Source organism: Sus scrofa, chromosome 14, assembly GCF_054392235.1.
Source record: "Sus scrofa isolate SSC_HxYL_T2T_F1_AM1 chromosome 14, Sscrofa_HxYL_maternal_Yorkshire_Landrace_v2.0, whole genome shotgun sequence".
NCBI lineage: Eukaryota > Metazoa > Chordata > Mammalia > Artiodactyla > Suidae > Sus > Sus scrofa.
The window spans coordinates 15,120,229-15,192,317 of NC_139396.1; the positions used below are offsets into that span (position 1 = coordinate 15,120,229).

General features: G+C 43.7%; 1 protein-coding gene and 2 pseudogenes across 2 annotated transcripts in view; 2 read left to right on the plus strand and 1 right to left on the minus strand.

Moving 5' to 3' along the window:
• Positions 1–14,356: 14,356 nt before the first annotated feature.
• LOC146396336 (F-box/WD repeat-containing protein 12-like) lies at positions 14,357–39,030 on the plus strand (annotated as a pseudogene).
• A 6,238-nt stretch (positions 39,031–45,268) lies between these two features.
• On the minus strand, positions 45,269–46,076 carry LOC100513317 (coiled-coil-helix-coiled-coil-helix domain-containing protein 2 pseudogene; annotated as a pseudogene). The gene has a single exon (XR_001301722.3). The product of XR_001301722.3 is annotated as a coiled-coil-helix-coiled-coil-helix domain-containing protein 2 pseudogene (transcript).
• Positions 46,077–62,171: 16,095 nt separating this feature from the next.
• LOC146396337 (putative serine protease 47) overlaps positions 62,172–72,089 on the plus strand; it is a 16,605-nt gene continuing 6,687 nt past the window's right edge. The window contains exons 1-4 of the mRNA XM_084995477.1: positions 62,172–62,345; positions 66,781–66,928; positions 68,627–68,810; positions 70,003–70,280. Coding sequence (XP_084851603.1) covers positions 62,172–62,345; positions 66,781–66,928; positions 68,627–68,810; positions 70,003–70,280 — 784 coding nt within the window. The remainder of the gene's footprint in view (positions 62,346–66,780; positions 66,929–68,626; positions 68,811–70,002; positions 70,281–72,089) is intronic.

Genomic DNA, 72,089 nt, shown 5'->3' on the forward strand with positions numbered 1-72,089 from the left:
GCTCTAGGAATGATCACATTCTGGGCTACAAATCAAGCCTTGGTAACTTTAAGAAAATGGAAATCATATCCAGCATCTTTTTCCAAACACAACGCTATTCGACTTGAAATCAACAAGAAAAAAAATTGCAAAAAACCACACACACACAAAGACATGGAGGCTAAACAATATGCTACCAAACAACCAATGGATCATTGAAGAAATCAAAGAGGAAATTCAAAAATACATAGAAGGAAATGACAATGAAAATAAAACACTCCAAAAACTATGGGCTATAGCAAAAGCAGTTCTAAGAGGGAAGTTTATAGCAATACAAGCATACCTCAGGAAACAAGAGAAAGCTCAAATAAACAACCTATCTTCACATCTAAAGCAGCCTGAGAGAGTGTAACAGACAAGACCTAAAGATATAAGAAGGAAAGAAATAATAAAGATCAGAGCAGAAATGAATGAAATAGAAATGAAGAAAACCATAGAAAAGAGCAATAAAAATAAAAACTGGTTCTTTGAAAAGATCAACAAAATTGAAAAACCCTTAGTCAGACTTATCAAAAAAAAAAAAAAAAAAAAAACCAGGGGACTCAAATCCATAAAATTAGAGATGAAAAAGGAGAAGTTACAAAGGACATCACGGAAATACAGAGGATCCTAAGAGACTACTACATACCAATAAATCTATACCAATAAAAGGGAAATCCTAGAAGAAATGGACAAATTCTTAGAAAACTACAATCTTCTAAGACTAAACCAAGATGAACTAGAAAAGATGAATGGACCAATCACAAGCACAGAAATTGAAACTGTGATTTAAAAAATTCCAAAAAATAAAAGTCTAGGACCAGATGGCTTCACACGAAATTCGATCAAACATTTAGAGAAGAGATAACACCTATTCCTCTGAAACTATTCCAAGAACTTTCAGAGGAAGGAATGCTTCCAAACTCATTCTAGAAGTCCACCATCACCCTGATATCAAAACCAGACAAAGATGCCACAAAAAAGAAAACTAATGGCCAACATCTCCAATGAATCTAGATGCAAAAATCCTCACCAAAATACTAGCACACCAAATCCAACAGTACATTGAAAGGTTTGTACATTATGATCAAGTGGGATCTGTCCCAGCAATGCAAGGATTCTTCAATATCCACAAATCCAACAGTATGATACACCACATTAACAAACTGAGGAATAAAAACCATATCATCCTCTCCATAGGTGCAGAGAAAGACTTTCACAAAATGCAACACCCATAAAATCCCTTCAGACATGGGTACAGAAGGAACCTACCTCAACATTCTAAAGGGCATATATGACAAACACACAGCTAACATCATTGTGCATGGTAAAAAGCTGAAAGAATTCCCTCTGTGGTGAAGGATGTCTGCTCTCACCACTAATATTCAACATAGTTTTGGAAGTCTTGGGCATGGCAATCAGAGAAGAAAGTGAAATAAAAGTAAAAGGAATCCAAATTGGAAAGGAAGAGGTACAACTCTATTTGTGGAGGCATGATACTATACCTAGAAAATCCTAAAGATGCTACCTGAAAACTGTTAGCATTCATTGATGAATTTGGAAAAGTCACAGAATACAAAATTAATACACAGAAATTCATGGCATTTCTATATACGAAGAATGAACGATCAGAAAGAGAAATTCAGGAAACAATCCCATCAACGATCACATCAATGAGAATGAAATTCATAGGAATAAACCTACCTAAAGAGACAAGAGACCTGTACTCTGAAGACTATAAGACACTGATGAAAGACATCCAAGGTCACACAAACAGATGGAAATACCATCTTTTTGGATTGGAAGAATCAATATTATCAAAATTACTGTACTACCCAAGGCAATCTGCAGAGTCAATGCAATCCCTATCAAACTACCAAGGACAGTTTTTGTAGAACTAGAAGAAAATATCTAAAAGTTTGTTTGAAAGCATGAAAGACTCAGAATAGCCAGACATCCTGAGAAAGCAAAACAGAGCTGGAAGAATCAAGTTCCCTGACTTCAGATTATTCTACTAAGCATCAAAGCCATATGGTACTGGCACAAAGACAGAAATGTACATCAGTGGAACAGGATAGAAAGCCCAGAATTAAGCCCACACACCTACAGTCAACTAATCTATGGCAACAGAAGCGAGACCATACAATAGAGAAAAGACTGTACCTTCAATAAATGATGCCATGAAACCTGGACAGCCACATGGAAAAGAATGAAATCAGAATACTTCCTAACACCACACACAACAATAAATGCAAAATGGATGAAAGACCTAAATATAAGACCAGATAATATAAAACTCTTGAAGGAAAACATAGGCCAAACACTCTCTGATATAAACCAAAGCAATATCTTCTCAGATCCACCTCCTAGAGTAATAACAATAAGAACAAAAAAAATCAATGGGACTTAATTAAATTTAAAACTTTCTGCACAGCAAAGGAAACCCTAAACAGAACAAAAAGACAACCCAAAGAATGGGAGAACATATTTGCAAATGAAGAGACTGACAAGGGGTTCATCTCTAAAATTTATAGTTACCCCTGCAGCTCAATTACAAACAAGAAAATAACCGCATCAACAAATGGGCAGAAGACCTAAACCAACAATTCTCCAAAGAAGACATAACAGATGGCCAAAAAACACATGAAAAGATGTTCAACAGCACTAATTCTTAGAGAAATGCAAATCAAAACTACTAGGAGGAACTACCTTACACCACCCAGAATGGCCATCATTAAAAAGTTTACAAACTGGAAATGCTGAAGAGGGGTGGAGAAAATGGAACCCTTATCATACTTTTGGTGGGAATGCAAATTGGTGCAATACTATGGAAAAGAGTGTGGAGATTGCTCAGAACACTTAAAATAGAATTACCCTTGATCCAGCAATCCTACTCCTGGGCATCTCTCCAGAGAAAACATGACTTGAAAAGATACCTGTACTCCAATGTTCATTGCAGTACTAGGTACAATACCCAAGCCATGCAAACAACCTAAATGTCCATCGGCAGTGGAGGAGATAAAGAAGATGTGGTCCATATACACAATGGAATATTACCCAATCATACAAATGAATGATGGGAGTTCCCACAGTGGCCCAGTGGTCATGAATCTGGCTGGTATCCATGTGAATGCAGGTTTGAACCCAAGCCTTCTTCCATGAGTCAGGGAGCTGGCATTGCTGTCAAATGTGGTGTAGGTCATAGATGTGGCTGATGCCATGTTGCTTGGACTGTGGTGTAGACCAGCAGCTGCAGCTGGGATTCAATCCCTAGATGGAAACTTCCATATGCCCTAGGTTTGGCCCTAAAATGCAAAAAAATAAAATAAAATAAATCATAAAAAATGAAATAATGTCATTTACAGTAGCATGGATGGACCTAGAAATTATTGTCCTAAGTGAAGTTAGTCAGACAGTGAAAGACAAACATCATATGATATCACTTATAGGTGGAATCTAAAAAAGGGATACAATGAACATCTTTGCAGAGCAGAAATAGACTAACAGACTTTGGAAAACTAATCGTTTCCAAAGGAGACAAGTTGGGGAGTAGGTGGGGTGGGCTGGGTGTTTGGGATGGAAATGCTGTAAAATCAGGTTGTTATGTTTGCTGAACAACTATAAATGTAATAAAATTCAATATAGCCCTGGGAACTATGTCTAGACACTTATGATGGAGAATAATGTGAGAAAAAAGATATATATGTAAGTGAGACTGGGCCACCTTGCCATAGAGTAAAAAATTGACAGAATCCTGAAAAACAGCTATAATGGGAAAAAAACACATTATAATCTAAAATCAATGAATTAAAAATAATAAACAAACAAACAAATGAATACATACATACATACATACATACATAAACTTAGAAGGTTTTGCACAGGAAAGGAGACCCTAAACAAACCAAAAAAAATACAACCCATGGAATGGGAGAAAATATTTGCAAATGAAGCAACTGACAAGGGATTCATCTCCAAAATTTATAATCACCTCCAAAAAATGGGCAGAAGACTTAGACAATTCTCCAAAGGAGACAGACAGATGGTCATAAAGCACAAGAAAAGAAGTTTAACATCACTACCTATTAAAAAAAATACAAATCAAGATACAATGAGGTACTCCCTCATACCCACCAGGATGGCCATCATCAAAAATCTGCAATAAATAAGTGCTGTAGAGGATGTGGAGAAATGGGACCCCTCTTAACAGTGTTGGTGGGAATGAAAATTGATACAGCCACTGTGGAAAACACTATGATCACGTCTCAAAAAAACTAAAAACAGCATTATCATATGATCCAGAAATCCCACTCCTGGGCATCTATCCAGAGAAATCCATGACTTGAAAAGACCTAGGCACCCAAGTGTCCACTGAAGCACTTTACAATAGCCAAGATCTGGAAGCAACCTAAATGTCCATCAACAGAAGAATGGATAAAGAAGAGGTGGTACATAAACACCATGGGATATTAGCCATTAAAACGAAAGAACTAATGGCACTTGCAGCAACATGGACGGATATAGACAGTATCACGCTAAGTGAAGTTAGTAAGACAGTGAGACACCAATATCATATGCTATCACTTATATGTGGGATCTAAAAAATATGGATACAACTTCTGTGTAGAACAGAAAATGACTCATAGACTTTGAAAAACTTTCCGTTACCAGGTGGGATTCACCCCAGGTTCACAAGGATGGTTCAACACACTCAAATCAAACAATGCCATGCACCACATTAACAAAAAAGTCAGAAACCACATGATCATCTCAAAAGATGCAGAAAAAGCATTTGACAAAGTCCAACATATATTCATGATCAAAACTCTTAATAAAGTGGGTCTAAGAGGGAAAAATCCTTAACATAAATAAAGCCATTTATGACAAACCCGCAGAAAATATAATACTCAATGGAGAAAAGCTGAAAGCCTTCCCATGAAAATATGGAGCAAGACACGGATGCCCACTCTCAGCACCAATGGTATTCAACATATTACTAGAAGTTCTATCCACAGCAAACACACAAACAAAAGAAATAAAAGTCATCCAAATAGGAAGGGTAGTGGCTAAAACTATCAGTGTAAATGATCACAGTAAACCTAGTTAATACCCATTACCACAAAGAGTTACACATTTTCTTTCTGTGATAAGAACTTTTTTTTTCCTTTTGGCTGTGCCTGTGACATGCAGAAGTTTCTGAGCCAGGGATTGAACCTGCGCCACAGCAGTGACCTGAGCCACAGCAATGAGACCACCGGATCCTTAACCCACTCTCCACTAGGGCATCCAAGGACTCTTAAGATCCATTCTCTCAGCTACTCTCCAGCACACAACGCGGTATTAACTGCAGTCACCATGCTGTACATTACCGTCCATGATTTATTTATTTTATTTTATTTTATTTTATTTTATTTTACTATTATTATTTATTACTCATCTGTAATTGCACAATGACCATAATAACCCAATTTCACAGGATTTCCATCCACAGCCCAAGCACATCCCCCCACCCCCCAAACTGTCTCCTCTGGAGACCATTATTTTCTGTCGTTTATTTATCAATCTGCTAAAAGGGAAGCTGAAGCAGGCTGAGTGACCTTTTAAATGTATGGAACCCCAAATGCTACAAAACGAGATTCCACAGGCTCCAAAGGCTGCCACAGATTCACCCTTCTTTGTGACTATGATGGAATTGTCCACCTATCAGTGTGAGCAGGAAAGATGTTAGGAATGGCTTATTAAAAGTTACTATTTTGCAAGCCCGTTCAGGTTGAGGCTCTTGAATATCATCCTAGAGGTCACTAACACTTCACTGTATGGAAACCAGGGGCTGAGTCAAAATAGAGGGGTCTATTTTGGGAAGGGAAGCAGGAGGCTGTAGGGTCAGCTGGTGGACACAGTGAGCATATGGCTCCCTGTTGGGTTGATGGCTGGATGTGGAATAAAGAAAAATAGGGTCAGGTCATCTGAGAACCAAGGACCTGAGATGAACTCCCCATTGTTAGAAGCATCCTGAAACTTCAGAAAAGAACAGGGACCATGTCTAAAGGTTTGGGAATATCAGAGCCATATCTCCTCAGAGAAGGACTCCCCAGGCTCTCCAGGCCTCACTCCCCAAGCCTCCCTTAGTGACAAGGCCTCCCCACCTTTGTCCTTGTCAGCTCACTGACCCTAGAGGTCTTGCCTATCCCTGAGGACTTGGGTTTCCACAGAGATATGGTGGTGGAGAATTGCTGACACAGCTTACCAGCCTGACCAACAGTAGTTCCCACCACACTGGGGCAACTGGGCACAGGGACACATGGCTCTAGAGACTTGAAACATCTGGACCCCATGTGCACGGTGTCCTTGCCTACCAGCTGTGCCACAGAAGAGCCAGGAATACCTGTGCCTGCCCAACTGATTCTCAGGGGGTTTTCCTGGGAGAACACTTGCCCACCTTACCTCTTATCCATTAATCCCCACGACTTCCTCACTGCTGCTTGTCAGCCAACCACACACCTGAGAAGGTTCTGTGCTAGAGAGTGATCTGAAATCAGCCTCACCCTTCTAGGGCCCCAGATTCTAGGACCATACAAATGCTGAAGGTGTGTCCTCCTGCCTAAGGTACAGATACCCTAAATCCATCCACATGATTTCCACTGGAATTCACCAGCATTTGGAGGGAGGAATTCTTGACCCTAAAGATTGAATCAACCTGAGAGGAGCAATGCTGTGATTCAGAATGAAGGGCCAAGGCACACATAAAATGGCACATCACCCAGGATGCCCCACTCACAATTCAAATATAATGTGATATACACACACACCAATGATGCCTGAAGATTCTGGCTTGCCACATAATTAAGTCATAACACACAGATGAGTGTGATATGCTCTAAATGCATTTTTGAAGCTCTTCAAGAAACTCAGGTGACATTTCAGATGTGATATCTGCATGGTATGAATATTCCAAACATGAGCAAACTCAAATTACAAAGCTGAGGTAACTGAACACAGAGCTGATTATCCCAAGCTAGTCTGAACCAGTTCCAGTGCCCTTTCATATATGCATGTGCATAAAATCCACTTACACTCTGAGGAGGACCCTCAACACCCACCAGGGGATGTAAGCAAAGGACATCACACATACGTATGTGTGTGTGTGTGTGTGTGTGTGTATCTTCTGAGCACACATGTACCTTTTAATCCTCAGTGTGAATCACCATACAAACTGACCGCCTAAGTTTACATGTCTCAATAGACACAAATTCTAAAGTTTTACAGACAAATTCCTACTCACCTGGAATTTTCCACTGCCTCTCCTACTGAGACAGGTTGGGACCTGGCACCCTTGGCTGCAGTGGCTGCAGTGGCTGCAGGGAATGCACCTGGACAAACGTCTCCTGGGGAACAAAATACAGCAAAAGTATAAACAATGAGAAAGAACTCTGCTTGCACATTGCGGACAAATCATGGGAAAAATACAACTGCCACTTCTGAAGAACAGAGAGCAAAGGCAGAGGACTATGCATGCCCCCTACATGCACCACACTAAAGGGGTGGGGTGGGCAAGCCCCCTCAGCCACCCCCCGGCCCAATCCCTGGACATGCCCCTATCCTCACCCCATAGAAGGAACTAGCTCACCGCTACTCAGTGAGAAGGTGAATGAGGGAACCTGGTGATTGCTTCAGTGCCTCTATGCTGAAGCAGGTGTCCTGAATAAAGCCTTCACTGAGTTTCTCCTCCAGCATCTTATCAACTGCTCTTGATTAAGGAAGGCCAAGAACTCTAGCTGGTAACACTCCAACTCTATACACATCCAAAACATGGGCCTGAATAAAACAGGTGCAACCTACCTACCAACCAGTTGTCCATGTGGAATACCTACATGTACAGGCTCACGAAAACCAGCAAGTCCTCAGTTGTCTCATGCATAGCCTGTATGCCATGCCATAGCCCTAAAACACAGCCAATCCAGGACTCCTGAACACACACACAGCCTACACCGTTTCTTGGTTTCCAAACACACAGACTTCTCACACCTCTCAGAATACATACCACATAAGCTCCAGGAACTCAAATACACACACAGCCACAAGTAGCCTACACTGACTAAGATACATATACAAATGTCAAACACCTATGGACACACACATCCAGATATTCCCAACCCTTGGACATACAGATGCCCCAAACACTAGGCGTGATGCCACCTCTTCAAAATACAACCACCCTCCTCCTCCCCCAACATAGACACCAAAGGGCACTCTAAGTGTATGTGTGTCAAATGTATGTATGTTTTTACCCTCCCCTGGATAGACACAGACAGACCATCTCTTAGTACCTATTAACAAACACATTAGCAACAAACACATAACACCTTAGCATTCTCCAAAGGAACATACTTTGCACACTCCTAACAACTCCAAACCATGCGAACAAGACTTGCGCAGTCATGCACCTGGTGATAGACATACAAACATGGATATGCAAGTAAGACCCATGGACATATCTCCAGAAAACCACATATGAAATGACTTCCATCTATCAAATGATAAGAGGAGCCAGCTCACACACCTGCATCTACTAACACATAACCATAGCACATATTTCTCCTACACATCAATGTAAGTCTCCAACTCCCCTGAATAAACACAGAACCTCATCTCTCCATTAGAAACACACATACGAACTCCTGGAAGAGCACATAGGCAAAGCATTCTCTGACATCAACCTCATGAATATGTTCACAGGTCCTTCTCCCAAGGCAACATAAAGAAGAGCAAAAATAAACCAATGGGACCTAGTCAAACTCATAAGTTTTTGCACAGCAAAGGAAACCAGCAAGAAAACACAAAGGCAACTTTCACAATGGGAGAAAATAGTTTCAAACAATGCCATGGACAAGCGCTTCATCTCTAGGATATACAAGCAACATATGCAACTCAACAGCAGAAAAGCCAACCACCCAATGAACAATGGGCAAAAGACCTGAAGAGACATTTCTCCAAGGAAGATACACAGATGGTCAACAAGCACCTGAAGCAATGCTCAACATCCCTGATTATTAGAGAAGTGCAAACCGAAACGACCATGAGATTCCACCTCACACCAGTCACAACGGCCATCATTCATCAGTCCACAAATCACAAGTGCTGGAGGGGCTGTGGAGAAAAGGGAACCCTCCTGCCCTGTTGGTGGGAATGTAAGCTGGTACAGCCACTATGGAAAACCACATGGAGGTACCTTAGACATCTATACCTAGAACTACCCTATAACCATGCAATCCCACTCTTGGGATACATCCGGACAAAACTTTCCTTGAAAAAGACACATGCACCTGCATGGTCATTACAGCTCTATTCACAATAGCCAAGACATGGGAACCAACCCAAATGTCCATCAACAGATGATTGGATTGGGAAGATGTGGTATACATACACAATGGAATCCTACTCAACCATAAAAAAGGACATGAGGCCATTTGTGTCACCATGAATGGAACTAGAGACACTCATCCTCAGGGAAATAAGTCAGAAAGAGAAACACAAAGACCATAGGACATCACTTATAACAAGAATCTAATATACAGCACAAATGAACATTTCCACAGAAGAGAAAATAATAGACTTGGAGAATGGACTTGTGGCTGCCCGGGGAGAGAGGGAGGGAGTGGGAGGGATTGGGAGCTTGGGGTTAACAGGTGCAAACTATTGATCTTGGAATGGATGTACAATGAGATCCTGCTGTGTGGCATTAAGAATTCTGTCTAGATACTTACACTGCCACACAACAATGCGATGAAAACCTGTGCATACATGTATGTGTAACTTGGTCACCATGCTGTACAGCGGAAAAAAAATAAATGAATAAATAAATAATAAATAACAAAGAAACACACATGTGCACTTCCCCAAATATTTAGGCCTAAAATATCCCTACTGAAAAATACAAGTGCATAGCCCCAGCAAATATGCTACCAAATGACCATGCCCCTTGAATACACACACAAACTCATACAAACAACTCCTCTCCACAAGCCCCAAATATACCCACAATTACCCAGGACACTACAAATATGGCAACATATAACCTCTATGCATTTGGTTCCAAATACACATATAATACATGCTCTGCATATACATAAAATCACACTCCCCCCCCAGCCTTCATGCAAATACAGAAGCACAGAAACACAGGACAGCCACCTATGGAATATTCACCAGTCTCATAAAAGTTTCAGACTTGCCCTAAACACATCAAAAGACACACACACAGCTCCTGAAAAACTGCTACACAGAAAAGCCAAGAAGCATACAACATGCTACAAATACACAAATAATCATCCTAAAGATAAGGATAGATTCGGACACTTAAAATACATGAAAAGTCCCACTGGGGGTGAAAGACAAGGTTTAGCAGAGTTTGGGGAACTGGTGTAAGCTGAGGAGCACTCAAGGAATGGAACCCAGCTATGATCTACACTAACTTGAAGGAAGACCAGGGGCCTGTATGTGTCAGACATGCTGAAGCCACAAACCCCCATACTTAAAACATAGGACAACACATAGGAAGAGTAAATCCTGTTGCATGAATCATGGAGTTAGTAGTCCTTGAAAAGCAGCATTTTTTCACATACCCACGACAGAAATATAGATGACAGGGGACAAAACTAGGTAAATGGGGACATTAGCTGGAAACCTGAGATGAATTGCCATATTGTACATGTTACCACACTCCTGGTAATACACACAGGACTTCAATAGCATTGTTGACTGACCTGGGTAAGCCATGTAGGGGCAAAGTGAGGGACAAAAGATGTAAGCCTTGACATCTGCCCCCAAATGAGGAAGAAGGCAGACTTCTCCCTTCTCCTCTTTTCCTTGGATTATAGAAATGGAGCTCTCTTGGTTCTTGGGGCTGCTCTGCTCCCTTGCCAGCCTACTTCTCTCTCTCTCACAAGTGTCTTATGCTAAAAAACTCGCTCATTGCCTGCTGCTTTGTCTCAAGCTGAATTCATTCCGCAATGAGTCAGAAAAGCCTGAGCATCATGAGTCCTGACACTGGGAGAGAGGTTTTTCCTTAGAAGACAGTGGTTTTGAGGAGTTTGAGTCATTCTTTTGTGGCACAGAAGGTTAAGGATCCAACTTTGTCACTGCAGCCATCCAGATCGCTGCTGTGGCATTCAATCCTGGGCCTGGGAACCTCCACATGTGGCAGATAAAACCAAAAAAAGGAAAAAAAATAATCATTGTGTTCCAGTCCACTCCTAACCTGGGATCCTGGGTTCAAGTGCCAAGCTACCGTGCAGGTTGATTCAAGTCCCACTCTCAATTTTGGCTGGGTTGAAGTCCCGGCCACAGAGTTTCACTACATTCCCCACATATACAACAGAAATGGATTGTACACCCAAACGAACAGACCCCCGTAATGACCAAACATGGCCCTTATGCATAGGCAGATAATCCAAGTCCACCATTAGACACACAATCCCAAAACTCATGGGTGAAAACACCACGTGCCAAATATTCCCCTGAACACCAACTTACAAACACCTAAACACCAACTCCTTGAGTGTGCCTCTGTTACATCTCAAAACCCTTCAAATATAACACTCACCCTTAAAAACGTTCACCAAAACACAGGCATGAACTCCCCTTATACACACATATCCATAGACCTAACCAACCCAGATATCTGACCACCCACCAGACTCCCAACAACCTATTAAATATGTCTGAACCCCATCTAGGCTTGTGCATCATTCATGATTTACATCAGACTACAAAGAGATGGTGAGCACTACATTCAGGAAAGTTGTCCCCACCATGGACCCAAGCATGCCTTTTGAATATGAGCATTGACAGTAATTTTTATGTTCTGAAGGAGACACCAATGAAACTATGATCATGTACCTTGGCTCTTCACTGATTTTCCAGTGACCTGCGCTACTTCCTGGGAAGTGCATGAGGGTTTTCCAATTGGAAATGTTTCTGTCTAGCTTTCCTACTCTTGAGAACTGCATGCTGGATTGGCACACATTTGAATGGCCCACAAACTTTATGCACCTGCCTCTGGAGGCCCTGCAATCACTCAAGTCTTCATGCAGCCCGACCCACAGTGCTGCCAATAAACTGTGGTGAAACACTGCTCCGGACCTTAACTCCATGCCGGCATGAACCCACACAGAGGAGGGCCCAGATATCCTACAGAGTGTAAAAGAGTGCTGAGGGCTCACACCCAACACGTGAAAAGTCCCCATATGCCTTACCAGGGCCTTCACAGAATTAAGCAGAAAGGCCACCATGACAGGCCCCACCCCCAGGCGGGCCACCCGTTGGGAAACCACCCTCTGCCCTCATGCATGTGCTACTGGATTCCCAATCAGACCCGCCTCAACAGATGCTAGGAGCGGTTGGTGGAGGGTAGTCCCTGCACCTGACAGCCCTAGCCACTAGCGGACATGTGCATGCTTGCTGGCATGGGATGTGTGAATACCTAGCCCAGGAATTCTTTCAAGAGAGGAATATAATGGAGAATTGGCATCCTCTGGGGAGTTTTTTTGATATGTCTTCTCATTGCGATCTTTCTGACCTTCTCCTCTTCAACCTGTCTCTTGTGAGATGATCTCCCACATTCAAATTGCAAACTTGAAAACCGTCCATTTAGATATGATCCCCATGAAAGAGTTTGGAGAGCTCCAGCCTAAGCACAGTATCCTCAATTTGGGCCAAGGGCATTCTGCCCTTTGGGCTGCAGTTCCTTAGTTTTGCTTACTGTTTTTTCTAGAAATATTAGGTCCTTTTACCTAGCAAGCCTTAGGGTTCCATTAAAAAGAATTTCTAGCAATGAATTGTAGACATGGAAAACACTCTGAGAGAACTTTCTCCTGTTTCCATGCCTAGAGCTTTTCCAAATGCATTTATTCTACTCGAATGTTTTGCTCTCAGTGTAGTTAGTTAATGCATGGAAGTTTTTCAATAAAGGTTGATTCATAGGTGTTTCCTTTGTAAGGTTTTGGTTATCCTTGTGAAGTAAACTTGACAATCTTGGCCAATTATACCACAGCAGGTACTTTGGGAACAATTGTACTCTCCCTCCCTACTTCTTTGACTACATCACAGAATTTCCGTTGGCAATCAACCAACCAACAAATAGGAGCAGATTCAACTTACTGACCTGACATTGTCATACTTTGCAAAGAAATGTGAACCATCAGGACCGTTCTCCGGTTAGCTGCAACGTTGGAGCATTTCTTCATCAACAGGATACCTCTCATGAGCCCTTACATCTAACAACACCCAGAGCTCCCAAGGGCACAGACTTGAAACGTCCACAAGACACAAACCTGGAATCTCTCAGTGCCTTTAAATTTCCATCAGGAAGTGGGAGATTACCTGTCTTCTGATGCTTGTGATCCATTTCCAGAGATGTTTCTCCTCAGCTGTCAGTGCCTGTCCTGAAGCTCTCTGCAGGAATAATCAGAGATAAGGGTCCAAAAGACATTGAGACACCCACATGCATGACTGGTTTTCCCTAATTACATTTCAGCTAATTTGATTATCTCTGCCTCTAGGATGTAGGGTTTTGAGGTAGTAAACAAAAATTGATTGCAGAATTGGGAATGTCACTTTTCCACAATGTGATTTTCTATCAGGGTCCCTGAGAAGATGCATTCAAATACTATATCAGAGCTATGAGTGAGGATCTTATAAATAATCAGTTGAATGGCTGAAAAAGGGGAGGAGACAACAAGAAGCCTGCCCTTCTTGAGAGCCTGGGTACAATGCTTGCCTCACCAATCCTCTCATATGAAGTTATTGGTTGAAAAACATTTAAAATTTTCATTATAAGAGCTCAAATACAGAGAAATATTTCCAAATTGTTTATTTTTTCAATCCCCCATCAAGAGGTACTTGATAGAAAGCTCACCATGATATTGCTTGAAATCCTCTCACCTCAGCTTCTCACTCTCTTTTGAGTCCATTTTTCTTTGCAAGGGCTAAGAAGCTTCTGAAGCATCTTCCCAAGTCTTTTTCTCAATGTGGGACACTCCTTATAAACCTCTCTTGCCTTCCCCGACACCCTAACATCAGTAGGAATTGTAGTGGTGCTACAGCAGAGAATGAATTTCACCTCCCAAGAGATTTGGTTGCAGTCCTATTAGGTTTCCACCCCTTATCTCCCTTGGCAAGTTTCCTAATTGTCCTCTCTTCTCACCACACAAAACATGACTACTCATTCATATCATTAGGAGAGTGATAAGGTGACATTAATTCCCAACATGAAAATAAGAGTCAGAGAACTGTTTTTCATTTGTCTCTGTTTTGTTTTCTAAGGGATGCAGATGGGACCATGGGTAATGATGAGCCTAGATTCTCAAGAGGAAGGTTATGGGATGCAGACAGGAAATTCACAAGCTTATAAGCAGGGCTTGCAGGCCAGGTCTTAGATGGGATTGGCTTTGTCCAAAAGGAGAGTGGACATTGCTGGATAAAATACTGGCACTCTCTCAAGGTGCACATGCATTTCATGCGTAGTTGATTTTTTAAATCCTAGAAATACAAGGAGTTTCCAATGTGGCTCAGCAGAAACGAACCTGGCAAGTATCCATGAGGATGTGGGTTTGATCCCTGGCCTCCATCAGTGAAATAAGGATCTGGTGTTGCCTTGAGCTATGCTGTAGGTCACAGACACAGCTTGCATCCCACATTGCTGTGGGTGTGCATAGGCCTGCAGCCGTAGGTCCGATTTGACTCCTATTCTGGAACTCACATATGTTGCAGGTCTGGCCCTAAAAAGGAAAATAAATTAAAGACCAAAAAAAAAAAAAAAACAGATCTCTGGGATATTTAGTACATTAACTTGTCTTCTTGTCCCTTATTTCTGTCCTTAACCCCACGAAGCACAAACACTCAATACTCTATCTGCCTCTTCCATTGACATTTCATCCTGCAGATTTGGGGTCCCTTTGTCATTTTATTTTGGGTTGGACCAAAATGCACATTTCAGTTTCTAGTCCAAGTTCTCATCCTCTCTAGAACTGCTCACTACTAAACGCCTAATATGTTACCCTTTTTGGCTAGTCTTGCCAGATAAATGCTGATTCAAAGTGAAAGGTAAATTTCAGATAAATAGGGAAAGAACTTTCAGTAAAGATATGTCCAAAATGTTGCATAGGACAGAGTTAAGGCTAAAGGCAGGCACTGTGTATAGGAAATGAAAAATTCAAATGGAGCTGGATATTTACTTTTGATATTGCCTGGGTTTGAACACTCAGTTCTTTCAGTTCCTTGAATTTCAAGAAAATGTAGAAACTCCCATAATAAAGGTTAGTCCAGTAACAGAGGAGCCACAATGGCAGTATGAAGGCGACAAAAATAATATACTCAGATATACGGAGACAAGATTTAATTTTCTATTTTTCCTTTTTACTTTTTTTCAAGATGAACTCTTACCTTATAATTGTTAAGTTTTCCATTGCAGTTGATTTACAATGCTTTGTCTATTTCAACTGTACAGCAAAAGGACCCTGTCATACAGACACACACATACACATACATATACACATATATTATACATATATAATTGCTTTCTCACATTATCCTCCAACATTTTGCATCCCTGTGCACATTTTAATTTTCAGAGACAAAGAAATAATTTTTGAAAAGGCAAATGGATTGCACTCAATGTTCCTTGCCCAAAAGATCTCTGAAAAGATGTGAATGAAACAGGTATCTCTGATCCCTGGTGGGAAAGAGGACTGAGTGGACAGGGGAAAGAGGGGGGAGGAGGACTCAACACTGCATATTCTATCTCGCACAAGTGGACTGTGATCCCTGAGAAGGGAGGATTTGTGGAGAATATTATATTCAATCATTAAAAAGGTAAAACATACAATACTTATCAGCAATGTCATAATACGGGAAACACGTCAGACTGATCTCTGGTCTTGGACACGTGGGCTGTGCAGCGGCTTTTTGGATAGGCTGGGCCTTTCCAGCACAAGGGAACATGAGGAAGGTGGGTCCTGCTGGATGCTGGTTGGCACACAAGACGGCTTCCTTAGGAAAGATGGACACACACCAATCACAAATGGTGGGTCTGCTGAGAGAAGCCAAACCATAAACATTGGGTTCCAGGTGGCCATGAAAACCCAAGTGGTTATCAGATGATAAATGGTAAATTTTGTTCAGAAAGTCTGGCCTCTGGGAAGGAAGCCAAGAGCCAGGAGGGAAGCTGAGCAGGTTGAAAGACAACAAACAAGTTGATGAATAACGAAGGGAAAGGGAACATCAAGACAAACCTTGGTGCTGTGACTCTGAAAACCAACACATACATTGCCTGACGAGGCACTCGACAATTGTCTGGCCCCTGCATAAGGTGGAAGAAACGTCTGGTTCTTGCCTCCCTGCAGAGGCCAGAATGGAATGGCACCCCACCCCCACCCAGGCTCACCTGCCCTCGGCCCCTCCCCCACTGCAGAATGACTGGAGGCCCGCATTCTACTGTTGAGATTCAAACTTGGGCTCCTTTACTTGCGTCCTGAGCATCTGTTGGGGCAGGTTCCTTGCTGGGTCCTGCTCTTGACTGTCCACGTTGAGGCCACCAGCCCGTGGTGGTCCAGGCCCATGCCTGTGGGAATGGCTTCAGAAGGCGGTAAGCCTCTAGACAGGGGCTGTTTTCCAAGAGAAAGGGCCTCCCTCAAATCCCTGGGTTTCCGTTGGGACCCTTCACTGTGGACATGGAGTTGGACTGAAGGAGAGGAAGGCGAGAGCATTGCACCCCAGCGAGATCTCACTTGGGGAGCCTAAGGTCGTATAGAAATCTGAGGCTGCCCTGGGGAGGACAGCTGCTTGGAGTTGGAAAATGAGAATCTGCTCTGGTTGGGGAGGCAGGATGGCAGCAGGCAGGTTGGCGGTTTCTAGAAGGGAGACAAGCCACTTGGAACATGTGTGTAGCCAGTGTCCTCTTGCTATTCAATTTTATAACAAAACTTACTAATTTCAACCAAAAGAGGTGAGTCGTTTGAAACGGGGAAAAGATTAAATTTTAGAAAATTTGTAAGAAATGACATCTTGTGGAGTTCCCACGGGGGTGCAGCAGGTTAAGGATGTGGCATTTCCACAGTTCCAGCTTAGGTGGGATTCAGTCCCTAGCCTGTTTCTCTATGCTGCAGGTACAGCCAAAAAAAAAAAAACCAGAAAACCTGACATTTCATTGTACTCATGCCTACAGAATCTAGGCAGAGAGGCTGTTTTCACAACTAGACAATTAATTGTTATTCCTAAGCCATTCATTCCTTAACAGTTCTAATCTTTTATATGTGTTAATCTCTCTTTAAGAAACATAAGAATCTTGCCAATACCTACGGTTTTATCAATGAACCCATTTTATCAACTGTCAGTGCCATGGCTATACATGTAAGAAATCTAAAATATATATGTGTGTATTGCATATCCCGAGTTTGCTATTTTTCTGTCTTTTGCTTCTTAGGGCCACACCTACAGCATAGGGGAGTTCCCAGGCTATGGGTCTAATCAGAGCTACAGCTGCTGATCACAGCCACAGCAATGAGGTATCCAAGCCATGTCTATGACCTACACCAGAGCTCACAGCAATGCCGGATCTCTGACCCATTTAGTGAGGCCAGGGATCAACCCTGCATCCTCGTGGATACCAGTCAGATTTGTTTCCACTGTGCCACAACAGGAATTCCTTGGGTTTGCTATTTTTCATATCACACTCTCCCTCCCTCAATCAATCCAATGGTGCTGGGGGGTGATCAGTCTTGACACAGACACCTTTCCTGGGTTCCCCTCACAGAGCCCTGTTCTGGACCCCATACCCACTTCAGCCACCCCTCTCTCCTCACTCCTTTCTGCAGTGAGCTGCTCTAGGCCCCACCGGACAGCTGCTAACATACTCTACATGGATGAAACATCGCAGTAGGTTATGTGACAGCAGGTTATCTGGTAGAGCTGCATGAACCAGAGGGACTCAACTCTTGGCCACGCTCAGGCTGCACACACCCCAAACACTTTGCTTCCTGATAGCAGTGACTTTCAAACAAGATTCTTACTCAAGTCCCAGAGAATAATGCAGACATGGGTGCTAGCTGCATGTACATTTCATAAGAAAGGACTTATGATCTTACAATAAATCTAACCACACATTATAAAATTCATCAACCAATAAATGAATCATCTCAGGGACATGTACAGTACAAATACTTTCATCTCAGTCTTTCAGAGGTTTCTTAAAATAGTTTTGGAAATTATTTGACCAGGGGGAAGGGTTGGTCAGGGGATTTAGAAAGAGCCCATCACACATTCCCCATCGGAAAACAATGTCCTGGAAGGCAGCAACAATGGCTTCCTGCCACCAGCACAAGAGCAACAAGACTAGGGTCAACTCTGCACCCCCTGAAAACATGCCCAGTAACTGGTAGAGAGTATTTATGCTCCAAAAATATGAGACTCCCTCCCCCAGTATGAGGATACTCCAAGAATCACTCACAGAGTCCCATCCTCTCAGTTTACAATAAAGAAACAATGGCTGGAAGAAGTGGAGTCATTGGACCAAGGTCACCCAGTAGCTTGGAGTCCAAGTAAATAAATTTATTTAGCAAACAAGGGTCTGGAAACCAGTGCAGTAAAGTCCTCATCATCAGAGTGACTTTATCATTCTTCAGCCAGCCAGACATATATTTGTTCTATTAAACTTTCACCACACAGCCTTGGCTTTAATAATGTCACATGCATTCCTCTTCTCTCCCCAGAAGAGTGATGCTCTTTGAGGCACAAGATTCCCTCCAAATTCCATGTTAACAGTCCAGGAGAGCCTGGCTCTGCTGGGTGAGGAAGGACCACCACCTGACTGAGTGCTGCTGGAGGCAGCAAGCCAGCTGAGCAATGCCTCAGGTCCTGAGTGGACTCACTGGGAAGGCTGGTCTTGGCACTCATCAGGGGCTGTCGCAGCAGCTGCATGTCTGTCATATCCACATTAGGTGTCCAGGGCTGATTGAGGGGCCAGAGTGTAGGAGGAGGCTGAGTTTTGGCTGTACTCTTAAGACCTAGGAGAGGTACAGGACAACACCCACACCCTCACTTCAACACTGGGAGAAAGCCTGAGACCAAAGTGAACCATGAAGGTCAAGGGTGGATGCTGCAGGAATAAGGGGATAAAGCTCTGTCTTCCTCATTGAGCACCCTTGCTGGGTAGATCTCTCCTCTGGGACTGTGACCCTCTCTCTAAACCAAACTGTCACCAGTCTGAGGTCTTATGTGAAGATGGATCTTCCACATATCAAATTAGGTTTTAGGCTTAACAAGCATCTTCTTGGCACATACTTAGTGGGATGACATTAGTGATGGGGGCCAAAACCCTGCTGTAAGCCATGGTGCTCCATGGCCTGCAGGGTCCTTCGGTGGGGGAGAACTGTGGTCCAGTGACTGCAGGGGCCTACTTGCCATGGGCAGAGACCCAGGATGTCAGTCATCACATATGTGTTTCATCAGAGGGGTCACGTGCTTCATGGTAGGCGAACCAGGAAGGAGCATGTGCTAGGAGCTAGGATGCAAGGGCAAGGCTGTCTAACCTCAGTTACTGACCGCAGCTGCATTTTCCATGGGCCACATGCTGTTGGAACTAGACTTTGGTGCAAGCAAGTTTAGAGGGGTTCTCCATGGTGGGAGCTGTGTTCTCTCCTGATGGCACTCTGCCCATGCCAGCCTTGTGGTGTGAAGACAGAATGAGGATTGGGTGGGCTCAGTTTCTCAGCTGTGAAACCTGTATAAAAGGAGCTGAAACTCAGATATTCAGGCTTATGGACTGTCAGTGAGACTATGCTCCTTACCTCTGATCCTTTCCTTCTTCCTCATCCTACTTCTTCACCAGTGAGCCTGAAAAGTAGGCATGGATATAGGAATGGAGGATGGAGGCTCCAGCCCAGCAGCACAGTGGTGCTGACCAGTGAGGCATGGAAGTCCTCATGTGTTGCCGAGGCTCATCGTCCAGCATAGATGCAGGCAAAGCCCAGTGAAGATTTCAAAGTCAAGAGGAGAGTGTACTCAGAAGGCTGTGCCTGGACATCTCTGACTCTAGAATGAAGCTTCTCAGAGGCAGAGGGGAAACCAGTCAGTTGGTTAGAGAAAAGCCTTTAGCTCTGCCACTTAAACTAACAGACTTACAAATTACCTGACAGGCTTTGGGACAACACGAGGAAGCCTCAGAAGACTAGCGTCAACTTCCTAGCAAGTTTTGTTCTAACAAGAGGGGGAGGAAACCCTGTATTTTAGCAAATAGCTGGGAGAGGAGGAACGAGCCAAGTGAAAAGGCAGATGAGGCTGGCAGCCCCGGGCAATCTTCAAAAAATTACTGGGAGAAACCCAGGGGGAGCGAGGAAGCTGTTGATGGGAGGTTCTGTTCCTGGTGGGGGTGGGGTGGTTGCTGTTCTGCTGCAGAACTTGGAAAGCTGTGTCAAGCCATGGTGCTTAATTTAGCTTGGCTTGGTCTTTCTCAGGTGGAGCATTTGACAGGCACCTGCAGAGCTCTCTCTGGACCCCAGAGAGCTCAGACTACAAATCATCATTAGCAAAAGGTTCACAGCTTAGGTTAAGAAATGAGAAGGGACTAGGTCCATCTTCAGCAGATGAAGAAACCAGGAGGCACTCTTTTCTGCACAGAAGCCAAAGACAGCAGCCTTAAAATGTCTTGGGCCAGTTTGAAGAAGTATAGGGAAAAGAGCAATGGTTGTAAGGAAAGCAGGGCCCTCAATTTTGTTTGGAAGTTGCTTATTATAATTGCGGATTCCATCATCATCTGGGGTGTGGGAACCCTTGAGAATAGAAAAGGGGATTTCGGAAGTTTTAACGCACAGCCTATACATGGTGAAGAGATAGGAAATGCCATGAAACCTGAAGGTGCCACCAATGCAAGTTACACACTTGTTAGCTGACAGTGGGGCTTTGGATGCCATTTTTCAGGGCGAAAAGCAGTCTGTCTAAAGGGTAGAAGGTGTCCCTAGAACATAGAAACTCTGTGTCACAACCCATTGACCGGAGACAGCTTTTAATTGACCGTGGATGTTTGAGGCTAGAGTCTGGTGAATTTATGCACTTTTAATGGCAACTTGGAGGAGCTGAACCAGGACATGTGCTGCTCTTTTCTCTCTTTGACTCCTTGTCCATCGTCCTCCTCTACACACTGCAAGCCTTCTGCCATAGTCTGTAACTGGTGACAACCGTGCAGATATAAACTGCAAGAGAAGCATCAGGCTCTGCAAACTCCGCATTTCCAAAATCGCTGTTTGGACTGTAAGCTGACCAAATAGGCACATTTAGGATTTGGGCTCCTGTTTCCCATCCAGAAATGCAGGCCTGGGAAAAGATGCTTCTCTATCTTGACACAAAGCTTTGTCTTGACAATTCATTGGAGCGTTGAGAAAATGGAACACAGAAGTCTGAGAGTTGGTGCAGCCCAATTTGGAAGCACGGGGAGGCTCCACATCCATTCCGGGGAAAATGAATTATGCTGCAGGTTCCAAAGAAGATCCTGACATTATCAGGAGCCGCTCTCACTAGGGCCCTCTGGTCAGGACCAGCCAGAGGAAGAAAAAGGAGGAGAGAAGAGATGCTTTTCAGGTATCTTAGGTCTTGAGTTGATGATGGGAGGGAGCTGGGTGAGAAATTTTACAAATTTATAACACATTGTTACGATCCCTCGCCTCCTCAGCTCCTGTCTGCTTGACAAGGACAATACCCCTTCATGAAACTATGAAATAAAATGGTAAGTGGCCTCACAATGAAATTACCTGAAGCAATGGCCTGATATGTTACAGAGTTTTGGGAGCAACATTAAAAAGGCATTTGTAACTGGCCACCTCCATGGCTCCAAGTGGAAGCTGATGCAGGCCTTCTCAGTCCCAGGGCTTTTGTGAGAGTTGGCCCCTCATGACCACTCTTGGCAAGCCAGGCCTGGGACCCTGGGGACCCCACCTGGGAAAAATTCCTTTTAAAGAGTCACAGCCCCTCTAACATGGACATTCTAGCAAGAGTCACGTCTGGGCAGAGGGTCAGAGGCATTCGCACCTGGGAGAGGACGAAGGAGGAGCCCAGCACCAAAGGGGGCTGGAAGTTGGCAACTGTCCCCACAATAATCTAATTATTACTCTGCTCCTGTCCCCTCCTGAATAACTTTTTTATTGAAGTAGAGTTGATTTCCAATGTTGTGTGTCAGGTGTGCAGAAAAGTGATTCCATTATACCCCTGCATGTGTATATCTAGTCTTTTCCAGATTCGTTTCCATTACAGGTTCGTAAAAGATGCTGATAGGTTGTCTATTTGATATTTAGTAGTGCTGATACCGTCCTCAATCTACCATAACTGGGCGCATCTGAATGACACCCAACGCCCCTCCTTCCTGAAGGCTTTCCTCTCAAGCTGGATGCCTGTCAAGATTCCTGCGCTGTGTGACAGCCCTCTCACTGCTGGCCCTGCAGTCAGCCCCTTCTCCACTTCCTCTAGCTGTCCTCTCACCTCATCACCATCCACCCCGCCTTATTCCCACCTCATTACCGACCTCCCACTTCATCACAGCTGTCACCATCCCATCGTCACCCTCCTCCTTCACCCCCATCCTCCCACCTCACCGCAGATCTCCTAACCACCCTCTCAGCTCAACTCCACCATCCTCCCACCTCATCTCCGTATTCCCACCTCTTCGATGTCCTCCCCACTTCATCACTGGCATCCTCCCACTTCACCACCACCCCCCCATCTCATCACCAACCTCCCATCTCATCACCATCCTCCCATCTCATCACCATCCTCCCCACCTCACCACCACCCTCACATCTCATCTCCGTCGTCCCCACCGCCCCCTCACTCCCTCAGCACCACCACCTGCTCCCCACTGGTTCTTCTGACGCCCTGGACGCCTCTGCCCCCCCCCCCCCAGGCCTCCTTCTTCTCCTCAGCAGTTCAACTGTCACCTACAAAGCCCATTAACAATTCCCTGCTCATAAAAGTACAGTCTGGGAAATAAAGCAAAGTCTACCTTTTCTTTTCCTTTGTGCTTGGCCGGGTTTCAGTTGCTTGCAGGGTGCAGTGCAGAGACACCAAGCCTGCACTGCAGACCCCAGTTAGGGAAGCAGCTGCGCCAGCCATTAAAAAACGGTTCCTGAGGAAACTAAGAGCAACACCGCGATTCAAGATGGCAGCAGAATGTGAACTAGGCTGTGCCTGGGATTGGGTGTGAGCCGTGTGCCCCCGCCTCCCGCGGCCTGCCGAGGCCCCGCCCCCCCCCCAGGAAACAGCCTGCCAAGTCCCCGCTTCCCCCGCTCGGCCTGCAGAAGCCGCGACCCCCAGTCACATAGCCTGCCGAGGCCCCGCCCACCTGGCACATGGCCTGCCGAGGCCCCGCCTCCCTGGCACGTGGCCTGGTGAGGCCCCACCTGTCAGCGCGCGACCAGCCGAAGCCCCGCCTCCCCGCGCGTGACCTGCCGAGGCCCCGCCCCCCATGAAACGGTCTGCCAAGGCCCCGCCTCCCCTGCTTGGCCAGCAGAAGCCTCGCCACCCAGTCGCATCGCCTACCGAGGCCCCGCCCCCCGCGCGCGGCCTGCCGAGGCCCCGCCCCCCTGGCACAGGGCCTGCGGAGGCTTCTCCTCCCTGGCACGCGGCCTGCCGAGGCCCCGCCTTCCCGCGCAGGGCTTGCAGGAGCCGTGCCCACCTGGCGCTTGGCCTGCTGAGGCCCCGCCCCCCCAGTACTTGGCCTGCCTAGGCCCCGCCTCCCCGCGCGGCCCGCAGAATCTGCTCCCCCAAGTCACATAGCCTGCGGAGGCCCCGCACCCCCGGCGCAGGGCCTGCCATACCCTGCCTCCCCGCGCGCGGCCTGCAGAAGCCTTGCCCACCTGGCACGTGGCCTGCCGAGGCCCCCCCCTCTTCCGCGCGAGTCCCGCAGAAGCCGCGCCCCCCAGTCACACAGCCTGCCGAGGCCCCGCCCCCCCGTACAAGGACTGCCACGGCCCCGCCTCCCTGGCACGCGGTCTACCGAGGGTCCCCCTGTCAGCGCGCGGCCTGCCGAAGCCCCGCCTCCCCGCGCGCTGCCTGCCGAGGCCCCGCCCCCCCCACGTCATGGCCTGCCGAGGCCCTGCCTCCCCGCATGGCCTACCGAGGGGGTTCCCCCCCCCACCGCACAGGGCCTTTTTTTTTTTTTGGCTTTTTAGGGCCGCAACCACAGCATATAGAGGTTCCCAGGCTAGGGGTTGAATCGGAGCTGTAGCTACCAGCCTACACCACAGCCATGGCAGCATGGGATCTGAGCCACATCTGTGACCTACACCACAGCTCATGGCAATGCTGGATCCTTAACCCACTGATCAAACCTGCAAGCTCATGGTTCCTAGTTGTTTCCATTGCACCATGACGGGAAGTCCAGAAATTCAAATAATTAAAGTTAAAAATTGGAAAATATTTTAATCATTAAATTGTTAATGTTTTCTCTTTGTTCCTCCTTTGGAACGTGACATCTTTTCTTTTGTCCCAAGATATATGTATCAGATCTTCTGGCTACTGACTGACAACTAGGAGGTATATTTAGTTTTAGTCATTGATGATGGAAAACAACTGTTCACATGAAAGCTCTTCCAAACGTGGAGGGAGTCTTTGTGTGATGTTTTTATTTTTAGGCTAACTGTGCATTGATGTGCTTGAGAATTCTGGAATGCCAGTCTTGCTATATTTAGTTTTCAGTATCATATAGTGTTGTTCTGTCGGTTGCTTTTTATTCTTTTTGTCTTTTTAGGGCTGCACCTGCAGCATATGGAAGTTCCCAGGCTAGGGGTAGAATGAGAGCTGCAGCTGCCCCTCCACCACAGCCATAGCCACAGAAATGTGGGGTCCAAGCCTCATCTGCAACCTACACCACAGCTTACAGCAGTACTGGATCCTTAACCCACTGAGCGAGGCCAGGGATGAAACCCACATCCTCATGGTTCCTAGTCAGATTTGTTTCCACTGAGCCATGACAGGACCTCTATTCTTTCTGAATAATCTCTGTTCTCTGAGACATGAGCTGGTCACCAGTGCTGACCTCCTCCCAGTGATGGTCTTGCTGTTTAACCAGCAGGAATCAACTGTTGAATATTGATGTGAGGGGGAAGAAGGAAACTAGTGGAAGAACACTGGGATGTCATGATTGGACAAAGATCATGCTGGCACAATAGCACAAGATAGAAAAAGAACCGTAATTACCCCAGGTGGGAGAGAAAGTGCTGGGAAACACTGAAGTAGCAATTACAGTATTGATTCTTGGATGCCCTGTGCCATGGGCCTGCTGGCACCCGTGCTTTTTATTGTGCCATTCCAGCTTTCAGAATCCTGGGGGAGACCGTGGAATCAGTTGTTTCCATCTCTGCCAATGGCCATGACAGGGCACAGGCCTTGGCCAAGCCTGGCCCATGGTGGCGCTGCTGGGCACAGCCCTGGGAAAGAGGGTGTTCTGAGCAGGGCAGCTGCAGATGTGCAACAGAAACTGTTGACATCCACAAGCCCAAATTAGCTTCTTTGTAAAACTGGGTTCCCCAAAGACTGAACGAGATGCTCCACGTGGAAGTTCTCTGTGTGCAGCCCAAGCCCTGAGCATGACTCAGGTCCTAAGCATAGTTTGGGTCCCAATCAGGGGATGGTATTGGGTCCTGCCTGGGTCCCAATCAGGGGATGGTATTGGGACCTGCTTCCCTGTCCAGCCTTCCTCAGTTGAGCTGTAGGTAACCACTGAAGTGCTTCAGACAGACTGCACCAGCATCACACCCCACCCCACCCTCAGTGCTCCTGGTGATGGGGGGCCAGCCCCCAGGTGTCTCCCCACCCATGCTCAGACTCTGCTCTCCTCCGTGAGACAGGACACACCTTCTCCTCTGTGGTGGAGTATTACCTCTGTGTCTCTTGGCTCCTGTACTCTGCTTCCTGTAAGGATGAGGATCAGACCCTTTTTGGCTGTATGTCCCCAGTGCACAGTGGGTGATGGGTGAACGAATGAAAATAGCATTTAGGAAATAAATGGGCCCTCCCTAAGTTGTTCCATTCATTGTGTTGTTGCCCAGGGCATGGAGGTCTGGTCAAGCCCTTTAGAGCCCATGGCTCTGGTGAATTTGGTGACCTACCCGTGACTGCAGCTGGTTGTCACCATGGATGAGCAGGACCTGATCAAAGTATGGAAAGCAGAGAACAGGTGTGAGCAGGCCTCCTTCTGCCTGCCTAGCTCCTCGTCTGCATTGGAGGCCTGTGACATTCCAGAGGGCCCCCTCCTGCTGAGGAGTGACCCCACTCTCAGGAGCCTCTGCTCTTTCCCAGGGTCTGTGGACACTTGCATCAGACCTGCCGTGTTGGGTGGCATCTCAAGCCAGGCCTTCCATGTGGCAGACCAAGTGATCACCCTGTTTTGTTCTGTCCCCCTAGCTTCTTGCCTGCCGCAAGAGGGCAGACTCCTCGTCCCCCTTCAGCTCTAGCATGCTGGCGGCCTGCTGCTTGCCCAGTTTCTGCAGCCTCTTGCTCTCTCACAGTGAGGTCCAGCCTTATGGGCTGCCTGTGCTTCTTTTTTTTTTTTTTTTTTTTTTTTTTTTTTTTTGCTTTTAGGGCCACATATGCAGCATTTGGAAGTTCCCAGGCTATGGGTAGAACAAGAGTTGCATCTCCTGGCCTACACAAAGCCACAGCAACACAGGATCCTAGCCACATCTGTGACCTACACCGCAGTTCACAGCAACGCTGGACTCTTTGTCCCATTAAGCAAGGCCAAGGATGAAAGCTGTGTCCTCATGGACACTAGTCAGGTTCGTTACCATTCAGCCATGGTGGGAACTCCTACCTGCACATTTTGTCTGCACACCCCAGCTTTTCTGTTTCCTGGTCTCCCTCAGAGTCTTTCCTCCTCTTGCAGTTCCTTCTCACTACTGCATGCTCCCCTTTTTCAAGTCTCAGTGAGGGCCCAACGTAACAGCTGTTCCTTTTTTTTCTTTCTTTCTTTTTAGGGCCACACCCACAGCATGTGGAGCTTCTCCAGGCTAGGGGTTGAATTGGAGCTACAGCTGCTGGCCTATGCCACAGCCACAGCAACTTTAGATCCTAGCTGTGTCTGGGACCTACACCACAGCTCATGGCAATGCCAGATCCTTAACCCACTGAGCAAGGCCAGAGGTCGAACCTGCAACCTCAAGGTTCCTAGTCAGATTCGTTTCCGCTGTGCCATGACAGGAACTCCAGTGTGAGGGCCCAACTTAAAGGAAAACTGAAGCATGTTGGACAGGATGCAGGCATTTGCCTGAGGTGATGAAGGCCTGTTGCGAGGACATTTGGTTGAGAGATGATTCTTAATCACTGGGAGGGAGCATTTGACTCCTGAGAAAGAGTGAAAGTGAGTGTGTGCTAGCAGATCAAGGAGTAGCCCTCACCTGGGGCAGCATAATCCTCTTAGAGGGAAGAGGTCTTTGAAAGTGTGGGCAAGCTGGCCTCCCAGACATCAGGATGGGCAGGCATCCAAGGACAGTTTCCTATGTGAACAGAACTAACTCTGTAAAGGACCTAAGCTCATAAACAAAAAAAGCAGGAGCTGATGACAGATTTTCTTTCTTTCTTTCTTTCTTTCTTTCTTTTTTTTTTTTTTTTTTTTTTTTTTTTTTTTTTTGTCTTTTTGCCATTTCTTGGGCCGCTCCTGTGGTATATGCTAGGTTCCCAGGCTAGGGGTCTAATTGGAGCTGTAGCCGTCAGCCTATGCCAGAGCCACAGCAACTCGAGATCTGAGCCGCGTCTGTGACCTACACCACAGCTCACGGCAACACTGGATCGTTAACCCACTGAGCAAGGGCAGGGATCGAACCCGCAACCTCATGGTTCCTAGTCAGATTCATTAACCACTGCGCCATGACGGGAACTCCCCTGATGACAGATTTGTTATAAACAATTCTGTCGTTGTTTAAAGGAGACTTTGGAATAATAAGTGTAAATAAAAAGCAACTGGGGAATACATGGTCTAGATGAAGAGGAAGTGCTGTGGTTCTCCCCTGGGAATGGCAGACCACACGAATCACACTTACTTGTTGGTGAAGGACAGTTAGAAAAATTAGAATATACATCAAGTCAGAGAGCCAAAAAGAGTGAAGTTTCTAAGCCAAGATTCCAAGTGCTGAACCTGACACTGGGGCTGCTTTTGCCCTGGAGGTGTTCACTCCAAGGCTAAGAGGCAGAGCAGAGCTTTGACAGACAAATAGACAAGGGTTGGGGCCCTGTGAATCATCTTACTTTGGGAGGGTTGTCATGTCTGAAAGGGAACAGTCCCTGTGTTGGCTGCAGCTGCCCAGTTACCAGGAGGGAGTAAATGGAAATCCTTTCTGGAAGAAGATAACATCACCCCAGGCTTCTCTTTTCCACACACACTTAAAGGTAAATAGGCACATGAGATAAGAATGTGAACTAGAACCTATAGCATCAACAGCAATGTCAGTAGAGCCCCAGGGGCTTCAGATACTGCAGTTAATAGACACAGACAACAGCACACCTGTGGTGGTTCTGATGCTCAGGGAGATACATTTCAAGAGAATTTAAAGCCATGAGAAATGGTATAACAGATTTGGAAAAGAACCAAGTAGAAAGAAATTCTCAAACCAAATAACAAAGGTTAGGCCTCAGTGGATGATTTAGCAGCACAGGGGACAGTTGACTCACAAACAGCCTGGGGAGGGTCAGGGGAGCTCGTGGGCCACCAGGTGTGTTCTGTGTCTAAACTTGGGTGGTGACATAAATATTTACTTTGTGATCACTTACTGAGCTCTTGTGTTTAAGTTCTGTGTGGTTTTCCATGTGCATTCTCTGTATCACTTAAGGAGTTAAGAATTTAACAATTAAAGAACTGGAAGATAAAAGTATCAGGAGTGGTTAGTTGAAAGAGAGGCTGAGAGACAGAGACCAGTGCTTCTGAGACTTGAATGGGGTGTGAATCACCTGTGGATCTTGTTTGAGTGAAGGTTCTGATCCACTGGGTCCCTGGGGACATCCGAGATTCTGAGTTTTTTAGAAGCTTCTTCAGAATATTGATGCTATCAGGTTACAGACCTCACTTTCAGTGACAAGGCCATCAAGGATCTATGCAAAATTTTAGTATTTATTTATTTGATGTCTTAGGAGCAGGTGAGGCAGGGGGACATAAACATTTGAAGAGATGATGGTAGATGTTTTTCCGAAATGACCAAAGATGTTAATCCATGGAATCAAGAAGGCCCTGCAAACCCCCAGCAGGGGAAATAAAAATAAATCTGCAGCTAGACCTATCAGAGTGACCTGTGACAATGGAAACCTAAGAAAACTCTACCTAACCGTAGCCAGAGGAAATAAAACTACCTTCAGTGTAATACTAATGAGACTTCTTCAGGCAGAGGGAAAAGGATCACAGATAAAATTTCAGAGAAGCAGGAAGGATTGATGAGCAACGGCCATGATGAAGGAAACATGAGGAAATCTAAATTAATATCCACTGTATAAAATAGCAACAACAATGCCTTGTGGACTGTTAACTATATGCAGAAGTAAACTACGTGACTTTAGCATTTAGGTTTGGAGAAGGTTATGAGGAACTGAAAAGTCCAAGTTCCTTGAATTATCCGAGAAGATTAAATGAACAATTAGCAGTATCCTTTATAAGGCAGGCTACACACAGTAATCTCTCGTCTAACTCCCAGAAGACCAGTATATAGCATATAGCTTCTGAATCCTGAGAGGAAGATGAATGTGTCTTGTGGTGGGGCAGGATCCACCCAGACCCGAAATTTGCCTTGGTTATCAAGCCTGATGATGCCACACATGACCACGGGGTGTGAAAGGTTAATCTGTTCTTTAGAGAGCAGGGTGGGCTTCCAGGAGGCAGCTCTGGGAATGGCTGAGGGAGCAGGGAGGAGTTCCAGGTTCTGGTTTTCCCAGAGGTTTGGGGAGTGGGGCTTGAGGGAGGGTTCTCACTCCTGGGCCAGGATTTCCTGGTTTGAATTCTCTGCAGGTTCCCCTTATCAGCTTGCCCCTGGGGAAGAGAGAGGGATGGGCCTTAAAAGCTATCACTGTCAAATATTGAAAGTGGACTCCAACCCTTTATTATGACTCACTTCTGATGTTTGATGACTGAAAGCCTCATGTTTCATTTCCCTGAACCTGAACTTGTGTTGGTAAGCCACATGGTGCTCTGTGAGGCCTGGCATCTAAGGCTAGCAGATGGGGGCAGGTTCCCTTCAGTGACTTGCTCAAGAGCTCAGGGTTGTGTGTTTTTAAAGTGAAATGAGTTCCCATCATGGCACAGTGGAAAGGAATCTGACTAAGAACCATGGGGTTGTGGGTTTGATCCCTGGACCCACTGAGTGGGTTAATGACCTGGCATTGCCATGAGCTGTGGTGTAGTTTGCAGATGTGGCTCGGATCCCATGTTGCTGTGGCTATGGTGTCGACTGGCAGCTGTAGGTCTGATTAGACCCCTAGCCTGGGAACCTCCACATGCTGTGCGTGTGGCCCTAAAAAACAACATAGATAAATAAGAAACAGTAAAGTGAAGTGAGTGTCTTAATCCCTGTCAGTCAAGAGTTTAGGGTGCCTGGAATGTGCAGAGACAGATGTTACTGTTGTTTCTGTTTGGGGTGTCTGGGAGGCAAGAGGTCCTGAGGTCTTCATCCCAGAGGGAAAACCTTGGGTGAGTTTTGTTTCTGCACTTGCTGGCCGCATGGCCATACCACTGGCAATGGCCCAGGAGTGTGGACATGCACCTCCAGGGCTAGGAGTTGGCGGAGATGGAAGGCAAAGAGGACAACCTGAAGGTAAGCCATTTGTGTGGAGTGCTGGTTGTGTCCTTTGTGTGGGATCTGGGCTGTGCAGTGCTCTAGAAGTGCCAACGGCATAGGATGCTGGCAGTGCTGTACAGTGTGAGAATGCTCTTTCTCCATGTACTCTTAGGGTGGCCTTCTCTAGTGTCATTGCCTGTGGCAAGGGTCTGAGGATGGCAGGAAGCTACTTCCTCCTGGGAGAGTGTGCCCCAGATGGCCAGGCTTGCCTGCATCCTGAAGAGGTCATTTCTGTCATAGCAGAGAGGCTTCTGTGGCTGTGCTGAGCCTGAGCCAGAGCCTCAGAATGTGGCCTTATTTGGAAATGGTACCTTTTCTTTGTACTTAATGATCTCAAGAGGAAATCATCTTGGATTTTGTTTGGGCCCTTAATCTAATGGGTGTTATCTTTGTAAGAAGAGGAGAGGGCACAGAGATACACACACAGAGAGAGAAGCCAGGCGCAGACAGAAACAACCCTGGATCTGCTGTTATAAGCCGAGGATAGCCCTAGAGCCTTTAGAGGAAGCATGGCCCTGCTGGCTATTGATTTGAGGCTTCTGGCTTCTAGAACTGTGAGAGAATAAACTTTTGCTGACTTTTTTGGTTTGTTTTGCTTTATTTTTAGGGCCACACTGGCAGCATGTGGAAGTTTCCAGGCTAGGGGTCAAATCAGAGCTGTAGCTGCCAGCCTACACCACAACCACAGCAACCCGGGATCCAAGCTGCATCTGCTATCTACACCACAGCTCACGGCAACACCAGATCCTTAACCTGCTGAGGCCAGAGATCGAACCTATGTGCTCATGGTTACTCGTTGGGTTCATTCCTGCTGTGCCACAATGGGAACTCCTAAATTTTTGGTTTTTTAAGCCACTGATTTTATTACTGCAGCCCTAGGAAACTAATATAAGACTCATCTAAAACAGAACACTTAGGAAGGGTGGAATTGAAAGGATGGGAAAATGAACTATCGCATTTGGGGTGGATAAGCAGTGAGATCCTGGTGTATAGCACAGTGAACTGCATCTAGACACTCACTTGTGATGGAACCTGATGGAGGACAATGTGAAAAAAAAGAATTTGTGTGTGTGAGTGTGTGTGTGTGTATGACCGAGTCACTTTACAGCATAAATCAACAGAACAATGTAAATCAACTATAACAGAAAAATAAAACCTAAAGCAAAATAAATAAATAAATAAATAAATAAATAAATAAATAGAAGGATGGGAAAATGGTGTGCCCTGGGGATGAGAACCAGAAGCAAGCTGACCCAGCTAGTAATACTAGATGGGAGGGCTGGAAGGTCCTAGTCTTTCCTGGATATTAGGGGTCATCTCCGGATAATAATTAAGTCAACCTCCCAGGAAGATACAGCCATGCTACTTTAGGATGCACCTCAGTATATGGCCTAAAAATATATTGAGCAAACGTGTGGAATTTCAGGAGAAGTGGTCAAAGCTTATAGCATCATGAGAAATTTCTGTTACCCAGCTAAAGAGAGATGACCTGGGTGGGCTCTAATTCCATGAGTGCTTTAAGGGCACAGGGTTTATTCTGGCTGGTAGCAGAAGACGAAGTCGGAGACTCAAAGGTCTGGGAGCCTTGTGTGAACCAGATGCTGGCCACCATGCTGTGGGTGGGCCTGGGAGCAAGAACTGGCCCTGGCCCCAGCTGGCCAGGCAACCTCAGTTCTGCACCCACAGTGTCCTGAACTGCTAACAACCTGAAAAGGCCTCCAAATGCGTACCCAGCACCTTGACTCCTTGGCTCAGCTTTGTGAGTTTTCCCCTGTCCCAGGCATTATTTCGAAGTTGTTCTCTGTGTAGGTCAGTGGCTTATTTCAAGTTAAATTTTGTTTGTGAGCAAGGTCAGTGTCAAGTTTCTTTCTTTCTGGTTTTTTTTTTTTTTTTTTTTTTTTTTTTTTTTTTTTTTTTAGTGCTGTACCCTTGCATATGGACATTCCCAGGCTAGGGATAGAAGCAGAGCTGCAGCTGCCAGCCTATGCCTCAACCACAGCAACACCAGATCCATGCTGCATCTGCAACCTACGCCTTAGCGCCCAGCAGTGCCAGATCCTTAATCCACTGAGCAGGGCCAGGGTTTGAATCCACATCCTCATGCATACTAGTCGGGTTCATGACCACTGAGCCACAATGGGAACTCGAGGGTTCATTTTTATTTACAAATGGATATCCAGAATTTGTGGGAAAGACCATCCTTTCCTCATCGAATTACATCATCACCTTTGTTTGTGAAAATATCAGCTGTCTGTGTCTCATGTATTATATGTTGAATGTGTGGGTCACTTTCCACTTATCTGTATGTCTGGCCTTATGACGGTCGCACAGGGTCTTGTTTCCTGCAGAGTATAGTTAAATTGTGACCTCCAGCATTTTTTTTGAAAATATATCCATTTCCCTAAAATTTTTCAAGACAGCTTCTCAATTTCTACAAAACTGCTTCCTGGGATTTTGGTTACTTTGAATCTATTGATTGATTTCAGGACAACCAATATCTTAAGAAGCAGTGAACATGGCATAAATATCCACATTTATGTAGGCTTTTCATCATCTGGTGCTGGATACTTTTTTGTGGGGTAATTTTCTTTGTCTTCTATAGAAATTGGTTTGCTCAAGCTTTTCTGTCTCCTAAGATCATTTTGATATGTTGCATTTTCCTAGGAAACTACCCAGTGTATCTAGGTTTTCAATTTTTTATGCACACAATTCTGTAGAATATTCTCTTGATAATTTTTCTTTAAATTCCCTCTGCTTAAAAAATTTTCCCCCGTGTTATTTCTTTTTATGTATATGAACTTTCTCCCATTTTTTTGTGATTATACTAATGTCTTGTCTGTTTAATATTGCTATTGATTACTAGTTTTATATCATTGTGACCAGAGGATATTGTTTTTATTACTTTGCCATACATAAATTTAAAAAAAAAATTATTTCTTTTTATGGCTGCATGCCCAGCATATGTAAGCTCCTGGACCAAGGGTTGAATATAAGCTGCAGCTGTGGCAATGCCTGATCCTTTAACCCACTGTGCAGGAATAAAACCTGCACCTCTGCAGTAACCAGTCACATTCTTTCTTTTTTTTCTCTTTAGGGCTCCACCTATGGCATACGGAAGTTCCCAGGCTAGGGGTTGAATCAGAGCTCTAGCTGCCCGCATGCACCACAGCCACAGTAAGAGCAGATCTGAGCCACATTTGCGACCTGTATCACAGCTCATGGCAATGCCAGATCCTTAACCCACTGAGCGAGGCCAGGGATCAATCCCATGTCCTCATGGATACTAATTGGTTTCATTACTGCTGAGCCACAAGGGGAACTCCCATATTCTTCATCTATTGTGCCACAGCTTTATTCAGTTTTTCTAACTGTGTGTGCTTGTAAGGACTGTGCTCTCCATTATTAGGGTACAAAGGTCCAAAGGTAGTCATTCTTTTTGTTTTTTTTTTTTGCCTTATTAAGATTGTACTTGCAGCATATGGAAGTTCCTAGGCTATGGGTCAAATCAGAGCTGCAGCTTCCAGCCTACACCACAGCTTGTGGCAATGCCAGATCTAAGCTGCATCTGTAAACTACACCACAGCTTGTGGCAATGCCAGATCCTTAACCCACTGAGCAAGGCCAGGGATCAAACCTGCAATGAATACTAGTTGGGTTCTTAACCCGCTGAGCCACAACAGAAACGCCTAGTCATTCTTAATTATGTTGTTTATGTCTTATATTTATTTACTTTTTATCTACTTGGCTTGTCTTAGGCTGAGAATTATATTATTCTTTATATATATATATATATATATATATATATATATATATATATATATATACATACATACATACTTTTCTGGCTTTTTAGGGCCACACCCATGCCATATGGAGATTCCCAGGCTAGGGGCCTAATCAGAGCTGTAGCTGCTGGCATACACCACAGCCATAGCAATGTGGGATCCAAGCCACGACTGCAACCTACATCACAGCTCACGGCAACACTGGATCCTTCACCTACTGGGCAAGGCCAGAGTTCAAACCTGTGTCCTCATGGATGCTAGTCAGATTCGTCAACCACTGAGCCATGATGGGAACTCCACCATATTATTATTATTATTTTAATAATATATTTAAACACATAATTTATTAATTATCAGTGAATTTCATTCCACTCTTTCTTGTATCTGCTCTGTAAATGTGATTGGGGTGTTTGATTCCTAGGTATTTCTAAGTATTATTACTTCATTGTGAATTACAGCTTTTAGCATGGTAAAGGGTCTTCACTTTTGTTTCATTTCCTACTTGGGGCCTGAATCCTGTATCTCTTCTGCTAATCAGGATCACTACTCCTGTTTTCTAAGGCTTGGCGTGTGCCTGGCACCTTTACTCTCATATTCCATCACCTTTCCGTTTTGCCCTTTTTTTTTCCTTCCATGCCATATGGAAGTTCCCAGGCCAGGGGTCGAATTGGAGCTGCAGCTGCCGGCATATGCCACAGCCATAGCAACTCGGGCCCCGAGCCGCATCTGTGAACTACACCACAGGCTTAGTGCACCACTGGATCCTTAACCCACTGAGCAAGGCCAGGGATGGAACCCACCTCCTCATGGATACTAGTCGGGTTCTTAACCTGCTGAGCCACAATGGGAACTCCCACCTTTCTGCTTTGATCCACTCTCTTGAATATAGATGTGTTTGTAGGTATCGTCATAGCTCAACTTTCCCAGGAGTTTATATACCCTTTCAGTACATGATTCAGGTTTTCTTTTACCTCCAGAAAGTTTCATTGTACATGGACTGTAAATGCCAGGCTGTTAATTATTTAACTTCTCCTCTCTAGGAGCTTCATTTATGCGTTTATTTGATCTTCCTCGCTTATCTTCTTGGACACTTTCTCTCTGATTCACTTTAGCTCTTTATTCAGTTTTTGTCCCCTGGCTTGCAGGCCACCTGTGCCGAGGGGGCACTCTACATGCTGACGGTGCCCCAGCTGCAGCTGCTCTCCAGGGTGAGCATGTTTCCCAACAGCCCCGCCAGTCTCCTTTGCTGTCCTGACTGGCCGTGGGTGTTTGCATCAACCCCACATTCAGACTTGGGCCCAAAGGTCAGTAGTGGGGCTGTGTTCCTTGCCCACGGGACTTGGCTTTGTGCACGCAAGGTGGCAGGTCCTGTGCCCTAGGCTTGTGGGGTGCATCTGGGGGGCAGCTTCTTGTGTAACACCAAGCCCCTTAGCCCATGGGGATGATGACGATGAGTGACGGTGGTGGCTGAGAGCAGTGGTGGCCTTCACGGGCCACCAGCTGACTTAACACAATGCTGGCTTCTCCCTGGAGCCTCTGCTGTTTCCATGCTGCCCTGTTGCCCACAGGTTGAAAGGGGTCAGCTCCCTGGCTAGAGAGGGCAGAGTTCAATATTGAAGGGGTTTGGGGCCTTAGAGACTTCTTGGTGGAAAGGCTCATGAGGTATTTGGTGGCCTGAGAACTGTCTTCAGCAAGAGTGAGGAAGAGAGGGTCCAGGCCGGGCATGGAGGAGATGCTGACAGTGCAGGGACAGCATCCATTACCTGGAGGCCTGCACGTAGCTGGCCCATGTGAGGGGCTGCATCTGCCAGCGATTCATGGGCTCAGAGATGTTCGTTCTGAGTGCCAGGGGTTGTATTTGAAAATTAGACTAGGGTGAAAAGCAGGCAGCTGGAGAAGATCTCTAAGATGTGCTTGGGCTGGTGGCCAAGGAAGGACAGCAAGAGAGAGCAGTGGCAGAGCAGGACAGACTGGCGGTGCTGGAGCCTGTAGCCAGGGGAGGCTGGTGGTTGAAGAGGGCAGCCAGCAGAGAGAGGCCACAGGATCCATGGGCAGCACCGAGAAGCGGGTGTTTGGAAGCAGCCTGCAAGGAGATAGGAGAGGAATTACCGAGGAAGACATTGGAGGCAAAAGCAAGATGGTGACATGCAGCTGCTCAAAAACAGAAAATCCGTTTATTTGATTCACCCATCACATCACCCTCCCTGGGACCAGTGTGCCACCATGTTCCCAGCAGGGCCACACTAGAGCTGGATTAACCTCACTTTGTGGTTGGTGTGGTCACGAAAGGAGGGTCCACAGGTGGCACAGGCCACTCCTGTAAGACCCAAGTAAGGTCATGGTGGTTGGGTCTGTGGGAGCGGTTTTCATAGTGCTCCCAGGTTGGAGAAGTCCCCTCCCTCACCGGTGAGGAGACGTGAGACAGTGTTGACATGTGGCAGTCTCTCCCAAGGTGTTCCACACTCACTCTTTGCTGTGTCCATCAGAGGATGAGCCTTCTGCCTCCCATCTGGCAGATGTCCAGGGCCTGTTGGGCCCCTGACAAGGCAGCCCGGCTAATGGTGATGCACAGAAATGACAATGGCATGCAGTTGGTTGTCACGACCTATGAGCTAGGGGCCAAGAAGTCCAGGGATCAAGTGGACTGTGGGTAAGGATCCCCGTATTAGGGCTGTCACCTCCATGCCTTATGATGCTTCAAGCACAGATTGCTCATGTTTCCTTTGGGGCACTTTTCTTTCCTCTCAGTGAATCATAGTGAGCCAACAAAGGTTTTCTTTTTTTTTTTTCTTTTTGCTATTTCTTTGGGCCTCTCCCACGGCATATGGAGGTTCCCAGGCTAGGGGTCCAATCGGAGCTGTAGCCACTGGCCTACGCCAGAGCCACAGCAACGTGGGATCTGAGCCACGTCTGCAACCTACACCACAGCTCACAGCAACGCCGGATCGTTAACCCACTGAGCAAGGGCAGGGACCGAACCCGCAACCTCATGGTTCCTAGTCGGATTCGTTAACCACTGCGCCACGACGGGAACTCCAACAAAGGTTTTCTTGTTGGGATTTATGTAACAGCTGAGCAGTTGGGCGTGTGCTGTGTAGTGGACCCTGTGCCTGGCCCTGGGCCTCAGACGTCACCTACGGTCCACTCTCTCCCCTCTCCTGACTGGTCTCCCTGCTGCATTCATCCCTCTCTTTCACAACTAGGTCAGAGTCACTGTTCTCAGCACTGAGTGCACACAAAGGTGAATAAAAGCCACAACTCTCTCTTCCCTAATGAACTCCTCATCCAGTAGGAAAATAAGACCCACATCCATCTCCTTTTTTGTCTCCTCTATTTCCCAAACCCTGCATCCCTCTGATAGGCTTTCCCTGTGGTCCTTAGCATTTTTTCTTTTGTATTATGTTCATTTGTTTTCCTGTCATCATTTGACCATAAATTTTACTCTGAGCTTCCTGGCAGCCAAGGAAAAAAGGGATACAGGATGTGTAATGTAATCCTTTGTCTGATGTGAGAAAACACATGAATTCTTCAGAAGAGGTAATTTTATTTTCCTGGTGCTAAATTCCATAAGGAAATGATCAAATAAAAAAAAAATTTTTAACAAGTAACACTATACAGTATAAAAGTATCTTCACCAAGTTTTTGGCAGATGTCATAAAAGTCGTAGTTCTCATGTGGCCATTTCTTACATCATCCTGTCTTAGATGGGGAAGGGGAGAAGGCAAGGTAGAAGCCTCATCCTTGGGTCATTTCCACTGTCATGTCATCTTGGGCCTTCCCAGCCCCTGTACGGCATCGCAGTCAGTATCTCAGAGCCGGTGCCTGGGGGACTTAGGGGAACAAATGCATGGGTCAGGACTGAACACAGCTGTGACCACAAAGCCATTGCTTTTTCCACCATCTTAGGTGGGGCATGTCTGTTCTAGACCCGCAGCTGCTACTAAGAAATGACAGTCTGTGTGTCTTTATTTCAAAAAGGAGAACAGATCACAAGTTTCCTCCTGCCAGAGACCATGATGCCTCCTCACATCATGAAGGGCCACGGCAATCAGGTGATCCTGCTGGTGTCCGGGTCAGAGCTGGTGCTCTTCACCATCCACGGCCTGCAGCTGGTGACCTTTCAGGACCACCAGAGGCCCATCACGTCCATGGGGGTGGTGAGCGTGGCGCCCGCCCACCTGCCTGTGTCGAGGCTCTGAGCTTTGGAGCCCACGTCCCTGCCTCACTTGGTTTTTCATTTCAAGGACCAGAGTCGAGTCATCACCTGTTCCTTTGACCTCTCCTTGAGAGCGTATGTGTGGAACAAGGAAAAGAACTTTCCCATCCTCAAGAGCTGCTGTCATTGACTTGGTGGGTCCCACAGATGGGCCAGGTAAATGCTCTGATTTTTAAACTGTTACCTGAAAAAATGGCCTGCTGGCCTCCCAGCAGGACACTTTAAAGGATATCATTGGAAAGGATGTAAATGGGACTTGGGGTTTTAGCCCAGCCTGCCCCTCACTATCTGGGGACCTGAGGCAAATCACTGCTCAGATTCTCTTTCCTCTGTTTAAAAAGAGAGATCCCATGCTCTGTGTTATCACCTTGACTGTACAAAAACACCACCTGCAGTTAGCATCACCCACATTTCTCAAATGAAGCAGAGGCTGTTTTGCCCAAAGTCCCACAGGGATGCACAGTGAAACCCGGGGTGGGCCTCCATGAGCCCTACCGCCCAGCTGTTACCTCTCTCCATAACCCACCCAATCCCAGAGCCATTTACCAAACCCAGGTGGCAGTGGGACTCAGTGGGGATGAGATTGTAAAAGTTAGAATGCAGTTTTGTGTTGAGGTTTAAAATTAGAAATTTGTGATGACTTATGTTTTTTTCTTATCAGAATAAGTCCTGCAAAGTAAGGAAAGGGCTTCCAGATTTTATACTCCACCTGGGTGACCTGTGGTGAGATCACTGACCTCATAGCCATGAGTTGTCACAAGGTATGTATGGGACAAGTTCAACCTCCTGTGACAAACATCTCACAGTATTAAATGAAAAAAATACAATGACTCAAAGTAAATTTTTTGGTCTTTTTGCCATTTCTAGGGCCACACCTGTGGCATATGGAGGTTCCCAGGCTAGGGGTCTAATTGGAGCTGTAGCCGCTGGCCTACACCAGAGCCATAGCAACGTGGGATCTGAGCCGCACCTGCAACCTACACCACAGCTCACAGCAACGCCGGATCCTTAACCCACTGAGAGAGGCCAGGGATCGAACCTGCAACCTCATGGTTCCTAGTCAGATTCATTTCTGTTGCACCAGAATGGGAAATCCCTAAACATATCATTTTAAATCTCTTTAATTCAATAAGAAAAAGTCATACAAAGAATAGAAAATAGGTGGTGCTTCATAATACCAGAAATAAAAATGGCCAAAATGAAAATTTACTTAAAATCATTAATATTCAAGAAATTGTATTTTACCTCTCTATACACTCAGTTTGGCGAACATTGAAAACCTTTAGAGTTATGAGTGTTGGTGAGGCATATTGCAACAAGAACTCATTCAGCACTGGAGGTAATGCATATTAATCTGGCATTTGGAAAACAATTAGTTATAAAATGGTAATATTGGATATATTTGTATCACCACTCCTAGGAACCTTTGAGAAGCTCTTGTACGTGAGAATCATGACAGTATGAACAAGATTATTCATAGAAGCATGCATAGTAGTCCCGAATTGGAAACAACTCAAGTATTCTTAAGTAGTAAAATGGATAAATATGCTGCAGTGGAGTTAAGCAGTAGTGTGTATATACACCTACATATATAGAGTGGAAAATTACTCGGCCATAAAGAAAGAATGCAATCTCTTGTGATTTGGATGTGACATCATGGATGGACCTAGAGGATATTATGCTAAATGAAATAAGTCAGAGAAAGAAAAATGATGTATGATTTTGCTTATATGTGGAATCTAAAAAACAAAGCAAATGAAAATATGAACAACATAAAAACACTCCTAAATAAGGTGGTGGATTGAGTGAAACAGGTTAGGAGGATTAAGAGGTTTAACTTCTAGTTACAATATAAATGAGTGATGAGGATGAAATGTACAGCATGTGCAATATAGTCAGTAATATTGTAATTTGTATGGTGTCATATTGTAACTAGACTTATCATAGTAATCATCTTGTAATGTATAGAAATATTGAATCACTATGTTGTGTACCTGGAACTAAAATAATATTGTAGGTTGATTATGCTTCAGTTTAAAAAAAAATGAATTCTTTGAAATGATCAATAGCATTGATAAGCCTCTAGCCAGGCTGACTAAGAAAAAAAGAGAAAATACAAATTACTCAGATCCAAAATGAAAGAGGGACATTAATATAGATCCCATGGATTTTAAAAGGATAATTAAAGAATGCTATGAACAAACCTATGTCCACACATCTATTAATCTGGATTAAATGGAGTAATTCCTTGAAAGATACATCTGCCAAAACTCTTCCAAGAAGAAAAAGACTGAATAGGCCTTTATCTATTAAAGGAATTGAATCAATAATTAATAACCTTTCAAAACAGAAAACAGCAAGCCCACATAGGTTCACTGGTAAATTCAAACTTTTAAGGAAGAAATTATGCCAATTCTATACAATCTCTTCAAGAAGACAGAAGCAGAGGGGACATCTCCTAACTCATTATCCAAGGCCAACATTACCTTAAAACCAAAACCAGATAGTCTTAAAGGAAAACTACGGACCAATATCTCTCATGAACACAAATGCAGAAATCTTCAACAAAATATTAGCAAATCGAAACTGAAAATGTATGAAGAGAATTTTACATGATAACCATGTGTGATTTATGCCAAGTCTGCAAGGTCAGTTTATCATTTGGAAATTCATTTAATGTAATCCTTCACATTAACATGCTAAAGAAAAAAATATAGGAGTTCCCATTTGGCTCGGGTTAAGAATGCAACATAGTGTCTGTGAGAATGTGAGTTCAACCCCTGGTTTTGCTCAATAGGTTAAGGATCTAGCATTGCTGTGGCTGTAGCTGTGGCATAGGCCCTCAGCTGCAGCTTAATTCAACCCCTAGCCTGGGAACTTCTATATGCCACAGGTGTGGCCTTAAAAGAAAAAAAAAAGAAAAATTGCATGATCATATCAACGGATACAGAAAAGTATCTGATAAAATCCAACACTCTTTTTTTTAAAGTTGATAAACATAATAAAATTAGTTTAATATTGTATATGCAGGTCATATTCTACTATTTGGCACCTAATATTATGAAGCAGGGTTTTGTGCCACATCATACAGTAATGTTTGGAAACATAATATTTAAAAACTGGGCAATTTCCTGCTTAATGTATCAACTATATTTTTGAACATTTGTTTCTTTTTTTTCTATGATAAATAACTCCGCATGGAAATTCTCATACGTCCTTATATCTTTGATTAACTCTCCAAATACCTCTTAGCAAACTAGAAATAGAGGGAATTTCACAACTTGATAAAGAACATCTACACAAAATCAACAGCTAACTCATACTTAATGGTCAGTTGCCTGAAGCTTTTCTACTCAGAGCAGGAATAAGGCAGATGTCCTCTCTCTCCACTCCTTTTCAAAATTATACCAGAAGTTCTAGATAATTCAGTAATATCAAAAAGGAAATAAAAGCTATATAGGATGGACAAGAAGAAGTAAAACTGTCTGTTCATTGATGACATGATTGTCTATATAGAAAATACAAAAGAATTAACAAAAAAAGTTCTGGGACTTTTTCTTATAGCAAGATCACAGGATACAAGTTTAATGTGCTAAAACTAACACTTTCTTTGTAGTAGCAATAAACAAGTAGAATTTGAAATTTAAAACACATTGCCATTTACATTAGCCTCAAGAAATCAAATACTTAGGTATAAATCTAACAAAATTCATTCAAGATCGATACAAGAAAAACTATAAAACTCTGATGAAAAAAATAAAGAACTAGGTAAATGTAGAGATATTTCATGTCCATGCATGGGAAACTCAATATTGGCAAGATGTTGGCCCTTTGAAACTTGATTTATAGATTCAATGCAGTCTCTTCGAAAATGCTGGCCTTATTTTGTGGATATTAACTAAGTGATTCTAAAGTTTATCCAGAATGGAAAAAGACCCAGAATAGCCAGTATTGAAGGAGGAGAGTAAAGTTGGAGGACTGACACTGCCTGACTTCAAGACTTATGATAAAGCTATAGTAATCAAGACCACGTGGTACTGGTGAAAGAACGGTCAAACAGATCATTGAAACAGAATAAAGAACCCAGAGAGAGACTCACGTAAGTGTAGTGAACTGATCTTGAAGAAATACAATGGAGAAAAGATGGTCTCTTCAACAAATAGTGCTAGAACAACTAGATAGCCATATATATCCTCGTATTTAAAAACATAAGAATCTAGGGATAGAACTTACACATTTAAAAAATATGATTGATTTATAATGTTCTGTCAATTTCTGCTGTACAGCAAAATAACCCAGTCACACACACACACACACACACACACACACACACATATATATATATATATATATATATATATATATATACACCTTCTTTTTCTCACATTATCCTCCATCATGTTCCATCACAAGTGATTAGATATATAGTTCTCTGTGCTATACAGCAGGATCTCCTTGCTTATCCATTCCAAATGCAAGAGTTTTCATCTACTAACCTGAGATTCCCAATTCATCCCAGTCCCTCCCCAGCCCCACTACATACACTCTTCTGTCCTACATGTCCATGATCTTTTCTGTTTTGTAGATAGATAATTGCTGCCATATTTTAGACTCCACATGTAAGTTATATCATATGGGGTCTGTCTATCTCTTTATGACTTACTTCACTCAGTAGAAGAGTCTCTAGGTACATACATGTTGTTGCAAATGGCATTATTTGGTCCTTTTTATGGCTGAGTAGTATTCCATTGTATATATGCACCGCATCTTCCTAAACACCCATTCAGATGGGCAATTAGATTGTTTCCATGTCTTGGCTATTGTGAATAGTGCTGCCATGAGCATACAGGTGCATGTATCTTTTTCAATGAATTTTTTTTTGTCTGGATATATGCTCAGGAGTAGGTCATACTCAGGAGTAGTTCCATATTTAGTTTTCTGAGATATTACCTTATTGTTTTTTATACTGGTTTTACCTATTTACATTCTCATCAACAGTGTAGGAGGGTTCCCTTTTCTCCACATCCTCTCCAGCAGTTGTTATGTGTTGACTTGTTAATGATGGCCACTCTAACTGGCGGGAGGTGGTATCTCATTGTAGTTTTGATTTGCATTTCTCTAATAATTAGTGATGCTGAGCATTTTTTCTTGTGCCTGTTGGCCATCTATATGCCTTCTTTGGAGAAATGTCTTTTTAGGCCTTCTGCCCATTTTTCAATTGGGTTGTTTGTTTTTTTGCTATTGAATTGTATGAGTTGTTTGTATATTTTAGAGATTAAACCTTTGTCAGTTGAGTCCGTTGCAAAATTTTTCTCCCATTCTGTAGGTTGTCTTTTTTTAAAAATGATTTCCTTTGCTGTGCAGAAGCTTTTGAGTTTAATTAGGGCCCACTGGGTGTCATACAGTTTTTGTAGTATACTATATTCTTCTTCTTTTTACAATCCTTTAAAAATTTGTAAAAACTTTTTAAAATTATTTTAGCTTATGGCCTCTACAGAAGCAGTTGATGAGCAGGATTTGGCCTGTGAGTTATAGTATCCTGATCCCTGGACAAAAAATTTCAAAATTAATTGATATAAAAAAGAAAATTGAAATCAATTGAAAAACTCCAAATCCATTCATCATAAAAACTCTGGTAGGAGTTCCCTCTGGCACAATGGGATTGGCAGCATCTCTGCAGTGCCAGGATGCAGGTTTGATCCTTGTCCGGCACAGTGGGTTAAAGAAGCTGGCATTGCCACAGCTCTGGTGTAGGTCGCAACTTTGGCTCAGATCTGATCCCTGGCCCGGGAATTCCATAAGCTGCAGGGTGCTACTCCCCCAAAAAACCCCTCTAGTATATTAGGAATAGAAAGGAACTTCCTTAATAAATGGTACCTACAAAAAATCTATAATTAACATCAGGATTAGTATGAAAGGTTTCATATTTTACCCCAGGATCAAGAACAAAGCAAAGATATACATTTTTTTTAACATCATAGGCTGACTAGCCAGTATGATAAAGCAAGGGGAGAAAAAACCATATAGACTGGAACGGATGACATGATCATTAAAGTAGAAATCTCTAGAGTCTATTTTTAAAGGCTACTAGACTTAACAAGTGAATTTAGCATAGTTGCCTAATAAAAGGTCAACATATGGAGTTCCTGGTGTGGCACAACAGGGATCAGCAGCATCTTGGGAGAACTGGGTTGAGGTTCCATCTCCCGTTTGGCACAGTGGGTGAAGGATCTGGAATTGCTGCTGCTGTGACTTAGGTCACAACTCTGGCTTGGATCTGATCCCTGGCCCAGGAACTTCATATGCTGCAGGGTGGCCAGAAATGAAAAAGAAAAAGAAAAGGTCAACATACAAAAATTAAAATGCAATTTATACAATATTAATGTATAAATCTGTTTTTTTTTTGTTTTTTTTGAAAGAAAATCTCTTTATTCTAATTAATTCACAAACAATAACATCAGAAAAGCATGTTTCAGAGGCCACATAAACATCTGCCCAGCCCCAAACTCAGTACTCAATGAACTTCCACATCAGAAGAATACCCTCCTCCACTGCAATTCTGAAGCACGAAAGCTATTAGTGATAGAGGAGAGGTTTAATCTTGATTTCACACTTTATATCTTCATGATCAATCACATTTTTATGCTAAATCAACCAGGTCATGGGGGGTGATTTTTCATGTCTTCAATGGAGCTTCTTGATTAAGATAATCCCTTTGCCAGTCTGCATTGTTTCAAAACCTCGCTGAAACCCTCACAAAGCTTAAGGTCACCCTGGTTCTGGGCACACTCCAAAAACTGTTTCACCTCATAGAAGCATGGGCCAATCTGCTGCTGCTGTGCTGGCTGGGCTCCCTGAGGCTCCTGGTAAGTGATGTCAGGTCTTGAGGGCTCAGCACTACTTCCTCCACCGAAGCCCCCAGTGATCGCATGACCTATCGTGTGGCCGACGGCAGAACCCACAACCACGCCGGCTACAGTGGTTGCCATCTGGGCCATGAGACCTGGCTGCTGAGGTGCAGCAGCAGGGGAGCCAACAGCAGATGGTGGAGCTGCTGCTGGTGGCTGAGCTGCCAGCGCTGGCCTGGGTGCAGCTCTCATCTGAGGTGCCCGGCTAGCCGGAGGGGCCATGTGGAAACTGCGGCCTCGGCTTCCACGAGGCATCGTAACTGCGCAACGAACGCGAACCTAGAAGACAGAGAAACTCAGAGAAGACCCTGGCGGCTTCTCATAAATCTGTTTTTAAAATACCTTTTATTAAAGAAAAAGGAAATACTTTGATATAAACCTGAAAATGTGTGCAGGAGCTATATGCTTAAAAATAAAAAAAAAAAGCGAATGAAGAAGATCAAAAGACGTCTAAAAATCTAAATAAATGGAGAGATATATTATGATCATGGATTGAAAAATTAAATATGGTTAAGATGCTAATTTTAAAAAAAAGTGATCTATAGATTTAACACAACTCCAGTCAAAACCCCAGGACCACTCATTGTTTATATTGACAACTTAATTTTAAATTCTATATAGAAAGTGAGAGGAACTTGAACAGCCAAAATAATTTTGAAAAGAAGAAAATCTGATTTTAAGACTTACTATAAAATCACAGTTATCAAGACAGTATGGTAATAGTAAGAGGTTAACCACACACAAACACATAGATCAAAGGAACAGGACAGATTGTAGGTGTGAATCCACACAAATGTAAGCTTTTTCATTGAGGTACATTTACATAACATGAAATTCATCATTTTAACTCTCTCTTTTTTCTTTTTTAAGTCACTTTAGGGCCTCACCTGTGGAACATGGAGGTTCCCAAGTTAGGGGTCGAATTATAGCTATGGCTGCCAGCCTGCACCACAGCCATAGCAATTTAGGATTTGAGCCATGTCTACAACACCACAGCTCATGGCATTGCTGGATCCTTAACCCACTCAGTGAGGCCAGGGATCAAACCTGTGTCCTCATGGATTCTAGTTAGATTCGTTTCCGCTGAGTCATGATGGGAATTCCTCATTATTTTAACCATTTTTAATAGTATATAGTTCAATGCTATCTTTGGTATTAAGGTCTGTAGTAATTTCCTTACTTTTGTTTCTTATTTTAATCGGAGTCTTTTCTCAAAGATTTGTCAATTTTGTTGCTCTTTGAAAATATCTTTGGTTCATTTATTTTCCCTCTTGTTTCTCTGTTCTTTATCTCCACTCTAATCTTCATTATTACCTTCCTTCTGCTAGTTTTGTTTTTCCAAGTGCTTTAAGGTGCCAATTTAAGTGGCTAATTGGAGACATTTTTTAATGTAGGAACATAGGCATTTAAAGCTACAAATTTCCTTCTGAGCATATTTCACTGCATCACAAAAATTTTGGTACAGCATGTTTACGTTTCTTTCATTTGTGTCTTCTAATTTGTCTTGTGATCTTTACTTTAGCCCACTGGTTGTTTAAGAGCATGTTACTGTGTGCATATTTGTGAATTTCCCAGTTTTCCTTCTGTTGGTGCTGGGGGTAATTTCATAGGAATTTCTTTACTAGTTTGAGCAGGGGAAGAAATTCATGAGTAGACCAGAAGAAGCAGAATTCTTGTAGAATGGATTCTGGCAATCTCTACACAGGACTACTGTTATTTTATCAACATGTGATAAAATAAGGTTATATTTTATTGAAATGACTCTCTCCAGCATTGACAACTACAGGAAACTTAAGTTTTGATCCTACGATGGGTGGAGGAAAAAACGTCAAGCAGAGACCTGCCTTCTCCCACAAGAATAAGAGATCATAATAAAGGCATTCATTCCTTCTACTCCAGCAGCAAGATTTAAACCTTGCATTTGGAAACAGAGCATAGAAACAGATACTCCTGTTGGTGCAGAGTTACACAATTTTTTTTAAATGGCTGCATCGAAGGCATATGGAAGTTCCCAGGCCAGGGACTGAATTCCAGCCGCAGCTGCAACCCCATGCCTTGCAGCAAGCCAGATCCTTTAACCCACTGCACCAGGCCAGGAATCGAACTGGTGCCTCTGCTTTGATTAGTTAGATTCTAAACCCACCTTGTCACAGCAGGAACTCCTACATACTTTCTTTTCATTTTTCATGTTTCATTTCTTTTTTGGCTGCCCTGAAGGCGTATGGAGTTTCTGGGCCAGGGATCAGATCCAAGCCACAGTTGTGACCTGTGCTACTGGTATGGCAACATTGGATCTTTAACCCACTGTGCCGGGTCAGGGATCAAACCTTTGTCCTGGCCCTGCAGAGATGCCACCAATCCCATTGTGCTTTTTAAATGCCAACTTTTCTACATTTCACACCAGTAAAGCTGCACTTAAATTGATGTTACTTATAATGGTCATGAGATGAGTGATGTAGCTCCACAGTTTATTACTGCATCTCCAATTCCTAGAAATGTCACTTCATTGAAATGCCCAGTAAACGACTGACTTGTATTACTTTAACGATTCTCCTATTAATACTCTTAGAATTGATTTCCAGTTTGGAAGTACTACTACAGTGAGAAGTGAATTACTATAATATCCTCTTTTTTATGTTTTTATTTTCTTTTGCTAACATGTTCTCAACTTTAGAAATTCTTCTCTGAATGGTTTCACAGATGCGAACTTCAGGACAGAGGTGGAGGAGTGAGAGTCTACTGCTGCAGAAGAAACAGAAGGACAGATTCCTTTTTTTGGTCCTTTTGTCTTTTTGGGGCACACCCACAGCATATGGAGGTTCCCAGGCTAGGGGTCCAACTGGAACTGTAGCCACCGGCCTATGCCAGAGCCACAGCAATGCAGCATATGAGCTGTGTCTGCAACCTACACCACTCTCATGGCAAGCTGGATCCTTCAGCCCACTGAGTGAGGTGAGGGATCAAACCCACATCCTCATGGATGCTAGTTGGGTTCACTAACTACTGAGCCATGACAGGAACTCCAGGACAGGTTCCTTTTGAGGTAACATGATACCATGAATAAATTAGTACATTTGTCACCTTTTAAAATTACAATGGCTAGCCTCATGGGGAAATTGGAAGAGATGCTAAAATATATTGGCCTCCTTCAATTTAGTTTCCTGAATGAGGTGGTGAGACAGATGAGCTCTGAAGTCCATTTGAGCTCAAGGTTTTTATTCTTCTTGACCTGATAGTGCCAGGGAAGGTGGCAGCATTTCAGGGCTGATGCAGGTGCACTGGGTTTATGGAAGCCAAGATGATAAGCCTCACATGAGCTCCATGGGATGAGGTTCTGCTCTCAGGACATGCTGGCAGCCACCCCCACTTAGGACATAACCTGAATTTTAATGACTGAAGACATAGGTACCCTGTGGATATTTTCATAAATGCCAAAGTTCACACATTGTGGCTGATTGACTATAATGGCTAATAAACTTCAACAGAGTTTTTGCAAGGAACTGTATCTTATGATGAACACCATACTAGATGCTGATTGTCTGTTATTATTAATGCTATCTTCCCGAAATGTATTATGTATATTTATTTAGTCATGAACTATTAATAATTCATGGGATATCATATATGTTTGTAATCTTTGTGATATTCTTTCCTCCCAGAACAAAAAGTTAACTCTGTGTCAAAGAAGCCTTGCTTTGATAAGATTTCTGTGGAAATAGTCAATATCGATGTTCCTCCAGCAGATGTATTTTCACCAACTTATCTTCTATTATGAAAAATTTCTTCTATTATGAAAAATATTTTATATTGATATACAAGTGTGTGCACCCATGGGTTTCAACTTTCAGCAGTGACCTAAGTTTGTGTTGATTCTCTTGTTTTATATAAAAGAACTCCAAGCCATTATTAGTATTTTACTTCATTTTAAAGTAAAAGTGGGAGCTCCTCTTGTGCCTCTGTGTGTTAAGAACCCAACATAGTGTCCATGAGTCCCTGGCCTCGCTCAGTGGGTTAAGGATCCAGCATTACCTCAAGCTGTGGCATAGGTTACAGGTGTGGCTCTGATGTGGCATTGCTGTAGCTGTGGTCTAGGCTGGCTGCTGCAGCTCTGATTCGACCCCTAGCCTGGAAAATTCCATATGCCACAGGTTGGGTCCTAAAAAGAAAAAAAAGTAATAATAAATAAATTAAAAAATAAAAATAAAATGATGGTGTTTGTTGTGAGGCGTCAGGTTGTTTTAGGGATGATGATGTTCTACCAAACGATCTTTGCACATTAACAGCTTAAAAAATTGCTCATAGATATATTTCTTCAAGTGAATCTTTAAGAAATCAGATTTCCCCATAAACACAGAGCTTTGACATTCTAGTATATAATATAATTTATTTAATTCTACTTTCATACTTGTAATAATCACGAGGGTTGGTAGATGCTACATTTCTGAAACCCTGACATTAATTTAAGGAACTCAGCTGAAAAGATAAGGTTTCAGAAAATTGCAAGTGATGTAATGTTAACAGTTCATAGGACTCTGATACAAATCACCAGTTTGCATTCTCCTCCAATAGAAAAACTCACCACATTTCATCTTCCTAATGACTACAGGTGTTGAAGAGTAATCATGTTAGGGAAATGTGTATTCAAGTCTTTTGCCAATTTTTTAAATAACAGTTGCTTTTGGTTGTTGAATTATACAAGTTATTTCTACATTCTCTATATCAAACACTTACCAGGGATGTGGTTTGCAAATATTTTCTTCTATTCTGTAGGTTATCTTTTTACTTTCTTGGTTATGCCATTTGCTGCACAAAAGTTTTTAATTTTGATGAAGATCAGTCTTTTTGTCTAAATAATATTGAGCTGATTTCTCATCAGAAACCATGGAGGCAGTAGTGTTGCAAGAAAATGGCATGTTAATGGATGGTCATGTCTTGGGTCTTGGGTAAATTTCTGGGAGAGGCTTCCAAGTGAGGGCTCTTGGCTTTGTGCAGGAAAGAAAAGAGCAAGCCATAGTAAAGAGAAAGTGAACTTATTTAGAAAGATACATATTCCATAGACAGAATGAGGACTTTCTCAGAGAGGGAGAGCTGGCTTGACATGTGGGGTTGTTAGTTTTTATGGTCTGGATAATTTTATGGGCTAACAAGTGGGAGGATTATTCCAACGATTTTGGGGAAGGGGTAGGCATTTCCAGCAATTGGGCCACTGCCCAGTTTTTTGGCCTCTTATGGTCAGCCTTGGAACTGCCATGGCACCTGTAAGTATGTCATTCAGCATGCTAATGTGTTACAATGAGCATGTAATGAGTTTCAAGATCTACTGGAAGTTGAATCTTCTACCATCTTAGGCCTAATAGGCTCTCACCACTTTTTGTCAATGTTCTAACCACTGTTCTACTCAATGGCTGTCATTCTTTTAATAGTCATGCCTTCCCCTCCCCTCCTGTTTTGGTAGGAGGATATATTCAAATTCTGAGAGAAAAATAAAAGTCAAATGAAGTATTCTATATCCAATAAAACTATCCTTCAAAGACAAAGGGGAAATGAACTTATTTTGAGCTCAACAAAAACAAATAATTCATTCGTTATAGACTTGCCTTACTAAAGGGGTGACATCAGTAAAAAATGTCAGATTAGATAGTTCCAGGGGCCTATCCCTCCATAGAAACACTGAAAAAAATAAAGCAAAAAATGTAAGAACCACCATAGTCAGAACTGTTGAAAACGGAGGTTTACAGCAACAAAGAGAATAATGAATCAAGAAAAGCCAACTTTAAAATGGTAGGAAAGCATTGCAACATTTTTACTTGTACTTGACCTGCACCATTCCCCAGCCTTGGTAGCAGTCTTGAAGAAAGCAGCCTTCAACCTTTGTCCCTGGCTAAAGGGAGTAGAGAAGACCTTATTTACGGTGACTCACATTTGTCTGCTTTGACCTGTCTTAGGTATCACCTGAAAGATTGATAGGAGGTGCTTGTCTGTTTAACATAATTTGGAATTTGCTCAGGCCAGAAAATTGCCTACACAGGTAGCATTCCTCAAAAAATTGTACAACGAATGAACAAAATACTGTAGCTTAGGGCAAAAGATAAGGTTGAGAGATAATAATAAACCTGCCAAAAGCTTAGGGAAAGAGTTTCTCTGAGAAATTAGGGCATTCAAATGTACTTGTGTATGGTGGTACATTTATGTGTATAGACATGCATATAACCTAGGCATGACACATGCTCAGACAGGACTTGAGAAGAGTCTGAGCCTTCCTTTCTGGCTGATCTCTAAGGTCTGCACAAACAGGAAGTGAAGGTGAAGGCAGAGTTGTAACTTGCCTGGCTAGGCAATAAAGGAGTGCCTAAACACAGAATCAATGTGAGAAAACCGGGAGAGATTTTTATTTTCCTTTTTTCATTTTTAGGCATTGGTGGACTTTTAGCTTCCTAAGAACTTTTCAAAGCCCCTGTGAATATTTCATTCCCCAGTTTTTTCTTTTATATTATTTGGCTGGTCTATTGTCTGTCCCCACTAGTATTCCCTGCCTCAGGCAGCTGTAAATTTAAACAATTGCCTGTAATTTTCGAGACAAGTGCTCTCAAAGAAGCCTTCTGACAGTGGTTGAACTCTCGCTAAGGTCAAATACATAGCCTTAAAGTAGGGGTTCCAAGGAGTCATCAGTCAGATCAAATAGTGGTAATTCTCTGGTAATGGAGCTTAGGAAAAACTCTAACCCTCGTTCTGTCCCCTCCTGGAGCTGGCAGCCTGCTAGTTTTCACTGTGGTTGGGAGCTGTTAGTTTTCAAAGCTACCATGGATCTGGAGAGTGGAGGATGGGGCTGGTGCCAGTTAAAACACACCAAAACATTTCACTCAGTATGAGATTCTCTAGTTCCATCCATGTTGCTGCAAATGGCATTATGTCATTCTTTTTATGGCTGAGTAGTATTCCATTGTGTATATATACCACATCTTCCAAATCCAATCATCTGTTGATGGACATCTGGGTTGTTTCCATGTCCTGGCTATTGTGAATAGTGCTGCAATGAACATGCGGGTGCATGTGTCTCTTTTAAGTAGAGTTTTGTCTGGATAGATGCCCAAGAGTGGGATTGCGGGGTCATATGGAAGTTCTATGTATAGATTTCTAAGGTATCTCCAGACTGTTCTCCATAGTGGCTGTATCAGTTTACATTCCCACCAGCAGTGCAGGAGGGTTCCCTTTTCTCCACAGCCCCTCCAGCACTTGTTATTTGTGGATTTATTAATGATGGCCATTCTGACTGGTGTGAGGTGATATCTCATTGTAGTTTTGATTTGCATTTCTCTTATAATCAGCAATGCTGAGCATTTTTTCATGTGTTTGTCACAACTAAGAATAGATTTACAAGGATATCCTGCTGAACAGCATTGAGAACTATGTCTAGATACTCATGTTGCAACAGAACAAAGGGTGGGGGAAAAAATGTAATTGTAATGTATACATGTAAGGATAACCTGACCCCCTTGCTGTACAGTGGGAAAATAAAAAAAAAAAAAAACACCAAAACAAACTTATAAGCTTTTGCGCAGTGAAGGAAACCATCAACAAAATGAAAAGGCAACCTAATGAATGGGAGAATATTTGCAAACCACATCAGAAAAGGGATTAATATTCCAAATACATAAAGAATTCATGCAACATTATGAAGTAACGTGAAACAAGAAAAAAAAAACTAGGAGTTCCCATTGTGCTCAGTGGTTAAAGAACCTGACTAGTACCCATGAGGATGTGGGTTCAATCCCTGGCCTGGATCATTGGGTTAAGGATCTGGCATTGCCATGACCTGTGGTGTAGGTCACAGAGGAGGCTCAAATCTGGCGTAGCTGTGGCTGTGGTGTAGGCCGGCAATTTACAGCACTGATTCAACTCTTAGGCTGGGAACCTCCATATGCCATGGGTGTGGCCCTAAAAAGCCAATAAAGAAAAACAAACAAACAAACAAAAAAAACCAAAGAAACAAAAAACCCTCTGATTTTAAAATGGGCAGAGGACCTGAATAGACAGTTTTCCAAAGAATTCATACAACTGGTCAACAGAGGAAAAAGTGCTCAACATGATTAATCATCAGGGAAATGCAAATAAAAACCACAAAGAGATAGCACCTCACACCTGTTAGAATGACTGTTATCAAGAAGACAAGAAATAAAAAATGTTGGTGAGGATGTGGAGTAAAAGGAAAACTTGTACACTGCTGATTGGAATGTAAATTGGTACAGACCCCATGGGAAAAAAAGTAGAGTTCCTTGAACAATTAAAAATAGCACTACCATATGAACAAGCACACCAAAAAATGGGCAGAAGGTCTAAACAGACAATTCTCCAAAGAAGACATACAGATGTCCAATAACACACATGAAAAGATGTTCAACATCACTAATTCTTTGAGAAATGCAAATCAAAACTACTAAGAGGTACCACCTCACCCCAGCCAGAGTGGCCATCATCAAAAAGTCTACAAACAATACATGCTGGAGAGGGTGTGGAGAGAAGGAACCCTATTAGATTGTTGGTGGGAATGTAAATTGGTGCAACCACTCTGGAAAACATTATGGAGATTCCTCAAAAAACTAAAAATAGAATTACCATTTGATCCAGCAATCCCACTCCTGGGCATCTATCCAGAGAAAACCATGACTCAGAAAGATACATGTGGAGTTCCCTTCACAGCTCAGCAGAAATGAATCTGACTAGCATCCATGAGGATGCAGGTTCAATCCCTGGCCTTGCTCAGTGGCTTAAGGATCCAGTGTTGCCATGAGCTGGGTCCTAAAAAACATACACAATAAAGATATATATACTCCAATATTCATTGCAGCACACTATATACAAAAGCTAAGACATGGAAGTAACCGAAATGTCCATCGACAGAGGAGTGGATAAAGATGTGGTACATACATACGATTGACTATTACTCAGCCATAAAAAGGAATGCAATAATGGCATTTTCAGCAACATGGATGGACCTAGAAATTATCATGCTAACTGAAGTTAGTCAGACAGTGGGATACCAATATCATATGCTATTACTTCTATGTGGAATCTATAAAAAGCATACAGTGAACTTCTTAGCAGAACAGATACTGACTCACCGACTTTGAAAAACTTATGGCTTCTAAAGGAGACAGGTTGGGGGAGGGGAGGGATGGGCTGGGGTTTGGGATGGAAATGCTGTAAAATTGGGTTGTGATGATCATTGTACAACTATAAATATTATAAAATCCTTTCAGTTACAATAACCAAAAAAAAAGCTACCATATGATCCAGCAATCCCATTTCAGGGTGTTTATCTGAAGGAAATGAAACCACTATCTCAAAGAGATAGCTGCACCCCTGTGTTCACTGCAGCATTATTCACAGTAGCCAAGACATGAAAACAACCAAAGTTACACACACACACACACATGTACACACATTAAGTGTGTGTTTGTGTTTTGGGGACTGCTCCAGAGGCATTTAGAGGTTACCAGGCTAGGTGTCAAATCAGAGCTGTAGTCACTGGCCTACACCATAGCCACAGCAATGCCAGATTCCAAACATGTCTGTGACCTACAACCTAGGAGATATATATTTGGTTAATATATATATATATATATATATATATATGACATTATATATATATAACATTATATATATATATATATATCATGTATGAGTATATATCTCTATATGTAGAATATTATATATGTGTGTGTGTGTGTGTGTGTGTGTGTGTAATGATATATTATTTGGCCAAAAAAAAAGAAGGAAATTCTGCCATTTGCAACAACATAGATGGACCTCAAGGGCATTATGGTAAGTGAGGCAAATCAGATAAAGACAAATACTATATAATCTCACTTATATGTGGAGTGAAAAACAAACAGGAAAAAAACCCAAAGCAACCCCCCCAAAAAAAAACCTCATAGATGACAGAAGACAGATTGGTGGTTGCCTGAGGTGGACGGTGGAGGAAGTGCGTGAACACGGTCAAAAAGTACAAACTGGAAAGTTATAAAAATGCATAAGTCCTAGGAATGTAATTTACATCATGTTGACAACAATATTCTATTGTATATTTGAAAGTGGTAAAAAGGGTAGGTCTTAGAAGTTCTCATCATAAGAAAAAAATTGGGAGTTTCCGTCATGGCTCAGTGGGTTAGGAACCTGACATAGTGTCCGTGAGGATGCGGGTTCAATCTCTGGCTTTGCTCAGTGGGTTGAGGATCTGGCACTGCCACAATCTGTGGCATAGGTTGCAGATGCAGCTCAGGTCTGGTATTGCTGTGGCTGTGGCGTAGGCTGTCAACTATAGCTCTGATTCAACTCCTAGCCTGGGAACTTCCATATGCCACAGGTGCAGCTCTAAAAAAGAAAAGAGAAAAAAAATATAGCTATGTGTGCTGATGGATGTTAACTAAACTTACCGTGGTTATCATTTTGCAATATATGCATATATCAAAATGAATACACTATTATATGTAAGCTGTATCTCAATGTTGTAAAGACCTCCATAGCCCACCTTAAAGAATATAGAAACAACAATGAAAATTCAGGTAGCAAAGTTAACCTGGGAGGAAATTTACTGGTGGCCTCCAGCATGTCCCAAGAGGGAATATACAGCTGCCCACCAAACCAAATGTGTATATAGCCTTAGCCACAGCAATACATACATATCTAAGCAGATCTAACTGTATGCTGCATCCTCATGAATATTAGTCGGGTTCAATTCCACTGTGCCACAATGGGAACGCCTATAATTTTTTTTTTCCTTTTAACTTCATAATGAGCAAACACACATATAATTTTTTCCAGACCTCTTTAGTCAGGAGCAGAATAGCTGAACGATGTAGAATATTCCTAACAGCAGGAAAGCACATTTTTCCCCCCTACCAGGAGAATTTTATTATCTTTCTTTTTATTTATTTATTTGTTTGTTTGTTTATTTATTTTTTAGGGCTGCACCCATGGCATATGGAGGTTCCCAGGCTAGGGGTTGACTCAGAGCTGCAGCTGCCAATCTATATCACAGCCACAGCAACATGGGATCTGAGCTGCATCTGTGACATATACCACAGCTCACAGCAATGCCAGATCCTTTAATCCACTGAGCGAGGTCAGGGATCCAACCCACATACTCATGGATACTAGTCAGGTTTGTTACCACTGATTCACAATGGGAACTCCTAACTTTCCTTTTTAAATTGAGGTATAATTGACCTATAACCTTATATTATTTTCAGATTAAAATATGATTCTATATTTGTATATATTGTGAAATGATAACCACAATAAGTCTAGTTAATATCCATCCCCATACATAGCTACAATATTTTTAAGGACTTTTTTTTTTCTTTTTAGGGCAACACCCCCAGCATATGGAGGTTCCCAGGCTAGGGGTCTAATTGGAGCTGCAGCTGCTGGCTTATACCACAGCCACAGGAAAGCCAGATCTGAACCACATCTGTGAGCTCATGGCAATGCTGGATCCTTAACCCACTGAGTGAGGCTAGGGATCAACCCTGCAACCTCATGGATCCTGGTTGGATTCGTTTCCACAGCACCATGACAGGAACTCTAATAAGGGCAAGATCTACTCTCTTATCAATTTTCAAATATGCAATACAGTATTAGTAACTGTAGTCACTAGGCTTATTACATACTCATCACTTATTTAATAACTTGAAGTTTATACTGTTTGATACATTTTACAAATTTCTCCACCCCAGCCCCTTGCCTCTGCCAACCACCAATATGTTCTCGGTATCTATGAACTCAGTTTGTGTGTGTATGTGTTGTTTTGTCTTGTTTTTAGACTCCACATATAAGTGACATTACCTGGTATTTACATTTCGCACTTAGCATAATGCCTTTAAGATTAGACATATATATGTATGTGTATGTATCACATTTTCTTCACCCATTGTTGATGGACACTTGTTTCTATGTTCTGGCAATTGTGAATAATGCTGCAATGAACATGGGGGTGCAGATGTCTCTTTGAAGCAATGATTTCATTTATTTCAGGTAAATATCCTGAAGTGGGATTGCTGGATCATATGGTAGTTCTATTTTTAGTTCTTTGAGGAACCTATATACTGTTTTCTATAGTGGTCTTATGAATTTACATTCCTACCAACAGTGCACACGTGTTCCCTTTCTCCACATCATCACCAACATTTGTTACTTATTTCTTTAATTAAAAATTTTTAATTGGAGTACAATTGTCCTACAACACTCTGTTAGTTCCAGGTGCATAATGTCGTGATTCAATATTTCTATACATTAGAAATTATTGCCATGATAAACTAGCTACCATCTGTCACCATACAAAGATAATACAATATAGTAACAATATTTCCCATTATGTATATTTCAACACCATGACTCATGTATATATATACATATATACATATTACCACATTCCTAAATAATTACAATGAAATAACTCCAGTCATCTTCCAAAATACAAATTCATAATAACCTCACACCACACAACCCACACAATCCATTCATCTGCACATATACAGCATATCACCAGTCCCATAAAATAGTCATAGACCTACCCTCACACACCCCAAACCACAAAATTCCTGAAAAACCACCATAAGAAACACATGCACTAATACACAATTCCCAGAGTTCCCATTGTGGCACAGTGATGAAAAGATGTTCAACATCACTCATCACTAGAGAAATGCAAATCAAAACCTCTATGAGGTATCACCTTACACCAGCCAGAATGGCCATCATCAAAAAGTCTACAAACAATAAGTGCTGGAGAGGGTGTGGAGAAAAAGGAACCCTAGTACACTGTTGGTGGGAGTGTAAATTGGTGCAACCACTGTGGAAAACAGGTTGGAGATTCCTCAGAAAATTAAAAATAGAACTACCGTTTGGTCCAGCAATCCCACTCCTGGGCATCTATCCAGAGAAAACCATGACTCGCAAAGACACATGTACACCAATGTTCATCGCAGCACTCTTTTCAATAGCCAAGACATGGAAACAACCTAAATGTCCATCGATAGAGGAGTGGATCCAGAAGAAGTGGTACAAATACACAATGGAATATTACTCAGCCATTAAAAGGAACAAAATACCATTGCCATCTGTATGTCTTCTTTGGAGAACTGTCTGTTTAGATCTTCTGCCCATTTTTTGATGGGGTTGTTTGTTTGTTTTTGTTTTTTTTTTTTTTTTTTTTTGGTATGGAGCTGCAGAAGGTGTTTATACATTTTGGAGATGAATCCCTTGTCAGTCGAGTCATTTCCCAAGATTTTCTCCCATTGTGTGGGTTGTCTTTAAGTTTTGTTTAGGGTTTCCTTCGCTGATGCAGAAACTTCTAAATTTCATTTAGTCCCATTTCTTTCTTTTTGTTTTTACTGTCATTGCTCTAAGAGGTGGATCTGAGAAGATGTTGCTCTTGTTTATGTCAGAGAGTCTTTGGCCTAGTTTTATGGTGTCTGGTCTTCTCTCTAGGTCTTGAATCCATTGGGAGTTTATTTCTGTGTATGGTGTTAGGGAGTGTTCTAATTTCATTCTTTTCCATGTGGCTGTCCAGTTTTCCCAGCACCACTTATTGAACAGGCTGTCTTTTCTCCAGTGGGTATTCTTGCCTCCTTTGTCATTGATTAGTTGGCTGTAGGTGCATGGGTTGAATTCTGGGCTTTGTATCCTTGATCCACTGATCTATTTCTGTCTTTGTGCCAGTACCATATGGTTTTGATGATTGTTGCTTTGTAGTAGAGACTGAAGTCCGGGAGCCTGATTCCTCCAGCTCCATTTTTCTTTTTCAGGATATCTTTGGCTATTCTGGGTCTTTTGTGCTTCCAAACAAACTTTAAAATATTTTGTTTGAGTTCTGTGAAGAATGTCCTTGGTAATTTGATAGGGATTGCATTGAATCTGTAGATTGCTTTGGGTAGTATAGTCATTTTGATAATTTTTTTTTTTTGTCTTTTGTTGTTGTTGCTATTTCTTGGGCCGCTCCCGCGGCATATGGAGGTTCCCAGGCTAGGGGTTGAATCGGAGCTGTAGCCACCGGCCTATGCCAGAGCCACAGCAACGCAGGATCCGAGCCGCGTCTGCAACCTACACCACAGCTAACGGCAACGCCGGATCTTTAACCCACTGAGCAAGGGCAGGGACTGAACCCGCAACCTCATGGTTCCTAGTCGGATTTGTTAACCACTGCGCCATGACAGGAACTCCTCATTTTGATAATTTTTAAAAAATATTTTCTAGGGATGCACCCACAGCATATGGAGGTTTCCACACTAGGGGTCTAATCAGAGCTATAGCTGCTGGCCTATGCTAGAGCCACAGCTACATGGAATCCAAGCATCTGGGACCTATGCCACAGCTTACAGCAATGCCGGATCTTTAACCCACTGAGCAAGGCCAGGGAGCAAACCTGCAACCTCATAGTTCCTAGTTGGATTCATTAACCACTGAGCTATGTCGGGAATGCCCTCATTTTGATAATATTGACTCTTCCAGTCCAAGAACATAGTACGTCTTTCCATCTATTTGTGTCATCTTTGATTTCTTTCATCAGTGTCTTATAGTTTTCAGAGGACAGGACTTTTGTCTCTTTAGGTAGGTTTACTCCTAGGTATTTTATTCTTTTGGCTGTGATGGTAAATGGGAATGTTTCCCTAATTTCTCTTTCTGCTCTTTCATTGTTAGTGTATAGAAATGCCGTTGATTTCTGTGTATTAATTTTGTATGCTGCGACTTTGCCAAATTCATGGATGAGCTCCAACAGTTTTCTGGTAGAGTCTTTAGGAGTCTCTAGGTATAGTATCATGTCATCTGCAAATAGCGATAGTTTTACTTCTTCTTTTCCAATTTGGATTCCTTTTATTTTTATTTTTTTCTCTGATTGCTGTGGCTAGGACTTCCAAAACTATGTTGTTTGGCCTGGGGCTTCTCAGCACTGATGTGTGGGGCCAGATTTTCTCAAAATGGCCACTTGCAGAGAAAGGCAGCTGCTGATGAACATTCCTGAGAGCTTTGCTTCTAATGTCCTTCCCCCACAATGAACCACATTCAACCCTGTTTTCCCAGGAGGTCCTCCAAGAACTGCAGTCATGTTTGACCCACATTACTATAGAGACTTTGCTTTGCCCTGGGACCCAGTGCATGAGAAAGTCTGGGTGTGCCTTTTAAGAATGGGGTCTCCATTTCCCCCAGTCCCATGGAGCTCCTGTGCACAAGCCCCCTGGCCTTCAATGCCAGATGCTCCAGGGGCTCTTTCTCCCAGTGCCAGATCCCCAGGCATGGGAGTTTGATGTGGGGCTCAGAACTCTCACTCTTGTAGGTGAGTCTCTGTGAACCAGTTACTTTCCTGTCTGTGGATCTTCCCACCGGGAGGTATGGGGTTGCATATATCCTGTAATCAACCCACCACCTCTTGATGTGTCCTCCTCTTTGTCTTCTGGAATAGGATATCTTTTTGAAAGTTTCTGGTCCATTTGGTTGAAAATTGCTCAGCATTTGGTTGTAAATTTTGTTGTTTTTAGGAGAGAAATTGATCTCCAGTCCTTCTATTCAGCCATCTTATTTCTGTCTCCTACCCAGTTGATTCTTACCTAATGCATTTCTTGATTGTTATTGAACTCTTGCATCACTTGCCAATCTATGCTAGAATATCTGTTTTTGTTTTTGTTTTTTGGTGGCATGGCCAGTCCAAAGCATGTCTATGGCCAGAGAATGAACAACCTGTCACAACTGTAACCAAAGCTACAGTAGTGACAACCATGGACCCTTAACAAGCTGAGCCAGGAGGAAACTCCAATTCTGTCATTTCTTGAGAGTATTAGACTACAAATCAATGCTTATTGTTAGATTCAGCAAAGTTGCCCCCATCACTGACAATAATATGCAGTTTGAACATGTGTTGATTGACATTTTTATGTTAAAATGGAAGACACTGGTGAAACTATGAGGATGTACAATAGATCTTTATTCATTTTCCACTCAATTTCCAGTGTCCTGAGCTATTTTTTGTGAACTGGATGAGCATTCTCGAACTGGAAAACCTTCCTTCTCGCTTTCATACGCTTTAGAATGCAAACACTAGACTGGCACCCATTTAATCGTTCACACATTTTATTCACCTGCCTCATGGTAGGCCCGGAAATCACTGAAGCCTTCATGCAACCTGCTCCACAGTGGTGCCAACAACCCTGGTGTAAACACTGCAAGGACACCGAGCTCCAGTTGGTGGCGGTGGGGGAGGGGCACAGGGCGGTGGTGAACTCACTTGGACAAGGCCACAAATAACCCACAGAGTGACTAAGAGTGCACAGCAGGACACCCAAGAGGTGAAAAGTCCGTTTTCCTTACTTCTGCTTTCAAGTAATTGATTCTAAAAGCTGCCATGATTGGCCCCACCCCCAGCCGGGATGACCGTTGGAACCCCACCCTCCACGCTGGCACGTGTGTTACTGGCTTCCCAAGTGGTCAGGCCTCAACAGATGCTCTGAGCAGCTGGAGGACAGTGGTGCGCATGCGGGGAGCCCCGCCCCTAGTGGGTGTGCGCATTCGTGCAGGGGTGGGGCCTTGTGGAGCTGTCCTTGGAGGTTGCTATGAAAGAGGAAAGCAACGGAGGATTGGGATCCCCTGGGAAGATTTTATGGCAAGGTCTTCTCAGCACTTTTGTGGTCCTCTCTTCTTAAAACTAGGGGTTGTGAGATGAGCCCCTGGGATTTTAAAATTGCAAACGTGAAATCCATTCATTTAGATATGACCCTTGTGAAAGAGTTTTGGAGAGCACCAGCCTAAGCACAGTATCTTCAAACTGGGGCAAGTGCTTTCACACCCTTTGGGCTGCAGTTTCTTGGGTTTCCTTAGTTTTTTTCTCCCCAGAAATAGTAGATTCTTTTTCCTAGCAAGCCTGATAGTTCCATTAAAGAACAATTCTAGTGAAGAATTTTAGACCTGAGAAACACTCTAAGAGCTACTGTCTCTTGGCTCCTCCATTCCTAGAGTTTTTCCAAATGAATTGATTCTGCTATAATGTTTTTACTTAGTGAGTTTTTTTTAAATACGTGGGGATTCTTCAATAGATGTGGATTCATAGATGTTGCCTTTGCAGTGTTTTTGTTGTAACTTTGAGCAAGTTTTGACAGTTTGGGTCAATTCCAGTTGACATAGCATTCCCAAATTTTATTCTCCCCTCCTACTTTTCAGGAATATATTACACAATTTCAGTTGGAAAAAAATAGTAGTGGAATCAACGTACTGACTTGAGTTTGTTATACTTGCCAAAGAAATTTCAATCATCAGATTCTTTCACTGGTCATTCATTTCTACTGCATAGAATACCTCTGAAGATCCCTCACATCTAACACCACCAAAGGCTCTAAGCTCAGAGACTGAACATTCTACAAGACACAAACATTGTATCTCACCATACCGCTAATATTCCATGCTTGTGTAGAATATCATGTGTTTTCGGAGGTCTGTGATCCATATACAGATTTTTTTTTTCTCAGCAGTCAATACCACACCCCCAGTTTCTTGCAGGAATAGTCAGACATCATTGTCCAAAGGAGTTTTATCTATGCCCTTCTGTTGTCTGTCTCCCCAAGTTACATCTGGACTAATTTGATTATATTTGTGGTCTAGGATTTTGATATAGCACAAAAGTGATTGTAGAATTGGAACTGGAGAATTTTTCACAAGTTTTTGCAGGTTTTTATGTCAGTAGTCCAGAGAAGACTCATTGAAATTCTGTGTCAGAGCCATGAGTGAGAATCTTTTATTAACTACTGACTGACTAGACAAGAGGAGGAAGCAACAAGGAAACCTGCCTTTCTGGAGTGCCAGGGTACATTATCTTGCCACACTATTCCCCTAATATGAAGCTATTGGTTAATAATTTAAAGTTTTCTATGATAAATGCTCAAGTCATGAGAAATGTCTCCAAACTGTGTATTTTTTCAACACTTAGTTTTTTTTTTTTTTTAAAGTTCACCATGATTTGCCTTGAATTGCTCTCACCTCATCTTCTCAGCTAAGGTCAAGGTAGAGTACACAGAATAGTTACCAAAGAGAATGAAAGAGAGAAGTGTTGCAGTTCTCATTGTGGCTCAGAAGTTACGAACCTGACTAGTATCCACGAAGACTTGGGTTCAATCCCTGGCCTCTCTCAGTGGGTTAAGGATCCAGTGTTGCCCCAAGCTATGGTGTAGATCGCAGATGTGGCTTAGATCCAGCATTGTTTTGCTGTGCCTGTGGCATGGGCCAGCATCTGCAGCTCCAATGATTCAACCCTTAGCCTGGGAACTTCCATATGCTTAGGTTGCAGCCCTAAAAGAAGAGAGAGGGAGGGAGAGAGAGAGAGAGAGAGAGAGAGAACCTGTAAGAAGACAGTTCTGTACTGCAGACCACTAAATGCCTTGGAAATATTAAAATGGATGAACACTGTGTAAGTCACTCCCTTCAAGTGGGCAAGAAAACACTCTCTGAAAGTACCAAACATATACCATTTTCAAATTTAGAGTTAGAAAAAAAAAAACTTAGAAATCACAAGTAAATTGGTCAGGAGTTTAGAAATGCCTTTCCTACACAACTGTTAGAAAGAAGAGGAAAGAACCTGGGCCTGGCTTCAAAATTCAATGCCTTTCTTCAATAGCCACCATTTTGCATGCACCTTTTTTTTTTTTTTTTTTTTTTGCAAGGAGCAAGAAACATTTAGCAGACAGTAAAGCTTGAAATTCAAGAGATTTGCTTGCAATCCTCTGAAGTCTTCACCTCTCATATCCCTTGACCAATTTCCTAGCAATCTTCTTCTATGAAACACAAATACTCTTTCATTTTGACACATAAACCCAGTGCTGAATGATAGCTCTTCCAAATCCCATATCATCAAAAGAGGCTGAAGGTGTGTGTGTGTGTGTGTGTGTGTGTGTGTGTGTGTGTGTGTGTGCAACTAGGGTGTCTTCTATTGGAGCCAAGTGGCACATTCAAGAATCTTTAATCCAGTTAAGGATTCTTCCAATGAGTAATTAAAAATTTAGTTTACTGTGCTATATATTTTTTCGAAGAGTTGCCAGATAAAATACGAGATCTAAGTTTAATAATAAATTTCAGATAAAAATGAAAAAATGTTCAGTAAAACTATGTCCAAAATATTGAATGGGAAATGATTATACTAAGACACAACATATTGTTTACCTGAAGTTCTAATTCATTTGGGTACTTACTATTTTAATTAAATACACCTGACCATCTTATTCTTTCCAAAACTTTTGATTTTAAGGGGTGTAGAAATTCTTGTTCTGGAAGTCTACTCCCATCTAGAAAGGAATCTCGTTAATGTAAGAAGAGAGTCATTGTAAACATCTGCAAATGTATTGAAAATATATTAAGTTTTAATCAGAGAAAACCCTTCATTTTAAAAAATGCAAATATATTGCATTCTAAATTCTTTACATAACACATCTATGGAAAGATTTAAATAAACACTAGTCCCCTGTGGGAAAGAGGACTGGGTGGACAGGGGAAAGAGGTGGGAGGACGCATGACTCAACACTGCATATTCCATTTTGCACAATTGGATTGTGATCCATGAGAAGGTATTATTAGTTTAAAATATTAAATTATTTACAGGGAAAAAGTTAAATATTTAACAATAATAATTTCTGGTCTTGGACTTGTGGGCTGCACAACCACGTTTCTGATACACTGGGGCTCTCCAGAACAAAGGAATATTAGGCTGGTCCTGCTGGATATTGGTTGGAGCACAAGGACTTCTTCATTAGGAATTATATACCTACAGCTATGAACATATTGGATCTGCTGAGATGATCCTAATTTCAAATACTTTGTTCCATGGCATCATTACTACAGAAGTGTTTATCAGATGATAAATTGTGAATTTTGTTCAGAAAGTCTAGCCTCTGTTGAAGTAAGTTAAGAGCCAGATAGGAAGCAGAGTGGGTTGAGGGACAAAAAATTGGGTTGATGGATAAAGAAGTGAAAGGAAATATCAAGTCAAACCTTGGTGCTCTGACTCTGAAAACCAATTCATAGATTGCCTGAAGAGGCACTCAACAATTTATGAGTGTTTTTTTTTCTATTTCTTTAATTTTGTATCTATATGAGTGATAGATGTTCACTAAATTTATTGTGATGATCATTTTATGATTGTATGTAAGTGAAATCATTAAGCTCTATGCCTTAAACTTTAAAAAAACTGAAAAAAGAGAGCTAATGGATTGAGTTAATATTAATGTATCAATATTGGCTCACTAGTTGTGACAAAAGTGCCATAGAAATATAAGATCTTAACAAGAGGGGAAATTGGGTAGGGGGATACACAAAGTCTTTGTATTATTTTGCAACTTATTCATACATCTAAAACTATCCCAAAATAGAAGTTTGATTTAAATACAAACATAAACAAATGAATGAAGAAAAATGTACTGGAAATCATTGAAACGTCGCTTGTGATACGGGAACTTCATGGTATAGAAATAATTTTTCAATGGAGTTATTTTAAAAGTTAATAGGGGAGTTCCCGGTGTGGCTCAGTGGTTAATGAATCCGACTGGGAATCATGAGGCTGCAGGTTCCATCCTTGGCCTTGCTCAGTGGGTTAAGGACCCCGTGTCGCGTGAGCCATGGTGTAGGTCGAAGACGCGGCTCGGATCCCGCGTTGCTGTGGCTCTGGTGTAGGCCAGCGGCTACAGCTCCAATTGGACCCCTAGCCTGGGAACCTCCATATGCCACGGGAGCGGCCCTAGAAATGGCGAAAAGACAAAAAAAAAGTTAATAGGAAGGTCATGTGGGATCAGGGATGGGTTGGGGCGGGGTCAAGGCGCGGTGAGGGCGGGGTCAAAGCCTTGGCCAGGGCGGGGGCAGGGTCCAGGCCCAGGGCTGAGTCAGGCCAGGTCAGGCCCAGGTCCACAACACTGACAATGGTCTCAGAGGCAAGGCTTCGACAAGTAGGAGGCCAGCCTGCGGCCCTCCTCTGGCTACAGCTGGTGCTGCTGCCGCCATGGTCGCCCACCACCACCCTAAACCTGCGAGGGTCCTGGGCCGACCCCGGCCCAGCTCCTGCAGCCGTGCGAGTGGTGGAGGGTGGGCCTCTGACTCCGGAAGCACAGCCATTGGCCTGGGCAGCCACAGGTGCGTGGGGGCCTCTGTGTGGGGCTGAGAAGGTGGGCCTGCAGGGCCTGAGGGGGCTTGACTGTGACCAGGGCTTGGTGCCCAGGGTCACTGAACCTCTTCTTTTGTTTGCGGTCAGGTCCATCTAACCAGGCAGCCCAGAGACCACCTTAACACAGGTGGAACACAGGACCCCTACTGAGGGGCCTCTGGGATGGAAACTGCCCCAGGACCTTGTGGGGCTGTGCAAGTGGGCACTGGCAGGGTCCGGCCTGAGGCTGGGTGGAGGAAAGCCCAGGACTGCTGAATGAGGAGCCCTGAGTCCCTGGGGCCCAGGCCCTAGAGCAGGATGCCTGCTCTAGGGGCCTGGCCTCACCCCTGCCCTCAGGTGTGGGTCCTAGAACCATGGCTGTCTTCATTAGCCCACTCCCTCTTATTTATTTAATTTTTTGGCCACTGCATAGAGTGTTTTTTAATCAATTAATTTATTTTTTCCGCTGCTGGCTGCGGCTTAATGTGGGATTCCCAGTTCCTGGACCAGGCATTGAACCCTGGCCGTAGTGGTGAAAGCACCAAGTCCTAACCACTAGACCACCAGGGAACGCCCACCCCTCTTATTTATAAATGGAGAATCCTGAGTCAGAGGCAGGGAGTGACTTTCCCCAGGTTGATGCTGAAACTCAGTCTCTGTGGACATGCTCTGAATTGAATCTCAGAGACAGAGTTGTGGGTGAAGTAGAAAAGAACAGCTTTATTGCTTTGCCAGGCAGAGGGGGCCACAGTGGGGTAACAGCCTCAAGGCTGTGTGCCCCCACCTTGAGGGGTGAATGAGGTTCAAAGAGCAGGGCTTGATCAGCTTGTAGACTTTCTTCGGATTGGTGGGTGGTGAGGTACTTGGGAGTCAACCTCATCCACCTTCTGGTTCCACCTTGTTTGGGTCTATGTGCTTGTGTGCAGCATATAGGTAACTTCTTCCACCTGGTGGGGTTTCAGTATCTGCAAAACATTTCCAAGGACATGGCTCAGAATATTATCTATAGTCCTTGAGGAGGAGCTAAATATTCTTACTCTGTTTAATCGTTAAAATATTATTTTGCTTTGCTTGACTATTTTCCTTTCATCCTGCACTTTTCCACTTCTCCAGGTAAATGTACTCTGTGACTAAAGTTTTCTACAGACAAAAGGCAGGCAGAGGACATGGGTGGGGGTCTATTAGGGGAGGGCCTCATGGGGTCCTGCTAAGTTCCATGGTCACACATCACCCCAGACTCCTGCCTGCAGATCTGCTTCTCTAAGATACTGGGGCAAAGTGGAGGGGCACCGGCCCTTAGAAGCTATGATTTGAGTGCATAATGTTGGCAACTTCGGAGACCTTGAGTTGTTGAGGTGTGTTAGTTCAGGGAAATAAGGCCTGGCACATGGCCAGCCCTTGGCAGACTGCCTCAGTGATGTCCAGCTCAGCGGATATGCTGCCATGAGCTGTTGCCACCTTTGGTCACCCTTGGCATCTCACCACAGCCCTGGGCCTTCATGCTCAGAAAGCCTGCTCCATTGTGCTCTGCTGTCAAATTCTCAGTGGCAGCTGGTAAAGGCAGAGTCCAGGCAGCCGTGTCATTTTGGCCAGGCCACTGGACACTTGCCCTTGGTTTTCCCATCTGTGAAGTGGAGGGGGCCTCCCTGGTAGTGGCATTTGGGGTCTCACCCATGTCTCTATTGTAGGTGGCAGGGGAGTCTCCACAGCATGCGGGAAACCCAAGGTGATGTGGCGGATCTCTGGTGGTCAGGATGTGGGGGCTGTTCAGTGGCCATGGCAGGCCAGCCTGATGTACCAGGGCTTGCATGTCTGTGGAGCTGTCCTCATCAATTCCCGCTGGCTGGTTTCTGCTGCCCACTGCTTTCTCAAGTGAGTCCTCTTTCCTAGGGTGCCAGCAGAGGCACTGGCAGGGGAGGAGATGGAGGGGATGAGGAGTGAGGGTGTCCCACCCCAGCTCCTCTGGGCTTTCCTCTGGGGCTGTCTGTGGCCCAGAGGTCCATGTCATTCCTGCCTTTGACCTGTGTACCTTCTACCTGGACTGTCCTCCTGGCTGCCTTTCCCAGACCCTCCCCAGACTCTGCCCTCAGCCCCTGGGCCTGTCTCCCAACACAGATGTGCCCCAGAAGAGTAGCAGTGTCCATTCTGGCTGCCATGCAGTGTGGACCAATCTCAGATCACAGTTTCTCAAGGTCCCCACATTTCCAGGTTTCTGAGTCTAGGCAGGGACATGGGACCTCATGTCTGGCAAGCAGCTGAATGGCTCTACTTTTTACTCTTGCAAAACTGTGTGCCCAGGAGGAATCATGGTCACTAGTGTGCATGTGGGAGATGTGGTGCCAGGCTGTGCAGGTGGGAGATGGGGCACCCTGGGAGAGTGATGTGGCTGCTCAGGAGTCTTACACACCTGGCCCTCCTGGGTCTGCTCAGTGCCCAGCTTGTGAACAGATGAGGAGGCATCCCCAGGGAGTTGGAACATCACAGCCCAGGTCTGGGAGCTGGAGCTTTGGGAGATCAGAATCTGATCAGCACCTACTCTATGGGAGAAGCTGTGTTCAGGGCAAATGCAAGTTTCTGTTTCCTACACTCAGTTGCTCCTTTACCTTACAGATCTTTGGCAAGTGCTTCTAACTGAGCGGAGAAACAGCTATTTGGCAGGAAGGTGGTTAAAGGAGGGAGGGGTCAGGAAAATTGTGGGGCCATAAGGTGGGTTGTAGGAGCCTTGGGAAGGTAAAAGTAGAGCTGGGATCAATCCAGAACATCTCCTGTAAACAATCCAAGGGCCTTCATTTGATGAGCCCACCAAAGACCTTTCCAGCACAAGGATTCAATGCTCCTCTGATTCTTGGATATGGTGGAGAAACCATATGTCTGAGGTTGTAAGTAGAATATCAGTCTCAAGAAAGAAGTGCTCCTGAACTTTAGGAATGCAGAGACCAAGGCTGGCACCATGGGGGGGGGGTGCAGGGGTCCAGGTGGATGTCAGCAGTTAGATGAATATGCAGGGGAAGAGACCTAGCCCACACTCAGGGATGATGGTGACAGCATGCTCTTCCTCCTCCAGAAAATCCCATGCTCCAGAGAACTACCGGGTCCTGTTAGGAAGCACGCAGCTGTTTGAACACACTCAGCACACCCTGGAGATGTCTGTGAGCCGGATTGTCATGCACCCAGACTTTGAGAAGCTTCATCCCTTCGGAAGTGACATAGCCATGTTGCAGCTGCTCTTTCCTGTGAACTTCACTTCCTACATCATCCCTGCCTGCCTCCCAGCCCCTGGCTTGCAGCTGCTTAATAATGCATCCTGCTGGATAACTGGCTGGGGGATGCTCAACGAGGAAAGTGAGGGGGTAGGGGAGAGGCTGGGGTGGGAGGGCAGATAAGGGGGAAGCGAGGAGGAGGAAGAAGGGAAGGAGGACAGAGGAGGGGAGGAGGGAAGTAGGGGTCCCCAGGCAAAACAACCGCTGGACCTTGGTCCACTGTGCCTCATTTCCAGAGGACTGGACCATTCTGGTTCTAGTTCTGAAAGGTGTGATTCTAAAATTCAGTGTTCCCTAAGTGCAAAGCTCTGAAAATCTGGGAATCTTTGACTGTTGGATGTTAAGAACTCAGGTTCTTGGAACCTGTCAGCTACTTGATTTCAACGCTTTAATCAACTATAGATCTAAGATGACTTGATTCAACTCAGAGGTCCTGCTTGGGGCCTGGCCCCTTCTAGGCCACTGAGGAACCAAGATTTCCCATTGGAGGCACTTAGGAAAAATGGAAAGAAAACATATTTATGACTTCTGACCTGTGAGCCTCCAAGGTCAAGTTAGAATGACTACAACTTAAGAGTGTTTCACTCTTTGAACCTCACTTTGCACTTCTCCCAACCCAGGTCAACTGTCTACTTTGTGGGTTTATTAGGTGAACTGAGTAACACAGAAAAAGTTTGTGTTTTTCTAAGATTGAAAGGGAAGAAATGCAGGCAAAAACTCATGAGTAAGAGTGTTTATTAAAGAAAAGAGTGTTTATGGTTTGGCACAAGCTTATGTGGCAGAGTTAGGGGGAAAAGAATGTGTATTTGCAATTATTTGTAAGGGTGTAATTTGGTAGGTGTTTCTCAGGATAGGAGGTCAGTTTTTGATAAGACCCTGTCTTCACTGGGTGGGATGTGCCAGCATTGCTGGCCCTTCTCAATAGTGTATCAGTAACAATCCCCAACCACAGGACAGATAACCAGGTCCCCAGCATTGTCACACACACACACGCACACACACACACACACACACACACACACACACACACACACACACACAGTCTGGTTCTTCCTTGAGGACAGGGACTCTGTCTTTCTTGTTTTAATATCCCAGCCTATGCCCCAGGGCCTGGCAGCAGGGTAGGTGGCAATGCTGCCACCCTGGTCCTGTAGACCACCCGTTCTTGCATGGACCTCCAGACTGGTCTGCTAGCTCCCACCCTGTGTGCCCTACTTTAGTCTCCACACAACTGCCTGAGTGTTTGCTTTGAAGCAGGTGTTGTGCCAGTTCCCTGCTCTTTCTCCTCAGTGCCTTCTCATTTATCCTTAGAAAACTGTCCAAATGTCCCACCTTGGCTCTCAGGCCCTGTGCAATGTTGGCCCCCATTCCTCTCTACTCAGCTCCTACTGCACCCTCACCCAGGCCATCCCAGCCACCAGGCCCCTTCCTGCCTTGAATATCCTGAGGCTGTCCCCACCTCAGGACCTTTACCTTGGCTGTTTCCCCAGCCTCACAGGCTCTCCCTGCTAATCTGGGTGACTCATTTCTTTGATATACAACTCAGCTCCTCCTCTGAAGAGTTTTCCTTGATGTGAAACCTAAAACAGGCAATCCATAATGTCACATTTCCCTGTTGTATTTCCTTACCACACTTCTCAGAGCTAAATAATCCTACTTATTTACTTCACTTACCCTGTCTCCCCAACTAAAAATGTTCCCCTCTATCACTAGTGTCTAAACAATAGCTAACCTGAAGACAGATGAATAAATGAGTGATTGAATGAGAGGATGGATGGAGGATGGATAGGAGGGAAGATGAGTGCCTGGAGGGGAAGATGGTTGAGTGGGTGGGAAGAGGGATGGAGAGAGTGGATATATTGATTGATGGAGGGAGAATGGGGAGATAGAT